The sequence below is a fragment of the Eptatretus burgeri genome, chromosome 2 (genome assembly GCF_056783735.1).
Source record: "Eptatretus burgeri isolate ZD-2024b chromosome 2, Ebu_testis_v1, whole genome shotgun sequence".
NCBI lineage: Eukaryota > Metazoa > Chordata > Myxini > Myxiniformes > Myxinidae > Eptatretus > Eptatretus burgeri.
In genome coordinates, this window is record NC_140962.1 from 38,663,868 (window position 1) to 38,734,594 (window position 70,727).

General features: G+C 40.6%; 3 protein-coding genes across 3 annotated transcripts in view; all 3 read left to right on the top strand.

Moving 5' to 3' along the window:
• The first annotated feature begins 25,303 nt into the window (after positions 1 to 25,303).
• On the top strand, positions 25,304 to 48,402 carry CCT7 (chaperonin containing TCP1 subunit 7). The gene is made up of 12 exons (XM_085853116.1): positions 25,304 to 25,566; positions 25,790 to 25,943; positions 28,909 to 29,015; positions 30,160 to 30,285; positions 30,377 to 30,429; positions 30,667 to 30,838; positions 36,188 to 36,352; positions 36,547 to 36,735; positions 42,369 to 42,466; positions 46,711 to 46,843; positions 47,595 to 47,801; positions 47,997 to 48,402. The coding sequence occupies exons 1-12, from the start codon at positions 25,561 to 25,563 to the stop codon at positions 48,204 to 48,206; spliced, it is 1,620 nt and encodes a 539-aa protein (XP_085709242.1). The 5' UTR covers positions 25,304 to 25,560; the 3' UTR covers positions 48,207 to 48,402.
• An 11,980-nt stretch (positions 48,403 to 60,382) lies between these two features.
• On the top strand, positions 60,383 to 65,160 carry LOC147031844 (uncharacterized). Its single transcript, XM_085850123.1, has 3 exons — positions 60,383 to 60,546; positions 60,671 to 61,443; positions 65,141 to 65,160. The coding sequence occupies exons 2-3, from the start codon at positions 60,774 to 60,776 to the stop codon at positions 65,158 to 65,160; spliced, it is 690 nt and encodes a 229-aa protein (XP_085706249.1). The 5' UTR covers positions 60,383 to 60,546; positions 60,671 to 60,773.
• A 141-nt stretch (positions 65,161 to 65,301) lies between these two features.
• LOC147031845 (peroxisomal ATPase PEX1-like) overlaps positions 65,302 to 70,727 on the top strand; it is a 105,733-nt gene continuing 100,307 nt past the window's right edge. Inside the window, 2 exon segments of the mRNA XM_085853438.1 lie at positions 65,302 to 65,477; positions 70,424 to 70,567. Of these exon segments, the coding sequence (XP_085709564.1) occupies positions 65,373 to 65,477; positions 70,424 to 70,567 (249 nt within the window). The 5' untranslated portion in view covers positions 65,302 to 65,372.

Here is a 70,727-nt window from a genome sequence, read left to right on the forward strand (position 1 = left end):
TTTTTATCGAACTGTGAGGTAGTTTTTTTATCGAACTGTGAGGTAGTTTTTTAATCCAAATGTGAGGTAGTTTTTTTTTATCAAACTGAGGTAGTTTTTTAATCGAACTGTGAGGTAGTTTTTTATCGAACTGTGAGGTAGTTTTTTTTAATCGAACTGTGAGGTAGTTTTTTAATCCAAATGTGAGGTAGTTTTTTTTATCAAACTGAGGTAGTTTTTTAATCGAACTGTGAGGTAGTTTTTTTATTGAACTGTGAGGTAGTTTTTTAATCCAAATGTAAGGTAGTTTTTTTTATCAAACTGAGGTAGTTTTTTAATGGAACTGTGAGGTAGTTTTTTTATCGAACTGTGAGGTAGTTTTTTTAATCGAACAGTGAGGTAGTTTTTTAATCCAAATGTGAGGTAGTTTTTTTTTAATCAAACTGAGCTAGTTTTTTAATCGAACTGTGAGGTAGTTTTTTTTAATCAAACTGAGGTAGTTTTTTAAATCCAACTGTGAGGTAGTTTTTTAATCCAACTGTGAGGTAGTTTTTTTAAATCCAACTGTGAGGTAGTTTTTTTATTCCAACTGTGAGGTAGTTTTTTTTTAATCCAACTGTGAGGTGGTTTTTTAAATCCAACTCTGAGGTAGTTTTTTTAATCCAACTGTGAGGTAGTTTTTTTTTAATCCAACTGAGGTAGTTTTTTTATTCCAACTGAGCTAGTTTTTTTTAATCCAACTGTGAGGTGGTTTTTTTAATCCAACTCTGAGGTAGTTTTTTTAATCCAACTGTGAGGTAGTTTTTTATCGAACTAAGGTAGTTTTTTAATCCAACTGTGAGGTAGTTTTTTTTTAATCGATCTGAGGTAGTTTTTTAAATCGAACTGTGAGGTAGTTTTTTTAATCGAACTGAGGTAGTTTTTTAATCGATCTGAGGTAGTTTTTATTGAACTGTGAGGTAGTTTTTTTTAATCGATCTGAGGTAGTTTTTTAATCGATCTGAGGTAGTTTTTTTATTGAACTGTGAGGTAGTTTTTTTAATCGATCTGAGGTAGTTTTTTAAATCGAACTGTGAGGTAGTTTTTAAAATCGAACTGAGGTAGTTTTTTTAATCGAACTGAGGTAGTTTTTTTTATCGAACTGTGGGGTAGTTTTTTATCGAACTGTGAGGTAGTTTTTTAATGGCACTGAGGTAGTTTTTTTTTAATTGAACTGTGAGGTAGTTTTTTTTTAATCGATCTGAGGTAGTTTTTTAAATTGAACTGTGAGGTAGTTTTTTTATCGAACTGTGAGGTAGTTTTTTTATCGAACTGTGAGGTAGTTTTTTTATCGAACTGTGAGGTAGTTTTTTAATCCAAATGTGAGGTAGTTTTTTTTTTATCGAACTGAGGTAGTTTTTTAATCGAACTGTGAGGTAGTTTTTTTCTCGAACTGTGAGGTAGTTTTTTTTATCGAACTGTGAGGTAGTTTTTTTTAATCGAACTGTGAGGTAGTTTTTTAATCCAAATGTGAGGTAGTTTTTTTATCAAACTGAGGTAGTTTTTTAATCGAACTGTGAGGTAGTTTTTTTATCGAACTGTGAGGTAGTTTTTTAATCCAAATGTGAGGTAGTTTTTTAATCGAACTGTGAGGTAGTTTTTTTATCGAACTGTGAGGTAGTTTTTTTAATCGAACTGTGAGGTAGTTTTTTAATCCAAATGTGAGGTAGTTTTTTTTTTAATCAAACTGAGCTAGTTTTTTAATCGAACTGTGAGGTAGTTTTTTTTAATCAAACTGAGGTAGTTTTTTAAATCCAACTGTGAGGTAGTTTTTTGAATCCAACTGTGAGGTAGTTTTTTTTAATCCAACTGTGAGGTAGTTTTTTTATTCCAACTGTGAGGTAGTTTTTTTAATCCAACTGTGAGGTGTTTTTTTTAATCCAACTCTGAGGTAGTTTTTTTAATCCAACTGTGAGGTAGTTTTTTTATCGAACTAAGGTAGTTTTTTAATCCAACTGTGAGGTAGTTTTTTTTTAATCGATCTGAGGTAGTTTTTTAAATCGAACTGTGAGGTAGTTTTTTAATCGAACTGAGGTCGTTTTTTAATCGATCTGAGGTAGTTTTTTATTGAACTGTGAGGTAGTTTTTTTAATCGATCTGAGGTAGTTTTTTAATCGATCTGAGGTAGTTTTTTATTGAACTGTGAGGTAGTTTTTTTAATCGATCTGAGGTAGTTTTTTAAATCGAACTGTGAGGTAGTTTTTTTTTTTAATCGATCTGAGGTAGTTTTTTAAATTGAACTGTGAGGTCGTTTTTTTTTAATCGATCTGAGATAGTTTTTTTTAATCGATCTGAGGTAGTTTTTTTATCGAACTGTGAGGTAGTTTTTTAATCGATCTGAGGTAGTTTTTTTATTGAACTGTGAGGTAGTTTTTTAATCGATCTGAGGTAGTTTTTTTTAAATCGAACTGTGAGGAACTTTTTTTTTATCGAACTGTGAGGTAGTTTTTTAATCGAACTGTGAGGTAGTTTTTTTAATCGAACTGTGATGTAGTTTTTAAATCGAACTGTGAGGTAGTTTTTAAATCGAACTGTGAGGTAGTTTTTTAATCGAACTGTGAGGTAGTTTTTAAATCGAACTGTGAGGTAGTTTTTTTTAATCGAACTGTGAGGTAGTTTTTTATCGAACTGTGAGGTAGTTTTTTATCGATCTGATGTAGTTTTTTAATCGAACTGAGGTAGTTTTTTTATCGAACTGTGAGGTAGTTTTTTTAATCGAACTGAGGTAGTTTTTTAAATCGAACTGTGAGGTAGTTTTTTATCGAACTGTGAGGTAGTTTTTTTTAAATCAAACTGTGAGGTAGTTTTTTATCGAACTTTGAGGTAGTTTTTTTTATCGATCTGAGGTAGTTTTTAACCGAACTGTGAGGTAGTTTTTTAATCGATCTGAGGTAGTTTTTTAAATCGAACTGTGAGGTACATTTTTTATCGAACTGTGAGGTAGTTTTTTTAATCGAACTGTGAGGTAGTTTTTTTTTTAATCGATCTGAGGTAGTTTTTTAAATTGAACTGTGAGGTCGTTTTTTTTAATCTATCTGAGATAGTTTTTTTAATCGATCTGAGGTAGTTTTTTGAAATCGATCTGAGGTAGTTTTTTATCGAACTGTGAGGTAGTTTTTTTATCGAACTGAGGTAGTTTTTTAATCGAACTGAGGTAGTTTTTTAATCGATCTGAGGTAGTTTTTTATCGAACTGTGAGATAGTTTTTTTTATCGAACTGAGGTAGTTTTTTAATCGAACTGAGGTAGTTTTTTAATTGAACTGTGAGGTAGTTTTTTAATCGAACTGAGGTAGTTTTTTAATCGAACTGAGGTAGTTTTTTAATCGATCTGAGGTAGTTTTTTATCGAACTGTGAGGTATTTTTTTAATCGAACTGAGGTAGTTTTTTAATCGAACTGAGGTAGTTTATTAATTGAACTGTGAGGTAATTTTTTAATCGAACTGAGGTAGTTTTTTAATCGATCTGAGGTAGTTTTTTTATTGAACTGTGAGGTAGTTTTTTTAATTGATCTGAGGTAGTTTTTTTTAATCGATCTGAGGTAGTTTTTTTATCGAACTGAGGTAGTTTTTTAATCTAACTGAGGTAGTTTTTTAATCGAACTGAGGTAGTTTTTTAATCGAACTGAGGTAGTTTTTTAATCGAACTGAGGTAGTTTTTTAATCGAACTCTGAGGTAGTTTTTTAAATCGAACTGTGAGGTAGTTTTTTTTATCGAACTGTGAGGTAGTTTTTTTATCGAACTGTGAGGTAGTTTTTTTATTGAACTGTGAGGTAGTTTTTTATCGATCTGAGGTAGTTTTTAACCGAACTGTGAGGTAGTTTTTTAATCGATCTGAGGTATTTTTTTAAATCGAACTGTGAGGTACATTTTTTATCGAACTGTGAGGTAGTTTTTTTAATCGAACTGTGAGGTAGTTTTTTTTTTAATCGATCTGAGGTAGTTTTTTAAATTGAACTGTGAGGTCGTTTTTTTAATCGATCTGAGATAGTTTTTTTTAATCGATCTGAGATAGTTTTTTTTAATCGATCTGAGGTAGTTTTTTTTAATCGATCTGAGGTAGTTTTTTTATCGAACTGTGAGGTAGTTTTTTAATCGAACTGAGGTAGTTTTTTAATCGAACTCAGGTAGTTTTTTAATTGAACTGTGAGGTAGTTTTTTAATCGAACTGAGGTAGTTTTTTAATCGATCTGAGGTAGTTTTTTTTATTGAACTGTGAGGTAGTTTTTTTAATCGATCTGAGGTAGTTTTTTTTAATCGATCTGAGGTAGTTTTTTATCGAACTGAGGTAGTTTTTTAATCGAACTGAGGTAGTTTTTTAATCGAACTGAGGTAGTTTTTTAATTGAACTGTGAGGTAGTTTTTTAATCGAACTGAGGTTGTTTTTTAATCGATCTGAGGTAGTTTTTTATTGATCTGTGAGGTAGTTTTTTTAATCGATCTGAGGTAGTTTTTTTAAATCGAACTGTGAGGTACTTTTTTTTATCGAACTGTGAGGTAGTTTTTTTAATCGAACTGTGAGGTAGTTTTTAAATCGAACTGTGAGATAGTTTTTTTAATCGAACTGTGAGGTAGTTTTTTAAATCGAACTGTGAGGTAGTTTTTTATCGAACTGTGAGGTAGTTTTTTATCGAACTGTGAGGTAGTTTTTTTTTATCGATCTGAGGTAGTTTTTAACCGAACTGTGAGGTAGTTTTTTAATCGATCTGAGGTATTTTTTTAAATCGAACTGTGAGGTACATTTTTTATCGAACTGTAAGGTAGTTTTTTTAATCGAACTGTGAGGTAGTTTTTTTTTAAATCGATCTGAGGTAGTTTTTTTAATTGAACGGTGAGGTCGTTTTTTTTAATCGATCTGAGATAGTTTTTTTTAATCGATCTGAGATAGTTCTTTTTAATCGATCTGAGGTAGTTTTTTTATTGAACTGTGAGGTAGTTTTTTTAATCGATCTGAGGTAGTTTCTTTTAATCGATCTGAGGTAGTTTTTTTATCGAACTGAGGTAGTTTTTTAATCGAACTGAGGTAGTTTTTTAATCGAACTGTAAGGTAGTTTTTTTAATCGAACTGTGAGGTAGTTTTTTTTTTAATCGATCTGAGGTAGTTTTTTTAATTGAACTGTGAGGTCGTTTTTTTTAATCGATCTGAGGTAGTTTTTTTTATCGAACTGTGAGGTAGTTTTTTAATCGATCTGAGGTAGTTTTTTTATTGAACTGTGAGGTAGTTTTTTTAATCGATCTGAGGTAGTTTCTTTTAATCGATCTGAGGTAGTTTTTTTTATCGAACTGAGGTAGTTTTTTAATCGAACTGAGGTAGTTTTTTAATCGAACTGAGGTAGTTTTTTAATTGAACTGTGAGGTAGTTTTTTAATCGAACTGAGGTAGTTTTTTAATCGATCTGAGGTAGTTTTTTATTGATCTGTGAGGTAGTTTTTTTAATCGATCTGAGGTAGTTTTTTTAAATCGAACTGTGAGGTACTTTTTTTTTATCGAACTGTGAGGTAGTTTTTTTTAATCGAACTGTGAGGTAGTTTTTAAATCGAACTGTGAGGTAGTTTTTTTAATCGAACTGTGAGGTAGTTTTTAAATCGAACTGTGAGGTAGTTTTTTTAATCGAACTGTGAGGTAGTTTTTTTATCGAACTGTGAGGTAGTTTTTTATCGATCTGAGGTAGTTTTTTAATCGAACTGAGGTAGTTTTTTTATCGAACTGTGAGGTAGTTTTTTTAATCGAACTGTGAGGTAGTTTTTGAATCGAACTGTGAGGTAGTTTTTTAAATCGAACTGTGAGGTAGTTTTTTATCGAACTGTGAGGTAGTTTTTTTAATCGAACTGTGAGGTAGTTTTTAAATCGAACTGTGAGGTAGTTTTTTTAATCGAACTGTGAGGTAGTTTTTAAATCGAACTGTGAGGTAGTTTTTAAATCGAACTGTGAGGTAGTTTTTTTAATCGAACTGTGAGGTAGTTTTTAAATCGAACTGAGGTAGTTTTTTTAATCGAACTGTGAGGTAGTTTTTTTATCGAACTGTGAGGTAGTTTTTTATCGATCTGAGGTAGTTTTTAACCGAACTGTGAGGTAGTTTTTTAATCAATCTGAGGTATTTTTTTAAATAGAACTGTGAGGTACATTTTTTATCGAACTGTGAGGTAGTTTTTTTAATCGAACTGTGAGGTAGTTTTTTTTTTAATCGATCTGAGGTAGTTTTTTAAATTGAACTGTGAGGTCGTTTTTTTTAATCGATCTGAGATAGTTTTTTTTAATCGATCTGAGATAGTTTTTTTATCGATCTGAGGTAGTTTTTAATCGAACTGTGAGGTAGTTTAATCGATCTGAGGTAGTTTTTTAAATCGAACTGTGAGGTACATTTTTTATCGAACTGTGAGGTAGTTTTTTTAATCGAACTGTGAGGTAGTTTTTTAATCGATCTGAGGTAGTTTTTTTAAATCGAACCGTGAGGTAGTTTTTTTAATCGAACTGTGAGGTAGTTTTTTTAATCGAACTGTGAGGTAGTTTTTTTTTATCAAACTGTGAGATAGTTTTTTATCGAACTGTGAGGTAGTTTTTTATCGAACTGTGAGGTAGTTTTTTTATCGAACTGTGAAGTAGTTTTTTTTTATCGAACTGTGAGGTAGTATTTTTAATCGAACTGTGAGGTAGTTTTTTAATCGAACTGTGAGGTAGTTTTTTATCGAACTGTGAGGTAGTTTTTTATCGAACTGTGAGGTCGTTTTTTTATCGAACTGTGAAGTAGTTTTTTTTTATCGAACTGTGAGGTAGTATTTTTAATCGAACTGTGAGGTAGTTTTTTAATCGAACTGTGAGGTAGTTTTTTTAATCGAACTGTGAGGTAGTTTTTTTTAATCGATCTGAGGTAGTTTTTAAAATCGAACTGTGAGGTAGTTTTTAATCGAATTGTGAGGTAGTTTTTTAAATCTAACTGTGAGGTAGTTTTTTAATCCAACTGTGAGGTAGTTTTTTTTTTCATTGAACTGTGAGGTAGTTTTTGTTTTTAATCGATCTGAGGTAGTTCTTTAAATCGAACAGTGAGGTAGTTTTTTTAATCCAACTGTGATGTAGTTTTTTTAATCCAACTGTGAGGTAGTTTTTTTAATCCAACTGTGAGGTAGTTTTTTAATGGAACTGTGAGGTAGTTTTTTTTTTAATTGAACTGTGAGGTAGTTTTTTTTTAATCGATCTGAGGTAGTTTTTTAAATTGAACTGTGAGGTAGTTTTTTTATCGAACTGTGAGGTAGTTTTTTTATCGAACTGTGAGGTAGTTTTTTTATCGAACTGTGAGGTACTTTTTTTTAATCGAACTGTGAGGTAGTTTTTTAATCCAAATGTGAGGTAGTTTTTTTATCAAACTGAGGTAGTTTTTTAATCGAACTGTGAGGTAGTTTTTTTTATCGAACTGTGAGGTAGTTTTTTAATCCAAATGTGAGGTAGTTTTTTTTATCAAACTGTGAGGTAGTTTTTTAATCCAAATGTGAGGTAGTTTTTTTTATCAAACTGAGGTAGTTTTTTAATGGAACTGTGAGGTAGTTTTTTTATCGAACTGTGAGGTAGTTTTTTTAATCGAACAGTGAGGTAGTTTTTTAATCCAAATGTGAGGTAGTTTTTTTTAATCAAACTGAGCTAGTTTTTTAATCGAACTGTGAGGTAGTTTTTTTTAATCAAACTGAGGTAGTTTTTTAAATCCAACTGTGAGGTAGTTTTTTTAAATCCAACTGTGAGGTAGTTTTTTTATTCCAACTGTGAGGTATTTTTTTTTAATCCAACTGTGAGGTGGTTTTTTTAATCCAACTCTGAGGTAATTTTTTTAATCCAACTGTGAGGTAGTTTTTTTTAATCCAACTGTGAGGTAGTTTTTTTATTCCAACTGAGGTAGTTTTTTTTAATCCAACTGTGAGGTGGTTTTTTTAATCCAACTCTGAGGTAGTTTTTTTAATCCAACTGTGAGGTAGTTTTTTTATCGAACTAAGGTAGTTTTTTAATCCAACTGTGAGGTAGTTTTTTTTTAATCGATCTGAGGTAGTTTTTTAAATCGAACTGTGAGGTAGTTTTTTAATCGATCTGAGATAGTTTTTTATTGAACTGTGAGGTAGTTTTTTTAATCGATCTGAGGTAGTTTTTTAATCGATCTGAGGTAGTTTTTTTATTGAACTGTGAGGTAGTTTTTTTAATCGATCTGAGGTAGTTTTTTAAATCGAACTGTGAGGTAGTTTTTAAAATCGAACTGAGGTAGTTTTTTTAATCGAACTGAGGTAGTTTTTTATCGAACTGTGGGGTAGTTTTTTATCGAACTGTGAGGTAGTTTTTTAATCCAAATGTGAGGTAGTTTTTTTTATCAAACTGAGGTAGTTTTTTAATGGAACTGTGAGGTAGTTTTTTTATCGAACTGTGAGGTAGTTTTTTTAATCGAACAGTGAGGTAGTTTTTTAATCCAAATGTGAGGTAGTTTTTTTTAATCAAACTGAGCTAGTTTTTTAATCGAACTGTGAGGTAGTTTTTTTTAATCAAACTGAGGTAGTTTTTTAAATCCAACTGTGAGGTAGTTTTTTTAAATCCAACTGTGAGGTAGTTTTTTTATTCCAACTGTGAGGTATTTTTTTTTAATCCAACTGTGAGGTGGTTTTTTTAATCCAACTCTGAGGTAATTTTTTTAATCCAACTGTGAGGTAGTTTTTTTTAATCCAACTGTGAGGTAGTTTTTTTATTCCAACTGAGGTAGTTTTTTTTAATCCAACTGTGAGGTGGTTTTTTTAATCCAACTCTGAGGTAGTTTTTTTAATCCAACTGTGAGGTAGTTTTTTTTATCGAACTAAGGTAGTTTTTTAATCCAACTGTGAGGTAGTTTTTTTTTAATCGATCTGAGGTAGTTTTTTAAATCGAACTGTGAGGTAGTTTTTTAATCGATCTGAGATAGTTTTTTATTGAACTGTGAGGTAGTTTTTTTAATCGATCTGAGGTAGTTTTTTAATCGATCTGAGGTAGTTTTTTTATTGAACTGTGAGGTAGTTTTTTTAATCGATCTGAGGTAGTTTTTTAAATCGAACTGTGAGGTAGTTTTTAAAATCGAACTGAGGTAGTTTTTTTAATCGAACTGAGGTAGTTTTTTATCGAACTGTGGGGTAGTTTTTTATCGAACTGTGAGGTAGTTTTTTAATGGCACTGAGGTAGTTTTTTTTTTAATTGAACTGTGAGGTAGTTTTTTTTTAATCGATCTGAGGTAGTTTTTTAAATTGAACTGTGAGGTAGTTTTTTTATCGAACTGTGAGGTAGTTTTTTATCGAACTGTGAGGTAGTTTTTTTCTCGAACTGTGAGGTAGTTTTTTAATCCAAATGTGAGGTAGTTTTTTTTTATCAAACTGAGGTAGTTTTTTAATCGAACTGTGAGGTAGTTTTTTTATCGAACTGTGAGGTAGTTTTTTTATCGAACTGTGAGGTAGTTTTTTTTAATCGAACTGTGAGGTAGTTTTTTAATCCAAATGTGAGGTAGTTTTTTTATCAAACTGAGGTAGTTTTTTAATCGAACTGTGAGGTAGTTTTTTATCGAACTGTGAGGTAGTTTTTTAATCCAAATGTGAGGTAGTTTTTTTTTATCAAACTGAGGTAGTTTTTTAATCGAACTGTGAGGTAGTTTTTTTATCGAACTGTGAGGTAGTTTTTTTAATCGAACTGTGAGGTAGTTTTTTAATCCAAATGTGAGGTAGTTTTTTTTTTTAATCAAACTGAGCTAGTTTTTTAATCGAACTGTGAGGTAGTTTTTTTTAATCAAACTGAGGTAGTTTTTTAAATCCAACTGTGAGGTAGTTTTTTTAATCCAACTGTGAGGTAGTTTTTTTTAATCCAACTGTGAGGTAGTTTTTTTATTCCAACTGTGAGGTAGTTTTTTTAATCCAACTGTGAGGTGTTTTTTTTAATCCAACTCTGAGGTAGTTTTTTTAATCCAACTGTGAGGTAGTTTTTTTATCAAACTAAGGTCGTTTTTTAAATCCAACTGTGAGGTAGTTTTTTAATCCAACTGTGAGGTAGTTTTTTTATCGAACTGTGAGGTAGTTTTTTAATCGAACTGAGGCAGTTTTTTAATCGAACTGAGGTAGTTTTTTAATTGAACTGTGAGGTAGTTTTTTAATCGAACTGAGGTAGTTTTTTAATCGATCTGAGGTAGTTTTTTTTATTGAACTGTGAGGTAGTTTTTTTAAATCGAACTGTGAGGTACTTTTTTTTTTATCGAACTGTGAGGTAGTTTTTTAATCGAACTGTGAGGTAGTTTTTTTTTTAGCAAACTGTGAGGTAGTTTTTTAATCGAACTGTGAGGTAGTTTTTAAATCGAACTGTGAGGTAGTTTTTTAATTGAACTGTGAGGTAGTTTTTTATCGAACTGTGAGGTAGTTTTTTTATCGATCTGAGGTAGTTTTTTAATCGAACTGAGGTAGTTTTTTATCGAACTGTGAAGTAGTTTTTTTAATCGAACTGTGAGGTAGTTTTTTAAATCGAACTGTGAGGTAGTTTTTTTTATCGAACTGTGAGGTAGTTTTTTAATCGAACTGTGAGGTAGTTTTTTTAATCGAACTGTGAGGTAGTTTTTTTTAATCGATCTGAGGTAGTTTTTAAAATCGAACTGTGAGGTAGTTTTTAATCGAATTGTGAGGTAGTTTTTTAAATCTAACTGTGAGGTAGTTTTTTAATCCAACTGTGAGGTAGTTTTTTTTTTTCATTGAACTGTGAGGTAGTTTTTTTTTAATCGATCTGAGGTAGTTCTTTAAATCGAACAGTGAGGTAGTTTTTTTAATCCAACTGTGATGTAGTTTTTTTAATCCAACTGTGAGGTAGTTTTTTTTTATCGATCTGAGGTAGTTTTTAATCGAACTGTGAGGTAGTTTAATCGATCTGAGGTAGTTTTTTAAATCGAACTGTGAGGTACATTTTTTATCGAACTGTGAGGTAGTTTTTTTAATCGAACTGTGAGGTAGTTTTTTAATCGATCTGAGGTAGTTTTTTTAAATCGAACTGTGAGGTACTTTTTTTTAATCGAACTGTGAGGTAGTTTTTTTAATCGAACTGTGAGGTAGTTTTTTTTTATCGAACTGTGAGGTAGTTTTTTTTATCAAACTGTGAGATAGTTTTTTATCGAACTGTGAGGTAGTTTTTTATCGAACTGTGAGGTAGTTTTTTATCGAACTGTGAGGTAGTTTTTTTAATCGAACTGTGAGGTAGTTTTTAAATCGAACTGTAAGATAGTTTTTTATCGAACTCTGAGGTAGTTTTTAAAATAGAACTGTGAGGTAGTTTTTTTTAATCGAACTCAGGTAGTTTTTTATCGAACTGTGAGGTCGTTTTTTTTTATCGAACTGTGAAGTAGTTTTTTTATCGAACTGTGAGGTAGTTTTTTTAATCGAACTGTGAGGTAGTTTTTTAATCGAACTGTGAGGTAGTTTTTATTAATCGAACTGAGGTAGCTTTTTATCGATCTGAGGTCGTTTTTTTAATCGAACTGTGAGGTAGTTTTTTTTTAAAATCGATCTGAGGTAGTTTTTTAAATTGAACTGTGAGGTCGTTTTTTTTTAATCGATCTGAGATAGTTTTTTTTCAATCGATCTGAGGTAGTTTTTTTAATCGATCTGAGGTAGTTTTTTTTATCGAACTGTGAGGTAGTTTTTTAATCGAACTGAGGCAGTTTTTTAATCGAACTGAGGTAGTTTTTTAATTGAACTGTGAGGTAGTTTTTTAATCGAACTGAGGTAGTTTTTTAATCGATCTGAGGTAGTTTTTTTATTGAACTGTGAGGTAGTTTTTTTAAATCGAACTGTGAGGTACTTTTTTTTATCGAACTGTGAGGTAGTTTTTTAATCGAACTGTGAGGTAGTTTTTTTTTTAGCAAACTGTGAGGTAGTTTTTTTAATCGAACTGTGAGGTAGTTTTTAAATCGAACTGTGAGGTAGTTTTTTTAATCGAACTGTGAGGTAGATTTTTAAATCGAACTGTGAGGTAGATTTTTAAATCGAACTGTGAGGTAGTTTTTAAATCGAACTGTGAGGTAGTTTTTAAATCGAACTGTGAGGTAGTTTTTTAATCGAACTGTGAGGTAGTTTTTAAATCGAACTGTGAGGTAGTTTTTTTAATCGAACTGTGAGGTAGTTTTTTATCGAACTGTGAGGTAGTTTTTTATCGATCTGAGGTAGTTTTTTAATCGAACTGAGGTAGTTTTTTATCGAACTGTGAGGTAGTTTTTTTAATCGAACTGTGAGGTAGTTTTTTAAATCGAACTGTGAGGTAGTTTTTAATCGAACTGTGAGGTAGTTTAATCGATCTGAGGTAGTTTTTTAAATCGAACTGTGAGGTACATTTTTTATCGAACTGTGAGGTAGTTTTTTTAATCGAACTGTGAGGTAGTTTTTTATCGAACTGTGAGGTAGTTTTTTATCGAACTGTGAGGTCGTTTTTTTATCGAACTGTGAAGTAGTTTTTTTTATCGAACTGTGAGGTAGTTTTTTTAATCGAACTGTGAGGTAGTTTTTTAATCGAACTGTGAGGTAGTTTTTTTAATCGAACTGTGAGGTAGTTTTTTTAATCGATCTGAGGTAGTTTTTAAAATCGAACTGTGAGGTAGTTTTTAATCGAATTGTGAGGTAGTTTTTTAATCCAACTGTGAGGTAGTTTTTTTTTTTCATTGAACTGTGAGGTAGTTTTTTTTTTTAATCGATCTGAGGTAGTTCTTTAAATCGAACAGTGAGGTAGTTTTTTAATCCAACTGTGAGGTAGTTTTTTTAATCCAACTGTGAGGTAGTTTTTTAATGGAACTGTGAGGTAGTTTTTTTTTTAATTGAACTGTGAGGTAGTTTTTTTTTTAATCGATCTGAGGTAGTTTTTTAAATTGAACTGTGAGGTAGTTATTTTTTATCGAACTGTGAGGTAGTTTTTTTTATCGAACTGTGAGGTAGTTTTTTAATCCAAATGTGAGGTAGTTTTTTTTTAATCGAACTGTGAGGTAGTTTTTTTATCGAACTGTGAGGTAGTTTTTTTTAATCGAACTGTGAGGTAGTTTTTTAATCCAAATGTGAGGTAGTTTTTTTAATCGAACTGTGAGGTAGTTTTTTAATCGATCTGAGGTAGTTTTTTTAAATCGAACTGTGAGGTACTTTTTTTTTAATCGAACTGTGAGGTAGTTTTTTTAATCGAACTGTGAGGTAGTTTTTTTAATCGAACTGTGAGGTAGTTTTTTATCGAACTGTGAGGTAGTTTTTTATCGAACTGTGAGGTCGTTTTTTATCGAACTGTGAAGTAGTTTTTTTTATCGAACTGTGAGGTAGTTTTTTTAATCGAACTGTGAGGTAGTTTTTTAATCGAACTGTGAGGTAGTTTTTTTAATCGAACTGAGGTAGTTTTTTTTAATCGATCTGAGGTAGTTTTTAAAATCGAACTGTGAGGTAGTTTTTAATCGAATTGTGAGGTAGTTTTTTAAATCCAACTGTGAGGTAGTTTTTTAATCCAACTGTGAGGTAGTTTTTTTTTTCATTGAACTGTGAGGTAGTTTTTTTTTTAATCGATCTGAGGTAGTTCTTTAAATCGAACAGTGAGGTAGTTTTTTTAATCCAACTGTGAGGTAGTTTTTTTAATCCAACTGTGAGGTAGTTTTTTTAATCCAACGGTGAGGTAGTTTTTTAATGGAACTGTGAGGTAGTTTTTTTTTAATTGAACTGTGAGGTAGTTTTTTTTTTAATCGATCTGAGGTAGTTTTTTAAATTGAACTGTGAGGTAGTTTTTTTATCGAACTGTGAGGTAGTTTTTTATCGAACTGTGAGGTAGTTTTTTAATCCAAATGTGAGGTAGTTTTTTTTTTAATCAAACTGAGGTAGTTTTTTAATCGAACTGTGAGGTAGTTTTTTTTATCGAACTGTGAGGTACTTTTTTTTAATCGAACTGTGAGGTAGTTTTTTAATCCAAATGTGAGGTAGTTTTTTTTTTTATCAAACTGAGGTAGTTTTTTAATCGAACTGTGAGGTAGTTTTTTATCGAACTGTGAGGTAGTTTTTTTAATCCAAATGTGAGGTAGTTTTTTTTATCAAACTGAGGTAGTTTTTTAATGGAACTGTGAGGTAGTTTTTTTATCGAACTGTGAGGTAGTTTTTTTAATCGAACAGTGAGGTAGTTTTTTAATCCAAATGTGAGGTAGTTTTTTTTTAATCAAACAGCTAGTTTTTTAATCGAACTGTGAGGTAGTTTTTTTTAATCAAACTGAGGTGGTTTTTTAAATCCAACTGTGAGGTAGTTTTTTTAAATCCAACTGTGAGGTAGTTTTTTTATTCCAACTGTGAGGTATTTTTTTTTAATCCAACTGTGAGGTGGTTTTTTTAATCCAACTCTGAGGTAGTTTTTTTAATCCAACTGTGAGGTAGTTTTTTTTAATCCAACTGTGAGGTAGTTTTTTTATTCCAACTGAGGTAGTTTTTTTTAATCCAACTGTGAGGTGGTTTTTTTAATCCAACTCTGAGGTAGTTTTTTTTAATCCAACTGTGAGGTAGTTTTTTTATCGAACCAAGGTAGTTTTTTAATCCAACTGTGAGGTAGTTTTTTTTTAATCGATCTGAGGTAGCTTTTTAAATCGAACTGTGAGGTAGTTTTTTAATCGATCTGAGATAGTTTTTTATTGAACTGTGAGGTAGTTTTTTTAATCGATCTGAGGTAGTTTTTTAATCGATCTGAGGTAGTTTTTTTTATTGAACTGTGAGGTAGTTTTTTTAATCGATCTGAGGTAGTTTTTTAAATCGAACTGTGAGGTAGTTTTTAAAATCGAACTGAGGTAGTTTTTTTATTCGAACTGAGGTAGTTTTTTTATCGAACTGTGGGGTAGTTTTTTATCGAACTGTGAGGTAGTTTTTTAATGGCACTGGGGTAGTTTTTTTTTTAATTGAACTGTGAGGTAGTTTTTTTTTAATCGATCTGAGGTAGTTTTTTAAATTGAACTGTGAGGTAGTTTTTTATCGAACTGTGAGGTAGTTTTTTTCTCGAACTGTGAGGTAGTTTTTTAATCCAAATGTGAGGTAGTTTTTTTTTATCAAACTGAGGTAGTTTTTTAATCGAACTGTGAGGTAGTTTTTTTATCGAACTGTGAGGTAGTTTTTTTATCGAACTGTGAGGTAGTTTTTTTTAATCGAACTGTGAGGTAGTTTTTTAATCCAAATGTGAGGTAGTTTTTTTTATCAAACTGAGGTAGTTTTTTAATCGAACTGTGAGGTAGTTTTTTTATCGAACTGTGAGGTAGTTTTTTAATCCAAATGTGAGGTAGTTTTTTTTATCAAACTGAGGTAGTTTTTTAATCGAACTGTGAGGTAGTTTTTTAATCGAACTGTGAGGTAGTTTTTTATCGAACTGTGAGGTAGTTTTTTTAATCGAACTGTGAGGTAGTTTTTTAATCCAAATGTGAGGTAGTTTTTTTTTTAATCAAACTGAGCTAGTTTTTTAATCGAACTGTGAGGTCGTTTTTTTTAATCAAACTGAGGTAGTTTTTTAAATCCAACTGTGAGGTAGTTTTTTAATCCAACTGTGAGGTAGTTTTTTTAATCCAACTGTGAGGTAGTTTTTTTATTCCAACTGTGAGGTAGTTTTTTTAATCAAACTGTGAGGTGTTTTTTTTAATCCAACTCTGAGGTAGTTTTTTTAATCCAACTGTGAGGTAGTTTTTTATCAAACTAAGGTAGTTTTTTAAATCCAACTGTGAGGTAGTTTTTTAATCCAACTGTGAGGTAGTTTTTTTTTAATCCAACTGTGAGGTAGTTTTTTTATTCCAACTGTGAGGTAGTTTTTTTTAATCCAACTGTGAGGTGGTTTTTTTAATCCAACTCTGAGGTAGTTTTTTTAATCCAACTGTGAGGTAGTTTTTTTTAAATCAAACTGTGAGGTAGTTTTTTTTATCGATCTGAGGTAGTTTTTAATCGAACTGTGAGGTAGTTTAATCGATCTGAGGTAGTTTTTTAAATCGAACTGTGAGGTACATTTTTTATCGAACTGTGAGGTAGTTTTTTTAATCGATCTGAGGTAGTTTTTTTATCGAACTGTGAGGTAGTTTTTTATCGATCTGAGGTAGTTTTTAATCGAACTGTGAGGTAGTTTTTTTAATCGAACTGTGAGGTAGTTTTTTTAATCGAACTGTGAGGTAGTTTTTTTAATCGCTCTGAGGTAGTTTTTTAAATCGAACTGTGAGGTCGTTTTTATTAATCGTACTGAGGTAGCTTTTTTATCGATCTGAGGTCGTTTTTTTAATCGAACTGTGAGGTCGTTTTTTTTTAATCGATCTGAGATAGTTTTTTTTCAATCGATCTGAGGTAGTTTTTTTAATCGATCTGAGGTAGTTTTTTTTATCGATCTGAGGTAGTTTTTTTAATCGATCTGAGGTAGTTTTTTTTATCGAACTGTGAGGTAGTTTTTTAATCGAACTGAGGCAGTTTTTTAATCGAACTGAGGTAGTTTTTTAATTGAACTGTGAGGTAGTTTTTTAATCGAACTGAGGTAGTTTTTTAATCGATCTGAGGTAGTTTTTTATTGAACTGTGAGGTAGTTTTTTTAAATCGAACTGTGAGGTACTTTTTTATCGAACTGTGAGGTAGTTTTTTAATCGAACTGTGAGGTAGTTTTTTTTTAGCAAACTGTGAGATAGTTTTTTATTGAACTGTGAGGTAGTTTTTTTAATCGAACTGTGAGGTAGTTTTTAAATCGAACTGTGAGGTAGTTTTGTTAATCGAACTGTGAGGTAGTTTTTTTTTATCGATCTGAGGTAGTTTTTTAATCGAACTGAGGTAGTTTTTTATCGAACTGTGAGGTAGTTTTTTTAATCGAACTGTGAGGTAGTTTTTTAAATCGAACTGTGAGGTAGTTTTTTATCGAACTGTGAGGTAGTTTTTTTTAAATCAAACTGTGAGGTAGTTTTTTTATCGATCTGAGGTAGTTTTTAATCGAACTGTGAGGTAGTTTAATCGATCTGAGGTAGTTTTTTAAATCGAACTGTGAGGTACATTTTTTATCGAACTGTGAGGTAGTTTTTTAATCGAACTGTGAGGTAGTTTTTTAATCGATCTGAGGTAGTTTTTTTAAATGGAACTGTGAGGCACTTTTTTTTAATCGAACTGTGAGGTAGTTTTTTTAATCGAACTGTGAGGTAGTTTTTTAATCGAACTGTGAGGTAGTTTTTTTTATCAAACTGTGAGATAGTTTTTTATCGAACTGTGAGGTAGTTTTTTTATCGAACTGTGAGGTAGTTTTTTTAATCGAACTGTGAGGTAGTTTTTAAATCGAACTGTAAGATAGTTTTTTATCGATCTGTGAGGTAGTTTTTAAAATCGAACTGTGAGGTAGTTTTTTTAATCGAACTCAGGTAGTTTTTTATCGAACTGTGAGGTAGTTTTTTTAATCGAACTGTGAGGTAGTTTTTTAATCGAACTGTGAGGTAGTTTTTTTAATCGAACTGTGAGGTAGTTTTTTTAATCGATCTGAGGTAGTTTTTAAAATCGAACTGTGAGGTAGTTTTTAATCGAATTGTGAGGTAGTTTTTTAAATCCAACTGTGAGGTAGTTTTTTAATCCAACTGTGAGGTAGTTTTTTTTTTTCATTGAACTGTGAGGTAGTTTTTTTTTATCGATCTGAGGTAGTTCTTTAAATCGAACAGTGAGGTAGTTTTTTTAATCCAACTGTGAGGTAGTTTTTTTAATCCAACTGTGAGGTAGTTTTTTAATGGAACTGTGAGGTAGTTTTTTTTTAATTGAACTGTGAGGTAGTTTTTTTAATCGAACTGTGAGGTACTTTTTAAATCGAACTGTGAGGTAGTTTTTTTAATCGAACTGTGAGGTAGTTTTTTATCGAACTGTGAGGTAGTTTTTTTATCGATCTGAGGTAGTTTTTTAATCGAACTGAGGTAGTTTTTTATCGAACTGTGAGGTAGTTTTTTTAATCGAACTGTGAGGTAGTTTTTTAAATCGAACTGTGAGGTAGTTTTTTTATCGAACTGTGAGGTAGTTTTTTTTAAATCAAACTGTGAGGTAGTTTTTTTTATCGATCTGAGGTAGTTTTTAATCGAACTGTGAGGTAGTTTAATCGATCTGAGGTAGTTTTTTAAATCGAACTGTGAGGTACATTTTTTATCGAACTGTGAGGTAGTTTTTTAATCGAACTGTGAGGTAGTTTTTTAATCGATCTGAGGTAGTTTTTTTAAATGGAACTGTGAGGCACTTTTTTTTAATCGAACTGTGAGGTAGTTTTTTTAATCGAACTGTGAGGTAGTTTTTTTAATCGAACTGTGAGGTAGTTTTTTTTTATCAAACTGTGAGATAGTTTTTTATCGAACTGTGAGGTAGTTTTTTATCGAACTGTGAGGTAGTTTTTTTAATCGAACTGTGAGGTAGTTTTTAAATCGAACTGTAAGATAGTTTTTTATCGATCTGTGAGGTAGTTTTTAAAATCGAACTGTGAGGTAGTTTTTTTAATCGAACTCAGGTAGTTTTTTATCGAACTGTGAGGTAGTTTTTTTAATCGAACTGTGAGGTAGTTTTTTAATCGAACTGTGAGGTAGTTTTTTTAATCGCACTGTGAGGTAGTTTTTTTAATCGATCTGAGGTAGTTTTTAAAATCGAAATGTGAGGTAGTTTTTAATCGAATTGTGAGGTAGTTTTTTAAATCCAACTGTGAGGTAGTTTTTTAATCCAACTGTGAGGTAGTTTTTTTTTTTCATTGAACTGTGAGGTAGTTTTTTTTTATCGATCTGAGGTAGTTCTTTAAATCGAACAGTGAGGTAGTTTTTTTAATCCAACTGTGAGGTAGTTTTTTTAATCCAACTGTGAGGTAGTTTTTTAATGGAACTGTGAGGTAGTTTTTTTTTAATTGAACTGTGAGGTAGTTTTTTTTTTAATCGATCTGAGGTAGTTTTTTAAATTGAACTGTGAGGTAGTTTTTTATCGAACTGTGAGGTAGTTTTTTTCTCGAACTGTGAGGTAGTTTTTTAATCCAAATGTGAGGTAGTTTTTTTTATCAAACTGAGGTAGTTTTTTAATCGAACTGTGAGGTAGTTTTTTTTATCGAACTGTGAGTTAGTTTTTTTAATCGAACTGTGAGGTAGTTTTTTTAATCGAACTGTGAGGTAGTTTTTTAATCCAAATGTGAGGTAGTTTTTTTTTTTATCAAACTGAGGTAGTCTTTTAATCGAACTGTTAGGTAGTTTTTTTTATCGAACTGTGAGGTAGTTTTTTAATCCAAATGTGAGGTAGTTTTTTTTTTATCAAACTGAGGTAGTTTTTTAATGGAACTGTGAGGTAGTTTTTTATCGAACTGTGAGGTAGTTTTTTTAATCGAACAGTGAGGTAGTTTTTTAATCCAAATGTGAGGTAGTTTTTTTTTAATCAAACTGAGCTAGTTTTTTAATCGAACTGTGAGGTAGTTTTTTAAATCAAACTGAGGTAGTTTTTTAAATCCAACTGTGAGGTAGTTTTTTAATCCAACTGTGAGGTAGTTTTTTTAAATCCAACTGTGAGGTAGTTTTTTTATTCCAACTGTGAGGTAGTTTTTTTTAATCCAACTGTGAGGTGGTTTTTTTAATCCAACTCTGAGGTAGTTTTTTTTAATCCAACTGTGAGGTAGTTTTTTTTAATCCAACTGTGAGGTAGTTTTTTTATTCCAACTGAGGTAGTTTTTTTTAATCCAACTGTGAGGTGGTTTTTTTAATCCAACTCTGAGGTAGTTTTTTTAATCCAACTGTGAGGTAGTTTTTTTAATCGATCTGAGGTAGTTTTTTAAATCGAACTGTGAGGTAGTTTTTATTAATCGAACTGAGGTAGCTTTTTTATCGATCTGAGGTCGTTTTTTTAATCGAACTGTGAGGTAGTTTTTTTTTTAAATCGATCTGAGGTAGTTTTTTAAATTGAACTGTGAGGTCGTTTTTTTTTAATCGATCTGAGATAGTTTTTTTTCAATCGATCTGAGGTAGTTTTTTTAATCGATCTGAGGTAGTTTTTTTATCGAACTGTGAGGTAGTTTTTTAATCGAACTGAGGCAGTTTTTTAATCGAACTGAGGTAGTTTTTTAATTGAACTGTGAGGTAGTTTTTTAATCGAACTGAGGTAGTTTTTTAATCGATCTGAGGTAGTTTTTTTATTGAACTGTGAGGTAGTTTTTAAATCGAACTGTGAGGTAGTTTTTTTAATCGAACTGTGAGGTAGTTTTTTATCGAACTGTGAGGTAGTTTTTTTTATCGATCTGAGGTAGTTTTTTAATCGAACTGAGGTAGTTTTTTATCGAACTGTGAGGTAGTTTTTTAAATCGAACTGTGAGGTAGTTTTTTATCGAACTGTGAGGTAGTTTTTTTTAAATCAAACTGAGGTAGTTTTTTTATCGATCTGAGGTAGTTTTTAATCGAACTGTGAGGTAGTTTAATCGATCTGAGGTAGTTTTTTAAATCGAACTGTGAGGTACATTTTTTATCGAACTGTGAGGTAGTTTTTTAATCGAACTGTGAGGTAGTTTTTTAATCGATCTGAGGTAGTTTTTTTAAATCGAACTGTGAGGCACTTTTTTTTAATCGAACTGTGAGGTAGTTTTTTTAATCGAACTGTGAGGTAGTTTTTTAATCGAACTGTGAGGTAGTTTTTTTATCAAACTGTGAGATAGTTTTTTATCGAACTGTGAGGTAGTTTTTTATCGAACTGTGAGGTAGTTTTTTTAATCGAACTGTGAGGTAGTTTTTAAATCGAACTGTAAGATAGTTTTTTATCGAACTGTGAGGTAGTTTTTAAAATCGAACTGTGAGGTAGTTTTTTTAATCGAACTCAGGTAGTTTTTTATCGAACTGTGAGGTCGTTTTTTTTTATCGAACTGTGAAGTAGTTTTTTTATCGAACTGTGAGGTAGTTTTTTTAATCGAACTGTGAGGTAGTTTTTTAATCGAACTGTGAGGTAGTTTTTTTAATCGAACTGTGAGGTAGTTTTTTTAATCGATCTGAGGTAGTTTTTAAAATCGAACTGTGAGGTAGTTTTTAATCGAATTGTGAGGTAGTTTTTTAAATCCAACTGTGAGGTAGTTTTTTAATCCAACTGTGAGGTAGTTTTTTTTTTTCATTGAACTGTGAGGTAGTTTTTTTTATCGATCTGAGGTAGTTCTTCAAATCGAACAGTGAGGTAGTTTTTTTAATCCAACTGTGAGGTAGTTTTTTTAATCCAACTGTGAGGTAGTTTTTTAATGGAACTGTGAGGTAGTTTTTTTTTAATTGAACTGTGAGGTAGTTTTTTTTTTTAATCGATCTGAGGTAGTTTTTTAAATTGAACTGTGAGGTAGTTTTTTATCGAACTGTGAGGTAGTTTTTTTATCGAACTGTGAGGTAGTTTTTTAATCCAAATGTGAGGTAGTTTTTTTTATCAAACTGAGGTAGTTTTTTAATCGAACTGTGAGGTAGTTTTTTTATCGAACTGTGAGGTAGTTTTTTTAATCGAACTGTGAGGTAGTTTTTTTAATCGAACTGTGAGGTAGTTTTTTAATCCAAATGTGAGGTAGTTTTTTTATCAAACTGAGGTAGTTTTTTAATCGAACTGTTAGGTAGTTTTTTTTATCGAACTGTGAGGTAGTTTTTTAATCCAAATGTGAGATAGTTTTTTATCAAACTGAGGTAGTTTTTTAATCGAACTGTGAGGTAGTTTTTTTAATCGAACAGTGAGGTAGTTTTTTAATCCAAAAGTGAGGTAGTTTTTTTTTAATCAAACTGAGCTAGTTTTTTAATCGAACTGTGAGGTAGTTTTTTAAATCAAACTGAGGTAGTTTTATAAATCCAACTGTGAGGTAGTTTTTTAATCCAACTGTGAGGTAGTTTTTTTAAATCCAACTGTGAGGTAGTTTTTTTATTCCAACTGTGAGGTAGTTTTTTTTAATCCAACTGTGAGGTGGTTTTTTTAATCCAACTCTGAGGTAGTTTTTTTAATCCAACTGTGAGGTAGTTTTTTTTAATCCAATTGTGAGGTAGTTTTTTTTATTCCAACTGAGGTAGTTTTTTTTAATCCAACTGTGAGGTGGTTTTTTTAATCCAACTCTGAGGTAGTTTTTTTAATCCAACTGTGAGGTAGTTTTTTATCGAACTAAGGTAGTTTTTTAATCCAACTGTGAGGTAGTTTTTTTTTAATCGATCTGAGGTAGTTTTTTAAATCGAACTGTGAGGTAGTTTTTTAATCGAACTGAGGTAGTTTTTTAATCGATCTGAGGTAGTTTTTTTATTGAACTGTGAGGTAGTTTTTTTAATCGATCTGAGGTAGTTTTTTAATCGATCTGAGGTAGTTTTTTTATTGAACTGTGAGGTAGTTTTTTTAATCGATCTGAGGTAGTTTTTTAAATCGAACTGTGAGGTAGTTTTTAAAATCGAACTGAGGTAGTTTTTTTAATCGAACTGAGGTAGTTTTTTTATCGAACTGTGGGGTAGTTTTTTATCGAACTGTGAGGTAGTTTTTTAATGGCACTGAGGTAGTTTTTTTTTAATTGAACTGTGAGGTAGTTTTTTTTTAATCGATCTGAGGTAGTTTTTTAAATTGAACTGTGAGGTAGTTTTTTTATCGAACTGTGAGGTAGTTTTTTATCGAACTGTGAGGTAGTTTTTTTATCGAACTGTGAGGTAGTTTTTTAATCCAAATGTGAGGTAGTTTTTTTTTAATCAAACTGAGGTAGTTTTTTAATCGAACTGTGAGGTAGTTTTTTATCGAACTGTGAGGTAGTTTTTTATCGAACTGTGAGGTAGTTTTTTAATCCAAATGTGAGGTAGTTTTTTTTAAATCAAACTGAGCTAGTTTTTTAATCGAACTGTGAGGTAGTTTTTTTTAATCAAACTGAGGTAGTTTTTTAAATCCAACTGTGAGGTAGTTTTTTTAATCCAACTGTGAGGTAGTTTTTTTTAATCCAACTGTGAGGTAGTTTTTTTATTCCAACTGTGAGGTAGTTTTTTTAATCCAACTGTGAGGTGTTTTTTTTAATCCAACTCTGAGGTAGTTTTTTTAATCCAACTGTGAGGTAGTTTTTTTATCGAACTAAGGTAGTTTTTTAATCCAACTGTGAGGTAGTTTTTTTTTAAATCGATCTGAGGTAGTTTTTTAAATCGAACTGTGAGGTAGTTTTTTAATCGAACTGAGGTAGTTTTTTAATCGATCTGAGGTAGTTTTTTATTGAACTGTGAGGTAGTTTTTTTAATCGATCTGAGGTAGTTTTTTAATCGATCTGAGGTAGTTTTTTATTGAACTGTGAGGTAGTTTTTTAAATTGATCTGAGGTAGTTTTTTTAAATCGAACTGTGAGGTAGTTTTTAAAATCGAACTGAGGTAGTTTTTTTAATCGAACTGAGGTAGTTTTTTTATCGAACTGTGGGGTAGTTTTTTATCGAACTGTGAGGTAGTTTTTTTAATGGAACCGAGGTAGTTTTTTTTTTAATTGAACTGTGAGGTAGTTTTTTTTTAATCGATCTGAGGTAGTTTTTTAAATTGAACTGTGAGGTAGTTTTTTATCGAACTGTGAGGTAGTTTTTTTATCGAACTGAGGTAGTTTTTTAATCCAAATGTGAGGTAGTTTTTTTTAATCGAACTGTGAGGTCGTTTTTTAAATCGAACTGTGAGGTATTTTTTTTTAATAGATCTGAGGTAGTTTTTTTAAATCGAACTGAGGTAGTTTTTTAATCGAATTGTGAGGTAGTTTTTTTAATCCAACTGTGAGGTAGTTTTTTAATCGAACTGTGAGTTAGTTTTTTTTTTTCATTGAACTGTGAGGTAGTTTTTTTTTTAATCGATCTGAGGTAGTTTTTTTAAATCGAACTGTGAGGTAGTTTTTTTAATCCAACTGTGAGGTAGTTTTTAAATCGAACTGAGGTAGTTTTTTAATCCAACTGTGAGGTAGTTTTTTAATGGAACTGTGAGGTAGTTTTTTTTAATTGAACTGTGAGGTAGTTCTTTTTAATTGAACTGTGAGGTAGTTTTTTTTTTAATCGATCTGAGGTAGTTTTTTAAATTGAACTGTGAGGTAGTTTTTTTTTATCGAACTGTGAGGTAGTTTTTTAATCGAACTGTGAGGTAGTTTTTCTAAATCAAAATGAGGTAGTTTTTTTAAATCCAACTGTGAGGTAGTTTTTTAATCCAACTGTGAGGTAGTTTTTTAATCCAACTGTGAGGTAGTTTTTCTAAATCAAAATGAGGTAGTTTTTTAATCCAACTGTGAGGTAGTTTTTTAATCCAACTGTGAGGTAGTTTTTTTAAATCCAACTGTGAGGTAGTTTTTTAATCCAACTGTGAGGTAGTTTTTTTTAACTTAACTGTGAGGTAGTTTTTTTTAACTGAACTGTGAGGTAGATTTTTAAAATTGAACTGTGAGGTAGTTTTTTAAACTGAACTGCGAGGTAGTTTTTTTTAATTGAACTGTGAGGTAGTTTTTTTAACTGAACTGTGAGGTAGATTTTTAAAATTGAACTGTGAGGTAGTTTTTTAAACTGAACTGCGAGGTAGTTTTTTTTAATTGAACTGTGAGGTAGTTTTTTAAACTGAACTGCGAGGTAGTTTTTTTTAATTGAACTGTGAGGTAGTTTTTTTAAAATATGTATTCTTTTTTTCTTAATTATTTTCACCATAATGTTGTTTAAAGTTTCTTGATATAAGAAGAAGATTTATTTTTGACCATCAATAAAAAACACGTGTTTTCCCTTTATTAAACGAACAACATCTACTTTTAATAATAATGATGTACTCGGAATATCTTTGGCGACTTATTTCCAAGTACTGTGCCGGTAATTTTTATATGTTGTTAATGCCGCCGTGCACCGGTGTGTTCAGTTAACAAGTTTCTTGTCGTGCTGGCCAAATGGCTTAAGCATTCAAGCAAGCAATTCATTGGAATCCGTTGATAAGGAACGGCTGGCTTGGGAACTGAACACTCCGGGAACATTTTGAGTCGTTTCATTACCCATGATGCAGTGCGCGGGCGCCATATTGGTCGGCCAAGCCAAACAAGCGACAAAAGGTAAACAAGGCCAAATGATGCAGTAAGCAAATAATGACGAGATAAACATGCTCGATTGTAGGACTCCTGATGCTATAACGTTGCTCGGGAAGTGAATACAACCAACATGGCGGCGCGCACGGCATTCTGGGATTGCTCTGAAAACACTTTGAAGCCTTATTTTATTCACTTATCAATGTCATAATGAAGACGACCTTTAATTGTAATAGTGACATACAATGAGGAGGTGACATATTTATTTATTTTTCTCAGTTGGTTCTTCAATGCATTTGCGTTGCCATTTCCGGTGTGGAGATTGGAAATCGGGGGGTGTAAAAGAAGACGATCCAGATCGGCGGTGTAATACAAAATATTTAATCTGCTTAAACTTACCTGAGTTTGTCGTTAAAGACGAAGTGCATTTTGTATAAACTGATGACGTGTTGCGATTTAAACTTTTACGGTCGCCCTACGTCACCGTGCTTCCATTGAAGAAAAATCTAGAAAGTCGCGTGGTGCATTGTGGGAGTGTCGTTGTGCTTTCCTCCTTGCTCGGCAAAATGATGGTAAGAGTTTGCAATCCGGCGTCATCCTCTTATTTTAGCTAGTAATTTTTCTTCGTAACTTCACGGATGAAGGTATAGCACGGTGTACTTGTGTGAAGGTACTTTTGAATGTGTTTCCATTGGGTGAGATGTGATGTGCACCGCCGGAGAGAATCGATGACATGCTTTGGTCGTCATTGTACAGTGTCGTTGACGTGACCGGTGTGTGCTCGCTGTGGTGCAGCACGCTCCAATAATCCTCCTGAAGGAGGGCACCGACTCGAGCCAGGGGATCCCGCAGCTGGTCAGCAACATCAGTGCGTGTCAGGTGGTCGCTGAGGCGGTGCGCACGACCCTCGGCCCCCGGGGCATGGACAAGCTCATTCTGGACTCCAGTGGTTCGTTCATGGTTCTCGATGTTGTCTCGGGTCATGCAATATGGTGAATTTGCTCGCGTTGCCGTCGGTTCGTAGAGGTTTAAAGACCTCGCTCGGTCATGGTAACCCGCTTGGTCATGGTAACCCTCTCGTTCATGGTAACCCTCTCGTTCATGGTAACCCTCTCGTTCATGGTAACCCGCTCGGTCATGGTAACCCGCTCGGTCATGTTAACCCGCTCGGTCATGGTAACCCTCTGTCATGTTAACCCGCTCGGTCATGGTAATCCTCTGTCATGTTAACCCGCTCGGTCATGTTAACCCTCTGTCATGTTAACCCGCTCGGTCATGTTAACCCTCTGTCATGTTAACCCTCTCGGTCATGGTAACCCTCTCGTTCATGGTAACCCTCTCGTTCATGGTAACCCTCTCGTTCATGGTAACCCTCTGTCATGTTAACCCGCTCGGTCATGTTAACCCTCTCGGTCATGGTAACCCTCTCGGTCATGGTAACCCTCTCGGTCATGGTAACCCTCTCGTTCATGGTAACCCTCTCGGTCATGGTAACCCTCTCGGTCATGGTAACCCGCTCGGTCGTGGTAACCCGCTCGGTCGTGGTAACCCGCTCGTTCGTGGCAACCCTCTCGTTCGTGGCAACCCGCTCGGTCGTGGTAACCCGCTCGGTCGTGGTAACCCGCTCGGTCGTGGAAACCCGCTCGGTCGTGGTAACCCGCTCGTTCGTGGCAACCCTCTCGTTCGTGGTAACCCTCTCGTTCGTGGTAACCCGCTCGTTCGTGGTAACCCTCTCGGTCATGGTAACCCTCTCGGTCGTGGTAACCCTCTCGTTCGTGGTAACCCGCTCGTTCGTGGTAACCCTCTCGGTCGTGGTAACCCTCTCGGTCGTGGTAACCCTCTCGGTCGTGGAAACCCGCTCGGTCGTGGAAACCCGCTCGGTCGTGGAAACCCGCTCGGTCGTGGAAACCCGCTCGGTCGTGGAAACCCGCTCGGTCGTGGAAACCCGCTCGGTCGTGGAAACCCGCTCGGTCGTGGCAACCCTCTCGTTCGTGGTAACCCGCTCGTTCGTGGCAACCCGCTCGTTCGTGGCAACCCGCTCGTTCGTGGCAACCCGCTCGTTCGTGGCAACCCGCTCGTCCGTGGTAACCCGCTCGTCCGTGGTAACCCGCTCGTTCGTGGAAACCCTCTCGTTCGTGGTAACCCTCTCGTTCGTGGTAACCCTCTCGTTCGTGGTAACCCTCTCGGTCGTGGTAACCCGCTCGGTCGTGGAAACCCGCTCATTCGTGGCAACCCTCTCGTTCGTGGCAACCCTCTCGTTCGTGGTAACCCGCTCGTTCGTGGAAACCCTCTCGTTCGTGGTAACCCTCTCGTTCGTGGCAACCCTCTCGTTCGTGGTAACCCGCTCGTTCGTGGTAACCCTCTCGTTCGTGGTAACCCTCTCGGTCGTGGTAACCCTCTCGGTCGTGGTAACCCTCTCGGTCGTGGTAACCCGCTCGGTCGTGGTAACCCGCTCGTCCGTGGTAACCCGCTCGTCCGTGGAAACCCGCTCGTTCGTGGAAACCCTCTCGTTCGTGGTAACCCTCTCGTTCGTGGTAACCCTCTCGTTCGTGGTAACCCTCTCGGTCGTGGTAACCCGCTCGGTCGTGGAAACCCGCTCGGTCGTGGAAACCCGCTCGGTCGTGGAAACCCGCTCATTCGTGGCAACCCTCTCGTTCGTGGCAACCCTCTCGTTCGTGGTAACCCGCTCGTTCGTGGAAACCCTCTCGTTCGTGGTAACCCTCTCGTTCGTGGCAACCCTCTCGTTCGTGGTAACCCGCTCGTTCGTGGTAACCCTCTCGTTCGTGGTAACCCTCTCGTTCGTGGTAACCCGCTCGGTCGTGGTAACCCGCTCGGTCGTGGCAACCCGCTCGGTCGTGGTAACCCGCTCGGTCGTGGAAACCCTCTCGTTCGTGGTAACCCGCTCGGTCGTGGTAACCCTCTCGTTCGTGGAAACCCTCTCGTTCGTGGTAACCCGCTCGTCCGTGGAAACCCTCTCGTTCGTGGCAACCCGCTCGTTCGTGGTAACCCTCTCGTTCGTGGTAACCCTCTCGTTCGTGGTAACCCTCTCGTTCGCGGCAACCCGCTCGTCCGCGGCAACCCGCTCGTCCGTCGTAACCCTCTCGGTCATGGTAACCCTCTCGATTGTGGCAACACGCTCGTTCGTGGAAACTCGCTCGGTCTTTCTGGTCTTATAAATGTCAGTCTGCTTTCCCAATTCCTTGATGCCTGTCTCTCACAACACGTTTAACCGTGTTGTCATTTGTTTTATTTGGATCTTATGTAACTGTAACAGTCTCTTCACTGATGTGACTGATGCTGCTTTTCCCCATGGTGTACTGGTGAGAACAGTAAAAGGCTTGTGGGTAAAATAAATCTTCTTCGCAGTGTCTTCCTTAGTTTTTCCAATCGGTTAAAGCCTGGCGTTGGCTTAACGGTTAGGGTGGTGGCTTGGGATCCTCGGGTCCTGAGTTCAAGCCCCATTATCCACTGAATTAACACCTTGGGTTGACTCAGCCTGTCATCCTTCTGAGGTTGGCAAAATGAGTGCCAGTGTGGCAGCCAAAAGGCTGCACACGAAGGGACGGGGTTTGAACGGATTGATTAAATCTGGTATTGGTGTGGTGCAGGCATGATGGGCCGAATGGCCTCCTCATGCACCTTAATTCCTTGTAAATCCTTGTAAAATCTTTGCAGTCTTCCATTGTTATGTTGCATATCTCAAACTGGAGAAATTGTTGCATATACCCGCCGGCTCGTGATCCCAGCACCCGACGGCTCGCACTATTATGCATTCCTTTGAATCCAAATTAAATTTGTAGCACAATATACAGTATTCCCGTTTTATTGGCACCGTGATGTGTAGCCTAAACTTTATATGCAATCCTTGCCTTCAATACATCGTTTTTCTTGATGCTTTATTTGATGTTGCATAGGCAAAGCGACCATCTCAAATGATGGTGCGACCATTTTGAAACTTCTTGATGTGGTACATCCAGCTGCAAAGATGCTTGTAGACATCGCCAGAGCACAAGATGCAGAGGTACAACTCTGGGAAGGAATGAGCTCTGATTTTGTGCTGTAATATTGATGAAAGTGAAGGTTGCTGCTGTTGGGGACATTTTCCTTTTATGACATAATTTCAGTGTATTATTATTTCCCCCGCCGAAGATTGACACAAGTTGTTTTCATGTCCGTCTGTGTGCAGGATATGTTAAAAAAAGTTGTGGAAAGATCCGGACAAAATTTGGTGGACAGGTTGAAAGTGTGACGAGGACAACTTGTTTAGATTGTGGTGAAGATTCAGATCCTGATTCTAGAATTATTTAAGTGGTTCTTCACCATTGAGAGATGGGGCCAAAAACAATACATAGCACAATGTGTCAAAACATTATTCGGACGGTCGAAATTGAAAAATTATTCGGACGAAACTTGGTGGATGAATTGGTTAGGTGACAAGCCAATTCCATTTTGGTTCAGGTGTGGATGCAGAACTGACCTATCAGTGGGGTACAAAACATAAACTGTTCAACATGGTGGAGGTATCCGTTCTACTTCATGCTGTTGTTGTTATCCCCACATAAAAATAAAAAATAAATTAAAAAAAAAACCACGGTGGAGGAGTATTGTGATCTTCCTGTCTGTCATGCTGGCTCGCTCCGAAACGGTTGTGCAGAAATTCACCAAATTGGGTACTTATGATCACGTGACATGAAGGTACAAGAGCAGGAACATTTGGGCTCCATTTTGGTTCCCTTTGAGGCTTTGAAGTGAAGTACCAAAAAAAATGTAATTACAGGCACATTTTAAAACATTTTTTTAAATGAAACTTTGTATTTGCAATCAACATTGAGGGATACAATATGTAACGTAACGTTTTTTTTAATTTTATTTTATTTTTACGAAAACGAAATATGTAACTTATTATTATTATTATTATTATTTTGTATTTGACCTCTAGTTAATGTCCCAGGGGTGGGGACTTTGGGTCATGCAGTCAAAACGGGGGGGGGGGGGAATAACAACTTAATATTTGGTCATTCTTTATGGAACTTTGTGCCACCTTTCAACTTTGCTTGAGGTTGAAGGTAGGAAGTGTGGGATCTTGTAATGGCACACCATCGACTTTGCTGGAGTATTTGAACCTCTTTCTATTATTATTTTTTGTGGTTGTGTGCTGGTGTTAGGTTGGAGATGGAACGACCTCTGTAACTCTTCTGGCTGCAGAGTTACTTAAGCAAGCCAAGCCACACGTTGAAGAAGGAATCCACCCACAGTTGATCATCCGTGCATATCGGAAGGGTGCCACGCTGGTATGGAGACAGAAGAATTAATAATTGCAATTCACGACCTCCTCATATTAAACACAGACATATAGACACGTATATTTATTTGTTTATTCAGGCCGTGAAGCGTATTTTGGAGATTGCTGTGAAGGTAAAGAAAGAAGATAAAGAGTGAGTCAACATCATATATACTGTATATATATATATATATATATATATATATATATATATATATATATATATATATATATATATATATATATATATATATATATATATATAATTGAAAAATGTTTTCTGGAGACTATTTACATTTAATTAAAAAAAAAAAATGTTTGACTATTTGCATTGTTGGTAAATTGATTTATGAACAATCATTCATTGAATTGTCTGTGACTGCCTGCATAGAGAGTTTATGCACCTCCTACGGCAATGTGCGGCGACTGCTCTCAGCTCCAAGCTTGTGGCTCGGCAAAAGGAGTTTTTTGCCGACCTTGTGGTGCAAGCTGTTGGCATGTTGGATGAACACCTGCCCCTCAACATGATCGGCATCAAGAAAATTCAGGGGGGAGACATTGAGGTGCTGCTGCTCAATTATGGGATGCAATAAAGTTAATGATGCACGGGATAGAGCAACTTAAATGTCAAACGTATTGTGGAGCAAATAGAGTGAAATTATGAGATCTTGTTTTGTTGCTTTGTCGGGAGTTTTCATTGGATGTGATAAAGCATGTTAAGGTGTTTCTGCTTCCAAGCAGATGTAAGGCAGCCTCAGGTGAAAAACAAAATGAGAAGTGAGAATTTGAGAACATTGGTACCCTTTGGGTCCATCAAGGCTGGTCTTTAGTCTGCGGTGAAGCTGCTTGCTATGGGGGTGGAATATGCTCTTACGAATTTGGCAGCCATGAGCACTCAACATTCAGGTCCCCGTAGCTCAGTTATTTTGTTAAGTAAATGGATAGATAGCTCCCTTTCCCCTATGTCTAATGGGAATTAAGTGTACGTGTGCTGTGAAGTTATTTTAGGGATAGGATTTTTACCATAACAACAACTACAACAACAACACTGCTCGTGGCATTGTCCGCGTGCTTGTCGGCATGCGTTCATGGGTGGAATTCCATGCCCCAAGCAGTGTGGATGTCGCACCAAATATGGTCACGAAGCGTTTCGTTCTGGCTTGGCCCCAAATATGGGCATGGAACGCTTCGTTCTGGCTGCGCGCCAAATATGGGTATGCGTCGTTTTCCGCCCAATGGGCGACACGCGGATCAAAGCCGGGGCGGTCCTTCTCTAGAAGGCGGAGCCGCAACACGCCGTCCATCCAATGGGAGCAGGCGACGGGGGAGCAGGACCGCACCCCAAAAAACGACGGAAAAAGTATTGGATTGCGTCCTGTCGGCTCGAGCGCGCTTCTGTCTGGGCCTGCGGCTGACTGCATCCCTTGCATCCGAGGCGTCTCGTCTGGCGCATTACAACAAGCGGTCGACCATCTCATCACGGGAGATCACCTCATCTCGCCTCCTTTGGGTTCGGCTGCCCTGGTCCGTTCTTTGGTGCCTGGTGCTCCGGGAAGGGGCGGTCGTCCAGCCGCGCGAACTCTGCCAGGTTGCCAGCACGTTCTCTTCCCTCAGCTCTTCTTCCCTCCTGAGCTGAAGGGGCAATAAAGACCTCGAGGTCCACCTCTTTCTGAGGTTTGTGTGTGTCTGTGGGCCCTGTCTAAGTAGAATTGTTCAAGAAATTGCTTGTACATTTGATTCCTTTCTTTATTTGGATCTCTGCCCTTACGTGCTCCCCTCGTCCCCCGATTATTGTAAATAAGTTCCCCTCTTGTTGAATGTACCAGCTCGTTCTTTGTCATTTCTGCCTTTGGTTTAGCAATGTCGCTGCGTGTTGTCGGTTTATCGGTGCGTGTTTTGGTTGCAATGTCGTTCCGCTCGAGGCCTGTCGAGGGTGTGAATTCCCCGGTAGCTTGCCGCGTGGGTACTTAGGTATATTGAAGTTTGGCAATTAACCCGACCCCACGCGGTCGAATTATTGGTGATTCATGGTCCTGTAAGGGTCCCGTGCCTTTCGGACTTATCCGAGGCTCCTGACCTAAATTCCGGTGTGTTCGGTGGAGCCGACTCTACTGTTCCCTCTTGCGGTCGTGATCGCCACCGATACCCTGCCCCACAACAATATATTTCCAGCAACCATGACAGGTTGGAAATTTAAAATTGTACAAATGAAGACTTTGCGGTGGGGGGGGGGGTGTTTGTGGGAGCAAGCTCACATAGCCCCAAGCCATTGTAATGGCCATTTTCCATGTTGCTCAGGTTTAGTTCTTTATTTGAAATATATTAGCAGTCTTTTATATTAAATATATTTTTCTCTGAAAATCTATTCTCGACCCGTTGCTTTTGCTGAATGGTTTAATCAAAAGGCATGTTGCACTTGACAAAGTTGTTGCAATTCTGTCTCTAAGTCTTAATGTAAAATGAAGTGAAACATGTTTCAATAAAAATAAAAAGGGTCTGTATATACAAGAATGAAAAACTGTCCGTCCGTCCGTGAAGCCTCGATATGTCTCTTACTTATGTACTGTTTGAAAGTCAGTTGCACCCTGACTAAATGTACGTCTTAATTACATACTGTTGAAACGTACCTTTTTAACCTTTCGATGCCATTAGACATTTACATCTTTTAGACCCCTTGATACCCTACATACCCCTAAAACCCCCTAGAGTCTGCAACCTTCAGCACTTCCAAGATCCTGAAAGTCCCTTTAGACCCTTTACTCCCTTCAGACATGTTAGACAGCTTAGACCCTTGACCATTTAGACCACATAGACCCCTTTTTTACATGCTTGAGAGATTAGAGCCTTTCAATCCCTTAGACCCAAACTACTATTCAAAGGTACCCTTGAGACCAGCGATCTTCACGATTGTTTTAGAGGGGGGCCACTTTTGCCCATAAGACATCGGTGTAAGAGCCACCACACCGCCTGCAGGACTCCCTCATGGCTGCTATTAGGCCCCGCCGCCACATACTCTTCTTCATCGTGGTTAATTTGGGGGGGGGGAACAAAAAACGTATGCACTTGTACGCCCCCCCCCCCCAAAAAAGAGTACATTTGATATCCAGTAACACCTGCCCTGCTTGGACTATTTGGGGATTGGCCTATTCTGGATTATGGAGGTTTCCACCTTCAGGGAATTAAATAGCTGCATATCTTGTTCCAAATTTGATGTTGAAGGTTATAGTTCAGCCGATGAGGAAGGCTGCTTTGAACTATTTGGAACTTTCCCTTGCCATATTTAATGTCGTCCACTGCGGATTTCACGACTTGCTTGAGTTTCTTCATAATTTCACACTTTTTGGTCAGTGATCGATGCTTTTGGAATTCTCCTACATGAGGTGCCAACAACATCTTTCTACACTTCCTTCAGTATGTTTCTTTACGCAGGTGAAGAGGACAAACTCCAACACGGTCAATGCAGTATAGTTCCGAGGTGAATAGGATGACCTAAGAACACCTTGTTATGGTTTGCACTCGTGTATTTGTGCATGCAAGCCCCTGCATTATTCAGCATTGGAGTGTATTCTTCCATGCTTGACTGCCAGACTATTTTTTAATCCAAAACGTTTTCTGTCTTTCTGCATCTTACTGTATGCAATTAAATCTCTTTTTTGTGTGTGAAAGCTATTTGTGTGTTTAGAATGATGTGCTTGGACGTTTACCCTCGACCCTTTAAGGTCATTCCAATGAATATCGCTGGTCACTTGATACAAGGGGAGTTCAAATGGTTCAACAAAAAGGATGCAATGGTTCAAGACCCGCCAACATGTTGTTGTTTTTTTTTAAATATATAAGTATATGCATAATTGGTAAGAATATATATATATATATATATATATATATATATATATATATATATATATATATATATATATTGTTACAGTTGTGGGGTTAGATTGAGGAATTTCATTGGAAAGTTAGGATTGTATGGAGTTGCTTGGTTCGTGGACATGGAGGAGACATGTCAATGTAAATTAGGTAGGGAAACTGAGCTTGTGTTACTTGTCACCACATGGGGGGTAGTGCTGTGTTAATTAGATTGGGATTAAGACCAATTGCCCCCTGTGACCTTTGTCCTACGCTTTTGCATTTACAAGCCTGCAATGAAAGAATTGTGTTTTTATAACGACACCAGACGTGCCAAGCAGGCAGAAGCCCCGCCTTCCCGGTTTTCGTGCCAACAAGCCATGCCCGAAGGTTGAAGAAAGGTGAGGTTCAAAGAGCAGACAGCAGTTGTGAGAGGAACGTGGCTGGGATGGAGGATCTCGCTTTGCTCTCCTCTCGGCACAACGAAATGGCTGCGCGATTCTCGTGTCATGTTGTAAATTTGCCCACGTGCTCAGCAAGACTCGAGTCATTGACTGTTGTTCGGCTGAACCGTGAAGTGTGTACGTTTCAGAAGCGAGGAGGAAGAGGAGATGGTTTTGTTGGGTTGAGTTGGGTGTGAAGGACATGGTCGAGAGACGGCGGAGCTATAAGAAGGTGTGTAAGATCAGGGCATTACGCCTTGCTTTCCTTCGTTGCATAAAGAAGACTGCATGATTCTCGTATTTGTGCTGAGGCAAATTGGCTCGTGTAGTGGAGCAAGACACTGACCATTGACTCGTGGCTGGGTCATGAGAGACCGACCTTGAAGCCTCCTGTATATCACTGAAGAGAGTGGCACCATTCTGCAGAGAGCAGCGGCGTCGGCCAGCGTGATCGACGAAGCCGCACGGCAGTTGGTGAGCCCTGGTGTTGAATACCGCCTCACAAATGATCTGACGTACGTTTTCCTGCCCAGAGAGCGGCTCGGTGCCATATTTGGGCACGTCTTCCCACGCAGGACGAAGCTCCTTGACCCCAAAGTTCAATAAAGACCATCTCGAGACCAAGCTGAGTGCCAGAATAAAGGGAGGACTTTCTTTTGTTTCATTTCTTCCTTGTCTGTATTAAAGTCAGTGTGTAGAGGCGTCTCGACTTTCGGCTTTAATTTACCTCACGTATTATTACATTTTGAATTACCCTTGTAAATATTTATCTATTCTCATTAAATCCCTATGTTTATTTTAGGTTGTGGTTATCCGTGTATCTGTGGTGGGTTTGAGTAAAAACCCTTTGTGTTGTGCTTCCATCGTGCACGTGCCGCTCTTGCCCCTTCCGCATGCGCCATAATATCTGAAGATCACATGTTCGCCTTCTAAGGAAAACTGCTCGGCAATCCGGCCTGGTCGGTGTTAACCGCCAGTCCACCACAACTGGGTCGGGGGGATGAACTTAACTGGCCAGACCGGCGACAATATTTTTGTGCATATGCCTTATTATATACCGATGTGTTTTGGACAATTGAGTCTCGTTTGTAGAATCTTTTGAGCACCCCTTGTCATTGGTTAAGCACAGCTACGTTGTTTTTTTTTGTTTTTTTAAACAACTTTCGAAGCCAAGTTGGAGAAATGCAACACATATTTTGAAACTTTAATTGATGATGACTATATCTATTTCATGTGTTATTCCAGATTCAATCAACAGACAAAAAAGGAAACTTGAACTGTATCTCCAGTTGTAAAGAAACTTGTTGATGTTGGAAGCATGAAACACCACCGAACCAAGTTTTAGCATTGTCAGGAAATCGGTACCCAAGATCTGACATTTCCATGATGGCTGTATTGTTGACTCCAGCCCTCCACTCTTCCCTCTTCAGTTTGTCACATCTGAGCTAGAGAGCTAAACGAGATGTAAATACCAAAGCAAGTACTTTTAATTGTAGATTACTGCATTAGGTGAATGAGTTGTGGTGATTTTTCTTATCACCGTTCTCGCCAAAGCCTAAATTGCAGTGATTTACTTGATTTTTCTGTGATTTACTAACGGATATTGTGTTGATTTAACAGGCTTCACGCCTGGTGGCTGGCGTAGCCTTCAAGAAGACCTTTTCGTATGCTGGCTTTGAGATGCAGCCCAAGCATTACGAGAACCCACTTATCGCATTACTGAATATCGAGCTCGAGTTGAAGGCCGAGAAGGAGAATGCTGAGATTCGGCTGAAATCCGTGCAGGTACAGCAGGTTGAAAATATTGTGTCGCCAGTTGGTTGTTCGCCATACTGGAAAACGTAGAGATGTTTATAAATTTGTTGAAGACTCTGCACTTAGTACATTTGGGTGATGTTTCGCCATGTTTTATATCTGCTTTTGACTTTGCTTTGGTAGTGATATAACTTTGAGTTTTCTCTTCTATCTGAACCAATCAGGAATACCAGGCTGTTGTGGAGGCGGAGTGGTCCATTTTGTATGAGAAGCTGGAGAAGATTGTTACATCCGGCGCTCGTGTTGTACTTTCTCGGTTGGCCATTGGCGATGTTGCTACGCAGTATTTTGCTGACCGTGACATATTCTGCGCCGGCCGTGTTGCTGAGGATGATTTGCGCAGGACCATGATGGTGATAAAACATACTTGATTATTGGCATTTTTTGTTGTTGTTGTTGTTGTTGTTTACTGTATGTTTATATTTTGTGGCATTCAAATTGTGCAAATAAGCTACAATAGTCCAAATAATGAAAGTTTATTGAGGATATAGTTTATAATTAATAAAAATTACATATATACATTTCTTATTCATCATGTGTTGAAAAGTAATGGGGCATGTTGAAAAGGAATGCCTCCTATTTATTATTATTATTATTATTATTATTATTATTGTTATTATTATTATTATTATTTTTTTTTTTACTTCTCCAAAACAGGTAAAGGTATTTGAATGAAATGGAGAGATATTAACATCAATCTTTATTCTACCATGGTGCATATTTATTTCTCAACATAATCGCCACTGCGGTGCACACATTTCTGCCAATTTTCAAGTATTTTTGTGATGTCATGATATAGCTGTGCATCCTGCTTACCTAACCAATGCCTAAAATTTTTTAAACCAAATTAAAAAAAATATTTTTCTGAAACAAGACTGCCCAAGTGCATAGTGTCCAAATTTTCAGCTCAAACCCTGAGAATAATGAAAATATCCAAGGAACCGCATACTCCTTCCCAAAATTGGGCTCTGAATACGAAGACGCGTAAGGTTCAGAAAGGGTGCTCGATATCTACCGATCTGGAAAGGCTATCACATAAAGATATTTAACTACACTCTCAAAAAACAATTTATTTTCCACCTCAAGTGGTACCAATCTGTGAAATTTGGAGTCCTGTCTCATGGATTAATATACTGTACATCATAAAAGTGTGGGAATTAGTAAAGCAAGATTCTTTGCTAAGTATTCATGATTTGGACAGTTGGGTTAAGTTTGCTTTCCAAATTTGAAGATGACACAAAGCTTGGAGGTAAAGAAGTTGGCAGAGAGAAAGGGAGGAAGGGGGCGGGGGGGGAGCGATCAGATTCAGGAAAGTATTTATACTTTAATAGGTTGGGCAAAAGATTGGCAGATGCAGTTTAACATAAAGAAATGTAAGGTGCTGGGGATGGGTAAGAGTAATTAAAATATGGATTCCATAATGAAAGGTGCAGCCTTGGAGTGTGTCACATTTGAGAAGAATCTGGGGGTGGTAATCGATTTGAGGGTAAGCAGACACCACAATGTCGTGCAGCCATAGGTCAAGCCAATATGGTTTGAGGTTTTATTCACGGGGCAAATTATAAATTGTAAAATCTAATGTAAACTCTTTACAGGAATTTAGTGAGGCCTTTAAAATACTGTGTCCAGTTTGTGTCAACAGATCTGAGGAAGGACATTGGGCAATTCCAGAACTTTGGATGTAACACCAAATCCAACAGTCTCAGAGACTCGTGTTTAAGGAGCGCGATCGCTCTCGTGCGCTATCACACTCATTGATTTTTGTCCAGAGGCATTGTTGATCACGTGCCTGGGAAATAAATAAGAGAAAGAAGAAGCAGAATAGGGATTACAGGTATCCCCCACTTAATGAAGCGGTTACTTACCTTAATAACCCCTCTTTTCGGCGAACCTTCCTTATGCGGGACATGGTTTTTCATTATTTTTGATGGGAAAATTACACTGGGTTTTGTAAACGTTATGTTTAAACGTTATGTTATGTAAAAGCAAAGCCATATGCTTGGTATAATAATGGTTTTAGTTACAAGTGATGTTATATTATTATTTACCGAATAATAGACACACTAACACATCCACCAAATTACATCTGAATCCGTCCACAACTTTTTGAGATATCCTGCACACAAACAAACAAACAAACAGGGGTGAAAACAAAACCTCCTTCCACCTCCACCTCCATCTTGAGTCCACGTTTTCGTACGGAAGCGGGGGGTGGTGGAGGAGTTGGTTATTTTTAACCCTTTCATTCTGAAAAGTTAATTATTCCCAAGCCTTCTGAAAAGTAACTTTTAAATGGGGAATTAAATCACTCCATCAAATAGTTATTCGTGGAAAAAACGTATTTTACTTGTATCATCGCCATGCCATAGGAGTGACATTGCACGATCACCATGACACTGTCATTGTGACGGTTCTTTTGTTGTAGAAAATGAAGACCTTAGTTAAGGGATGAATAGTCCGAAAGGAAAACATTCTTTGAAGCGAACCTTTGCAATGCAAACCTTCGGTAAGCAGGGATACTTGTACATAACAGTAAACTACAAAGGAATGATGAATGTTACTCGAGCAACAACCAGTTAAAGCTCTGAAATCAGATGTTTTACCCCATCACTTCAACAGTGTTTGGAAGAGAGATTCAGCTCCTTTGATCAAGAGGTTTGCAAGCATAAGAAGTGGCTTGACCCAACCAATTGGGGCGATGTAGAGTCCGATTTCCAGTCACTTGAATTTCTGGCCTCCCACTTTGAAGTTACACTTAGCCACTGTGACTTTGATAAATCCAAACTGAAAAGGGAGTGGAAAGACCTGAGGTACACAGTGAACCACTACTTCAGCAAAGTGAAAGCCAAGTCTATGTGGAAAAAAATATCTTCAAGTCCTGCAAACATGAGTTTTGAAATGTGTATAGGTGTCAGCAATAGCATTGTCGAGGAGGGATTTAGCCATCTCGCTAACATGTTGTCAAACAGGAAGCTAAATCTCATGCATGGCACCATGGAGAATCTCCTTGTTGAAGTCAACAATTTGGGCTGGATAGAAGTGATGGAAGCTGCCCTTGACAACAACATGAAGCTACGGCGGAAGGTCAAACTGGACGTCATCGACTACCCATCAGGCACCCTTGTAGCACCAGAAAACGGTGCAAAATCAGGTGTAGTGACTTTGAAAAATCCAGCAGCAGCAGTGACTGTATTGTTGGCATCAGCAGTGATGATTAGTTCTGGAGGTGGAAGTGGTAATAATCGGAATAATTTGGACACGTCAGAAATGGAGGACGACACCCGATGATGCCGACACGGAAGTGTTTTGTGGAGGCTCTTGTTGGCAGCTCTGAGAGTGAGGCCATTACATTGGTTGTGTTGAACATTGGTGGTGGTTTCGTGTTGAACCCAGGCTGGTGTTGGATGACAACATTATGAATATTTTCTAGTTGGAGGTATACTACCGGTCAAAAGTTTTAGAACACCCCCATTTTTCCTGAAATTTAAGCAGTTTAATGTTTCATTGTACTCTGAAATTAAAGCATAGAACAAATAAACAATTGCAGAGAAAAGAGAAATCATGGAATCGTTTTGTTGAACAAAATTTAATCAAAATTTTTGACTCGTCAAAGTAGCCACCTTTTGCAGATGTCACAGCCGAACATACACGTGGCATTCTTTCTGCAATGGAAATCAAATATTGTTCGGAAAGTTCTTCCCAACACTGTTGCAGAAGTTCCCAGAAATGTGTTGCACTTGTAGTTTGCTTTGCTTTCACCCTTCTGTCCAGTTTTCCCCAAACCAGCTCGATGGGGTTCAAGTCTGGAGACTGTGCTGGCCATTCCATGATTTGAAGCCTACCGTGTTGTTCTTTTATTCTAAGGTAGTTCTGACAGAGCCTGGAGGTATGTTTTGGGTCGTTATCTTGCTATAGGATGAACCCCTGACCAACTAGGTGTAGACCAGAGGGTATTGCATGGCGCTGAAAAATGCTGTGGTCGCCCTTTTGGTTCAGGGTGCCAGTCACTCTGTGCAAGTCACCGACTGGATCCAGCAAAAGATCCCCAGATCATCACACTTCCTCTTCCAGGTTTGACAGTTGGTGTCACACTGAGGAACCATCCTTTCACCGACTCGACGGCGTACAAAAACACTGCATGATGAACCGAAGATTTCAAATTTTGATTCTTCGGTCCATAAGACCTTCTTCCAGTTTCAGTACTCTACTGGCAGTACTTCATGGCCCAGGCAAGCCTCTTTTTCTTATTTTGCCATATCAGCAATGGCTTTTACTGCCACTCGATCTGTCAAACCTGCAGCTCGAAGTCTTCTCTTCACAGTTGAAACTGAGACTTCCTTACTTCGACCAGTGTTAAGCTGTGCTTGAAGCTGCTGTCCTGTGAGCCGCCGATCACGCAAGCTGTTGACTCTCAGAAACTTGTCTTCTGATTGTGTTGTGGCTTTGGGTCTGCCAGGCCTCTTATTGTCAGAGTCTCCTCCAGTTTCCAAGTGCCTTTTGATGGTGCAGGAAACTGTACTCACTGACACCTTGTCTACTTTGCAATTTCTCTGAAGGAAAAACCGACACTTTTAAGGGTTATTATGGTCTGTCTGTCTTCCTTTGTTAATTGTCTTTTTATTGCCATTATGAGAGCAATATACTACTTCCTGCAGTGCAATATTGTCCAAATAATGCTTCAGAGGGTGTAGCAACACAGTCTGTCCCAACACTGCTTTTATATAGACAGAGGGTTTGTAACTAAGTAATCAACAAAAGTTGGGACACCTGCAGGAATTGTTTGCATCAACTTTCAAGGCTTGATTTCCTTCCATTGCTGCAGAACAGCTGCAGTTGCTAACCCATTATTTGTTCCCTGAAAAGGGCCTTTTTAACAACTCTGAAATTTACATTATTTTTCAGTTTTTGGTAACCTAAACTTTTTATTTTTACCGCTGAGCTTTGTACCATTTCACGTTATTCACTGGACTTGAACTGCTTCAATTTCAGTAAAAACTGAAAAATAGGTGTGTTCTAAAACTTTTGACCGGGAGTGTATGCTCGATATTTGGATCAGGGACAATTTGTATGAAATTGACAATGCATTGCAAGTGTTCCAAGTTTTCTATCTATCTATCGACATTATCATCATAATGCAATCGCTCTCAAAAAAAATTTGAGGAGAGTGATATTGATGGGAGCAATTGCACTCTCAAACAAAATTTCAGGAGAGCGATTTACAGCTCCCGCAGATTTTACAAACACGAGTCTCTGATCGTCACCATTATTTGCAATTGCATTAGATTGTCACCAAACTATTTTGATCGTGCTGATATCAACCCACACTTACCGCCTCAAATTTTGCCCCCATGAAGGAGCTACTGTTCTGATGAATGATAAACGCATAGTATTGACACCAGCAATGACGCACTGCTTGGGCTTCTGGCTCGGCCAACTTAGAAGCCAAGTAAAGAAACACTTTTTTTGTGGTGAATGGTTTTAAATTGTTTACACATGCATTTGTGGTTGCACAAGCTGAGGCTTTGAATGTGAGGCACAGCCCTCTGAAATTGTTATGGTCACATATGCAGTGACCACTAAGGAACCACTTTACATTTATATTGGAAGCTACAATTAGGGGCTGTGGAACCAATGTCTCAAAAGTAAAAAAAAAAAAAGCTGAGAGGTTTCCAAAGATTTGGCAATTTAGATGTCTGATCTCAAATCAGTCGTGATTTGATATCGGATGTCTCAAGAGGCAGTTTTGATGTTTTTAATATCCCTCTCCCTCCCCCAGTCGTCGACTCTTATCCTTGACCAGCATGCAATGCGTGTACACTGTACAAGCTTTGGATATTCCTTCAAAAAAAAAAAAGACACTGGTGTAGTGACTCTTTGATTCTATTGTTCTGTCATCAGCGATGTGATTATCTGAGTGATCTGACTTTTGTTACAAGACTAAAATGGTAACCAAATATAACTTGATGCTTGACTTTGACCCGTTTAGGCATGTGGCGGTGCCATTCAGACAAATGTTTCCGATCTACCTGAACATGTTCTTGGGTGTTGCCAGAGTTTTGAAGAGATTCAGATTGGGAGTGAAAGGTGAGATTCCAAGCTGCGAGTGCACATCTGTCTCTCAATGCTGTTTGGTTGTTGTCAATTTGATATGTAGAAGATTATGCAGAAAGCATTCGTAAAAGTACTCGTGGAATGTGGTGTTGATCAGTATACTGCACAAGCCTCGCTGAATGATTAAGCCATTATGGCAGAAACAGGTCAATAGACCCCGAGTCTCGGCACGTGTCCGCTTTTATTCCGAGGTGACTATTGCTCTATCATGTTCATCTAGCCTTTGTTTCAAATTCCTTCCAATTTCACCAATGTATAATTGGTCCGTCTCTGCAGGATAAATGGTGAAACACTCCTGTAGTTACCTTTGCCACCGAAGGTGGACACAGGTTATGTTTTCATGTCTGTCTGTGAGCAGGATATCTCAAAACATTGTGGACATATTCAGCCAAAATTTGGTGGACAGTTTGGGTGTGTGATGAGGATGAATCAATTTGATTTTGGTGACGATCCAGATCCTATAATTTTATAAAAACGATTCTTCATCAATGAGTGATTGGGCCAAAAATGATATCTCAAAAGGTTATGAATGGATTTGGACAAAACTTGGTGGACAAGTTGGGTGTGTGATGAGGACGAATTGATTCAATGTTGGTGAAGATCCACATCCGGATATGAGAATTTTATGCCTCTGCCGACGAAGGCATTATGTTTTCAGGTTGTCGGGCTCTGTGTGCATCTATCTGTCCATGATAGGTTTTCATTACTGCGATAACTTAATAGCTGAAGGGATCCAAGTCAAGCTTGGTACAAGTATGTATGATGATGCAAAGATGAACTGATTCGATTTTGGCATCAAGGGAGTCAGAGGTCGTGTCAGATTAAAAATCTGACACTGGAGAACAGCTGAAGGGATTTAAATCAACATGATACAAATATTATAATGATGTAATAATGTGGGTGGAGGCATATTGGTTGTGACGTCGAAGAGTGCCGTTCTTGTTTAAGTGATTCTTCACCATTCAGAGATGGAGGCAAAACAATATGTAGCACGATATTTCAAAAGGTTGTGTTTGAGTTGTGACAACTTGGTGGATGAGTTTGAAAGGTAACAATAAGAAGCCAATTCGATTTTGGTTCAGGTCCGGATGCAGAGCCAGCCTATCGGTGGGATACAAAACGTAAACTGTTCAGCCTGGCAGAGGTCTGCACTCTACCGAGTGCCATTATAAGTTTGATAGAGTGATTACGCTTGGAAAGGTGACAGTCAGCCAGAGTGCATCATTGTCTGCAATCTGGGTACAAATTTGACTTGGATGGGACTCGTGTCTTACACATGATGTCCAAGAAACGACAGATTTACGCTGGAGGAATCTTCGGTCAAGAGCCGAGAGGGTGGTCATACCCACACAATACACACCTCTGATAGAAACTTCAAAAACTGGATGTTTTTTAAACAGCTGGACAAGGTGAGCAAACGAACAACGCTCAATCCCCAACACCATGTCCACACATGTACAACACCCAACGGAGCCTCCACCATTCACGCAAACCACACGTCACAATATCCAACCCGGACGCAAACCCAGCCTTGTTCTTGCCCCGAAAAAACAAACGAGAATGGAATTATTATTATTATTTTTTTTAATGGCCTTTGAACTTTTGAAGCTGAAAAATTGTTGCACAATTAAAGCATTTCTTCTTTTGAAACGCAATATAATATTTTGAATAAGTGCAGGTTTGGCATCATCTCTTGTTGTTTAAAACCTATATTTGTTTTCCCGAGCACCTGACTTTTGAACATGCTATACACCAGATTTGATCACGCCCAAATACAGGAACCATATACCAAATCATGAGGCCACATGTGGAATGTGATAAACGGTTGAGAAAAGGCCAATTAGCAAATTGCCTGGAAAACAGGAAGCATTCCACTTTTTATTTTTTGTATTATTATTTCTTCAGGTTCTAAGGCTCAAGAATGAGCGGTGCATTCATACAGAGTCCATGGACAATATCACACTTGGTTTCAGACAAACACAGCTGGTAGCCTCAGGTAAAGTGACGTAACTTCTTTGTGTGCACTCTTGGTGCCGGTGATGCCATCCTGTGATGTCTCTCTCTCTCCATCGTCAGTGAGACAAGTAAGGAGAAATCACTCCCCCACATTCCTCCATGGGATGCCAACCGATGGGGTTTGTCAGTGCTCTATCCTAGCATCCAAATGCTGTGTCGTGATAAAACCGCATGTTCCGTTTTTGGAGTCTTTAATATGATTGTCAGTAGCAATCCATGGACCTCCCAGATTTCAGAGCAGATTATCCAACCACAATGCCACTGAGTCTCGTTAACCTAAAAAAAAGAAAAACATTTCAAGAAAAATGTAAAAACATACTGCAGACTGATGAAATCTCAAAAATAAAAAAAACTAAACAAAGTCGGAATGCTTCCACATTATGATGCCACAACAATCCTCTTCTGGTCTAGCATCACGATATCTTTTGACATTTTCCTTTTGTTGTGGGATTGTGAAGCACATATCTCCGTCAGGCTGAACATTTTGCATTTTGTATCCCACTGATAGGCCGGATCTGAATCCGGACCTGAACCAAAATCGAATCGGCTTTTTCTTGTCACCGAAGCAACTCATCCACCTATATATTGTTTTGGCCCCATCTCTCAACAGTGAAGAAGCATACAAAGACACAAAAAAACCATTAAAATCTTTGTTTCAAGAAAAAAAAAAAGATTCATTGTTCAGTTAATTAAATATCGCGATATTTATTCATTAAACCAAACATGAATTTCTGATTCTGCGGACCTTTCAACGGTGTACAGTAGGCCTATGTCATAAAATTGCTTTGAAATGGTGTTGCAATACAATTTTGTGATCATCTTATGTTAAACTGCCATATTTTTGTGAAAATAATTCCACACCACTCTGTCAAATGTGATTCATCATACTTGTTTGTAGCATTGATAAGTTATGTATTAGGCTAGTTCCCCATGCTCGTGCTGAGTAAGCAATGCTACCCATAGTTATTTGTGCATAGTAACAAGGTGGCCACAATTGGGAAATGGTGTGGGTGGGAGGAGGGAGTTTGACATTTTCTTTTGAAGAAGTATAAAATAGATTGTGTGGATGAAGCAAATGTCATTTATAATGCACTTCTGAAAATGTGTAGGAGGAGGAACTACAGAATATTGACACGTCCCATGGTCAAGACTAGCATTGGTGCAAGGTCCATGGGATTAGGCCAAGATTGCTGAACTACCTTTCCAATTGAGGCCTAATTTCTGCCTCCCAAGCAGAAACGATGCAATGTAGACCTTTTAATGTCACAAGCCAGGCAGAAAAGGACGTACAGAAAAGTGGGATTTCAACAATTTGTTGACAAAAATAATAAATAAGGATCACTGCTCACCTCTACTCATTTGGTCCTCTTTTTTTTTCCACCTATGGAATCAACTTCCACATTCTCTTCAATCTCGTTCTTCCTTTTAGGTTTTCAAGACTGCTGTTGTCTACCATCTCAGATCATCCCCCATCCAAAACCATGATCTTTTTTACCTTCGTTAACCACGTAAATTCATCCTCCTTTTAATTTTCCAGTTCTTCCTTCCTGAGAGTTTCCTTCTGCATCCATCCTGTCCATCCCATGCATCCTTTTTACCCCTCATTCCTCCACACACCCATTGTTTGTCCAAATGTTCCTCTATTTTGTCCTAGAATTCCACTGTTGGTTTCCTTCCTCCTCTACTGTTCCTTTTATTCTGTTTCGTCCTGATCCATTCAATGTTCTCGCTCTTTCACGAGCCTTGACTTTATTCAAAAAAAAGATGAATAACAGAATGGGGTGAGTGGAGTTGCACACCCCAAAACACAAATTACGTGACCACTAGAGAACAAGAGCAAGGCAAAGCAGAACAAACCAAAGAGGGATTAAAATAAACAAAGAAAGAAATCAAAGATAGCAAGAGAGCTTGACTGGTCAGCTTGATGTCTTGACCTTCAGAGGCCATGGCTGAGCATACTGTGAGAATGCGGGAGGCAGAAAGATGACACCGTCCCTTAAACGGTCCCAGGTAGTGTCGACCGTGCAGATAACTACTGTCAAGCCAGTTGGTTTATTTGATGTAAAATAGTGTTTTGATGGGGCGGGGGGGGTGGGGTTGAATCGGAGTTGATGTTTGGCCCCTCTTTCAGGCCACCATCAAACAGATTTGTCTGTTGAAAAGTTAACTTGTGTCTGGCTAACAGTATGATTGCTACTCAGGTACAATATCTTTGCTGGGTGCCCTCAAGCTAAAACCTGCACCATCTTGCTGCGTGGCGGTGCAGAACAGTTCATGGAGGAAACAGAGAGGTCATTGCATGATGCCATCATGATTGTCCGACGAGCCACCAAGGTAACTTTTCTCTACTCCCCTACCCCCCCCCTTCTGGGTTGTATTGTTTTGCTTTCACAAGCTTCTCATCTTCAATAACACCAGATGAGCTGACTCGGCCTGTTGTCCTTCCGAGGCCGACAAAAGTACCTGCTTACGGAAAATGGGGAATTGCATCAGCGGCACAGCCACGCTTCCAGCAATGATGCAACGAGCAGCCATAGGCTGCAAACAAATTATAATATTTATTTATTTTATTCATTACACACACACACACACACACACACACACACACACACACACACACACACACACACACACACACACACACACACACACACACAGTTGCATTTTGGCGTAATCAGTAATGTATGAAACTGCAGTGTTATTGGTTTTTTATCTTTGTAATGATCTGTCGTGTCTCATTTGGGCCCAGTTCACTGGAAATGTAATTTTAGTTGTGTGGCACAATTGGGATCATAGTTTTTAACAATCATGAAAGGTAATCTTGTCAATTTTAACCCCATAAAATTAATTACCTTTGGAGTTATTTTGCATTTGAAGCAAGTAACTGAATACTTTGGTCATGCCAGTGGCATGTGCAAGTCATGTGATTGACCTGAGAAGTTTCATGTGGCCTTTTACCTTTTTTCTCCACAACTAACCCAATTTACAGGCCAGATTCTGGTACAGGATAACATCCTTCAGGGTTGATCAGCTCAACACCTTGCCACGCATCCAAATTTGATGTGCATTGCCCTTCCTTTGACAGAGCGATGCAGTGGTGGGGGGTGGTGGAGCAGTGGAGATGGAGGTGTCACGGTTTTTGCGCGAGGCATCACGTGCCGAGCCCGGCAAACAGCAGCTCCCATTGGCGGGTTTTGCGCGAGCACTCGAGGTGGTACCACGTCAGCTGTGCAGCAATGCTGGCTTTGATGCAACCAGCATGCTTAACCGCCTACGCCAGCAGCATGCTCAGGTTAAACAGCTCAAACTTCTCGGTCTTTGAAGATGCAGTCTTGATAAACAGCACAGTACAGGACTTCAAATGCATTTTTAAAGTCAGGTTTTCAAGTGACTTGTCGGTATTTATTTATCGTACACCGTTACTTTAGTCATGTTGAGAAACTGCAAGGTTGGCATCCAAATTGATTTGTTTTGTTGCTTTGTACAGGGCCACTTGTGGAGTGGAGTCGACGTAGTAAATGAGGGTGTGACAGACACATTCACAGCCTGTGTTTGGGAACCAGCACTTGTCAAGGTGAACGCCATCACAGCAGCCTGCGAGGCTGCTTGTCTAATCCTCTCCGTGGACGAGACCATACGAAACCCCAAGTCTACAGTGGATGCTCCTCAGGCCTTGCCTGGTGGTGGAATGGGCTGAGGGATGAAGGTTTTGTAGCACCCCTGTGGCTTGTGCTTTAATCGTTGTTTTTTGTTTTTTTTGATTTGCTATGTTGTGTTGATGATAGTTTTGTGCAAGAAAAAAGAAAGAAAAAAAGCTGGATTTTGATAGGTCCAACAGAGGAATATTCCTCCTGTTATTCAAGTGACAAAACTAATAAAGTTGAGTGTCCGTATTCTGTTTCATTGTTGTCTTGCCTTCTGCTGGAAGTGAGAAAAATTCTTTCCAACAGTTATCATCACACCATGAATCTCTGAGCTGATCCTCCAAGTTTGGAATGGATGTCTTGGTCCAACACCCAAAATCCTGTTTATTTATTTATTTTCCAATTTTGAGTGTTCAAGGTGAAACACTGAAAGCACATTTTGCCTTTTATTCGAGTCGAGCAGCATGAAATTTGGAAAAGATGGTTTGAATGATGTGTAGAAAATTTTTTTGGGGATTATACATGGGGTCAAAAGTTCAAATTAGTTCCAGCTTGCTGACCATTTGTTTTTCAACCAAAACAGATAATTTGCTCAAGAAATTCATTGCCACAGGCACGATTGATTTGTATGGTAGACTGAGCTGATGTCTTGGATTTTACATGGGTCAAAGGTCAAAAATGGTTGCAAAATTATGGTTTTTAGCCTGCCAAGTCTTTTTATTTTATTTTCCCTTTGTGGAGAAGACTTCGCATAAGCATACCTTGCCACTTGCTACAGATAACAACAGGCAGATGCTGGTACCGTTTTCCTTTTAATTTCACAAGGGTCACATGTCAAAAGTAAAGGGGGGGGGGTTAGCTCCTATTTTACATTGAAACCACTCCCAACACCGTATAAACCTCGGCCTTCATAATCATTGAAATCTCCTGCGTTGAAGCTGTCTATGGGCCTATCACTTCGTATCGCAGAGAGGCCGGTGGTCTGTCTTCTCCCACCTTTTTTCTGGTATTGCACCCTCTGCTCTCTGTGCTTTCTTTCATACCCTCCCCAGGTTTCTGCAGGGCTCATGTGGTCCACCATCATCAACCCCCTTCTGGTGGAACTCACAAAATCCAGAATCCACTGCTCACCTCCACTCAATAGTTCCTCGTTTTTTTTATTCCTGCTCGTTTCCTCGTTTCCTGTGGAACATACTTCCACATTCTTTTCAATCTCATTCTTCCCTCCAGGTTTTCATGACAGCTGTTCACCATCTCGGGTCATTCTCCATCCAAAACCATGATCGTTTCTCCCACCATTAATCAAGACAACCTCCTTGCAAATTTCGTTTTTCTTTCCCGAGTATTTGCTTCTGTATCCATGTTGTCCACTCTGTGCATCCTCCCCCACTACCCTTATTTGTGCATGTCTCCCTCAATCTTATCCTTAAACCCTGCTGTTGGTGTCCCCCGCCCCCTCTCTTTCTTCTGTTGCATTCCGATTTGTTCCGTTACGTTGTATATAAAACAAAAAAAAGAAGCTTTTCCACAACTGCTTCAGAATAAGAGGTTAATATTTGTCCATTGTCATCCTTGATTTTTACAGTGGTGGAGGCATGGGTGGGAGATATCGTTTCCTTCAACACTTCTATTGGTTGGATGTTTTTTTTTTTTTAATTTGTGGTCTTTGACCACAATGGTAATAAATGCTTTGTCACTGCTCTTCATAGTGACCCGTATCGTATCCCATTAGACAGTAACTTTTTGGTTGACTGGTTATAGGGATACTATGTCAAGCTTTTATATGAAGGTATCTAAGAATGAGAGGATGTGTGGATGCTGCAACTATCATGATGGTTTAAGTACAAAGGTGCCAAGATGGGACAATTTGCTCGTATGTGATGATGTTCATCTTGTTGATACACATGCAATAGCTGCTGTCAGTGGTAGAGTTTAAAATGTTTTGCCTCATCTGAGTTGCAATAATTTGGAAAGCCCACTGTCACCTTTGAGGTTTGCTTTGTGTCACCAATGTGTTGAACAAAAGCTCAATTGGCATGTCCATGAAACCAGATACAGTGACTTTCTTCCCAGCCTTCCCCCCCCCCCTCCCCCCCCAACTTTGTAGCTGTCTCTTTGTAGCCTTGACTTAATTTTCCCTTTTTTGAGACAAGATTGAGCGAGGCTCGTGCTTTTTGAGAAGTGAAGATTTTAAGGGTTGTAGAAAAACAAGAATGACCGCATTGTAGTCACAACCAGTGCCAAAATCTGGTAACGGGCCGATTGGGAAACATACATATAAAGCACTTTCAAAATATTAGCTTAATACTGTTGTGGGGGCAGGGAACGACCGCTACATGGAGCAGTTGGGCCGTCTCCCACCGAACACCTGGAATTGAAGGCCGTCACGCCAGATAACTCCGAAGTAGATGGGTCGCTTAACGGACCGTGGACGCCAATATTTCGACCATGCGGTTAGGGTCTTTTTGTCTGATTCCAATTTACCTAATTAGCCGTGCGGTCTAGCTACCGGGGAAGCCACACCCTCGGGAAGCTTTGTCCGAACCGAGTCGCTGTTACCGACTCGGATCCGATGTAACCGAGCGGGAATTACCAAAGCTGCGCCGGTCCAAATAACCATCTACGGCACAATCGGCCTCACTATAACTCAAACCTGAACCATGCCAGGCCAATGAGAGAAAGGACAGAAAACGAGCTGGTCCATTTAACACGGGGTTTATTCACAATAATCAGGCAGGGAGACAGAGCAGAGTTAATCCGACTAAATTGCAATGTACAATAAGCAAGGCACTTATGCAATTCTACTCATAAGACTGGCCACAGACAGACACACACACCCAAAAAGAAATAGAGCCAACTGGCCGTTATTCGGACCTTCCAGCCGCGGAGGATAGGCAAGCTGGGGGTTATAGTTTGGTCGATACCTGGCTGCCTCGTGCAGTCTGGCCGACCCGCACTTGTGAACTCTGAGTCCGTTAAAGGGATTGGGTCCCCAGCTCGAGCGCTCCACACGAACCACAATCCAACGAGTGCACACGAACCACCACGGTGGGACTCTAACCCACAGCCAGAATCCAGCGAGCAACCAGGATCCTATGGATGACCAGCCACCAACGAACAACGACCAGGGAACGAAGACGGGAACCAAGATGACCAAGGCACGACTGTAAAAAGGGCCCCCACTCCTCTGAGCGCCTCGTGATTCTTCTTATCCCCCCCCCCCGTGTGGGGTGGAGGGATCCGTTTCTCTGGTAACTCGTCTCCGGATTGGACGAGGGGTTTTGGGTATCGTGGTGGCCAGCTGTGATTGGAGGAGAGGCGTCGGCGTCTCGGTGCTCCTCCCCCGAGAGAGGCTCTTTTGCCTTCCCCATTGTTGACAGGGGAGACATTCTTTTTTGATGGGGCAGAGTCAGAGCTCCTAGGCGAGGGGGCCCCGCCCACGTCCGTAGTCAGAAACATGTGCGTTATGGCACCGTGGTGTGAAGTGAAGGTTGGGCAGGTGAAGCGCTTGTTTGCCTGCAGAGTGGGAGGAGGAGTGAAGTGAGGGTTTTGTTGGTGTTGGCTGATTTAAAGATGTAAAAAATCTGACTATAAAAGAAACCCGCAGCGCACACATGAAGTTAACCCATTAGACATAGGGGGGGGGGATTCCAACTATCCACATATACTTAACGAAATAACTGAACTATGGGACTGCTGACTGTGTGCAAAAGGCTTCCAAATTCGTAACAATACCTCTCATCCATGTCAGCCTCCGCCACGGTTATATTGTTGCGGAAATGGCCCTTAGTGGTTATTAAATATAGGATTAGCCCAGATCCCCCCTTAAATGCATGTTTAGCCAGGTTGTTTGGTAATCGGACGTTACCTGTGTGTCGGGAGGTGAAGCAGGCTGTCCAGTGTCCATACGGTGGTGGTGTACCGAGAGGCGCTTCTTCTTCCTTTCCCCCCTCCGAACCAGCCCTCACTCGGCACCCTGCAGTCAGTCGACAAGGCGTGTCAGCAACCCATTGGAGGAGGGCTGCTGCAATCTTGAGCGATGGACCAATGAAGGGTCCCCGGAGGCGGTCCAGAAGAGCGAGCCCCAAGAAGGCAAGGGAGAGACTGCTCGTGTGGAGTCTACAATCTGCTTCGAGAGAAAGGCCCACCCCAAAAGGAACTGGCTGCTTTGCGATCTGGGAACGGCTTGCGTGAGTCTGCGATCTGCTTCGTGAGAAAGGCCCGCCTCGAAAGGAACTGGCTGCTTTGTCGGTCTGGGGACGACTGTGTGAGTCGGCGATCGGTTTTGTGAAGAGTGGTTTTGGCCGGCTGTTCCTCCTCGGCCATGGACCCAGCCTGCGGAGCCCAACACCCCGATTTGGCCTAGTTTGGTGAACAGGCCTGGATTTGTATACTGGACCTTGTGAGAAACCAGCTGGAACACACCATAGATCTTTCGCTCTTGTGCCGTCGACCTTACGGGGGCTGGATGCACCGCAGCATGCGCGAGCGGTGCCGGGAAAAGGACTATGAGTGCCATCTTGCCAAGCGGCGTGCTCGAGCTTGGGCGCTTGAATCCGTTGACATCGGCTTCTCATGAGCCACACTCGTGCCTTCGACACTTTTCCTCTCGTCCATGAGGCACTACCAAGTACTCAGTGTCTTATCTGCATGTTGTGTGCATGTTGTCTTAGGTTTATTTCGCTAGGGCCCCCTTCGAAACCCATATCTGTAGCTCGCTAGTTAAGAGCGGGTTATAGATGAATGATAACGTTCGTGAATGTTTTGTTTGTGTCGTGTTCCCCGATGTGTCCCCAATAAATCTGGCTGAGTTATACGAAAGTTGCCACCTTGAGTTTATTCGTGCCGTGCTGAGGAACAATCTGCTCGATTTGTATTTAAAACCAAACAGGCTACGGACTGGCAGACTTCGCTCAGTCTCTGACAAACGCAGTCTGCAGCCGCGGTCTATTTCCCCAACTGGAAAGGCCCAGGTGTACGTAGGTATCGCGATCCCAAGCGTGTGACCCGAGACCTGTGCCGAACCAGCCGGCGTTATAACCCCTGAGACGGCGGTGCTGTTAAGTGACGCCGAATCTTCAACATTTGGCTGTCAAGAGTAGGGTGCAAATCCCGCCACCGCCGAATCTATAACAATATCAGAACAAGCTGATTTGACACACGGTCACAGATTGTTTAACCCCAATATGGGGCCGATCAAAAATTATGGAACACTTTTTAGGGAGGTACGTACCGTATGGGCTTCATTAAACCTTGCTAAATTTTTATTCGATATATGATTAGATTTTTCAGGGTCCCTCAATGTAACACTCAACCCAAACGAAGCCAATGGAAATCTGACGCAAAAAACCTGGGCAGTGTATCACCGGCGGAGGTCTACAAGCCTGATGACTTTGACGCACGCCATTTTTTTTTAGGGAGGGGCATACCGTGCGTGATGTTCCATGTGTTTGACCACCTTGTGATTTTATCCAGATCTGCAGAGAGTGAAGATGCTGCTGCTTGCTGATCAGAGGGATGAGAGATGGTTCGGCAGAGGGTGAAGTCATCAGCAAAGAGATAGAGGATTTTTCAAAGTTGAAGAGATCATTATGCCTGCTGTTGACTTAATGGTTAGGGTGGTGGGCTTGGGATCTGAGCATCCTGAGTTCAAATCCCACTCAGCAGTTGAATTAATATCAGGTGGGGTTGAGTCTGCCTGTCATCCTTCCAAGATTGGCAAACGAGTGTCAACTTTTTGTTATCCTGTGTCGGAGTGGCGACCCATCCAGGATTGTGCCCCATAGCCAAGGAGACTGCTAAGGCAGCACCAACGCTCTGCACCGAGTATGGTCCTAATGGAGAGATCATTGATTATGAAAACCAGAAAAAGCACTGGGCCAAGAACACTGCCTTGAGGAACTCCAGCCTGGATTGGAAGAGGAGATGAGAGAATTCCTTTAAGAGCCACACGTTGACTGTGACAGGAGAGGAAGTCTGTGAGTCTTGAGTAGAGATGACCTTGGATAACATAGGAAGAGTTTGGTGAGCAGGGTGGAATGGCAGACCGTTTCAAAAGCTTGTGATATGTCTTGGGATATGCCTCTGATTTCATGTCTGACAATGAGGACCTCCATCCATTGTTGGGAGAGCAGAAGCAGCAAGTTCAGGGTTAAGTGACCTGCTCTGAATCCAAATTGATGGTCGGAAATCAAGCCATTGGAGAAGAGGAACGATTTAATGTCTGAAGCGATGATGGATTCCATAACCTTGCTGATGATTGGGAGAAGGCTGATTGGTCTGTAGTTGCAGGGATCTGTTTTTGCACCTTTTTTATGCAGGGCAGTGATGTTTGCTGATTTCCAAACAGATGGAAATGTTGTCACCCAAATTTGGGAGCATTCTGATTGGTGGGTTTGGAGAAGATTTTTGAAGGAATTTACACGATTTCCCCAAAAATTGGACCGTCAGCCATTTTGACACACTTCCGGTCACGTGATCGGAATGACCTCCACAATTTAACATCCCTACCCTGGCCTAATGTTGTAACCCAAATTTGGTAGCATTCTGACTGGTGGGTCTGGAGAAGAAGATTACTGAAGAAATTTACTAAGTCGGCCATTTTGACCTACTTAAAGTCAAGTGACCGCACCGAGCTTTGCAATCGCCGTTACCAGTCAGGAGCTGAATGTCGCTGCAAAATTTCAGCCGGATCGGCCCAGCGGTTTGGCTGGAGAAGTCAAAATAGGAGACAGACGGACGATGACAATACCTTATCTGGAATCAATTCCAGCTAAAAAAAATAACTGCAGTGCACAACCTGGGAAATCTGTCAACTTCACGTGACTATCGAGCACGATTCCCGATGTCTTGCACGCCCGAGGGTGGTTTAGATCTCCTGATGATTGGCCGATCATGGTCACGTGAGCCCCCTGCTGAGACATGGCCTGAGGGTGGTTTATATCTGGTGATTGGCTGATCATGGTCTTGTGAGCCCCTTGCTGAGACTTGGCCCGAGGGTGGTTTAGCTCTCCTGATGATTGGCTGATCGTGGTCACGTGAACCCCCTGCTGAGACGTGGCCTGAGGGTGGTTTAGATCTCCTGGTGATTGGCTGATCATGGTCACGTGAGCCCCCTTCTGAGACGTGATTGGTTCTCCCCCATGGACCCGTCATAAGAAATAACGAGTCACTCATTACAAAGTCAACATTCCAACTTATTTGCGTACGTAATAAATAGATAGACCCTCAGCACCTTGCGTTTGCCATTTTTGCGTTAAAAAGGTTGACGTTGCTCAATTTTTGTCAATGATTATTTTTTGCAAACAGTTGTAGCGAATAATAATGAACTTTAACTCTACAGTGCATCCATGTACAGTGCAGATGTAATGGACGTCATTGTGAATGATCGATCACTACCTGAGAATTTTCTTCAATGTTTAGACTCGTCCTTGTAGTTACGAGTTTTAATAGAGAACGAAGTGAGCTTAATACTTAACGCGTGCACGTGAGAGAATAGGAAACAACAACAACAACAACACAATACCCCTGGCTATTTGGAATCTGTGTCGTTAGCTATGACCTTTTGCTTCCGGTTGTTGTTAAACGCTCTGCGGTGTATAAACACGATTGGGTTTTATTTCTATCTTGTGAATATTACTTAACGCGTGCACATGAGAGAATAGGAAACAACAAAAACAACACAATACCCTGGCAATTGTGAATCCGTGTCGTTGGCTATGACCCTTTTGCTTCCGTTTTTTTTTTGCTTCTGTTTTTTTTTTGTTTCCGGTTTTTGTCATGGGGAATGATGCATGCCGGGAGATCATTGTGCTGTGTCACGTGATTGGGTTTTCGTATATCATGCCTCGCCCGCTAGGGGTGGCAGGACTGTGCTTCTGGTCGCGCAATAAAGCGGAGTAGATGGTGGCCCGCGTGCTTCTTGCGTCCCACCGCACCTAGTACACACTCGTTGGCGACGAGGATGGGATCATACGGACTTATGCCCGTTTTCGACGGGGACGACTTCGAATCGTTTTCAGAGCAATTGGATTGCTATTTCCACGCGAACGATGTGGTCGACGAGAGCAAGCAGAAGTCAATCTTGCTCGCTTCGCTTTCGCCGGAGCATTATCGGCTGCTGGGTGACTTAGTGGCACCGAACAGGCCCCGGGATGACGGGCTGGCGTTTCGGGACATCGTGGAGAAAATGAAAGCACACATGGCGGTTGAGCAGACTCGCGGGGATGTTCGAGCCATCACCGGCCACGCGGGGTCGCGAGCGTCCCGGGACGCGCGCACGACCTTCGATGCGGGTCGGACGTCGCCACGCGGCCACGCGTGCGGCGGGGTGACACCGCGGACATGCTTGGGATGTGGAGGTCGACACCTGCGCCGTGCATGCCCGTATAAAGGCAACGTGTGTTTGAATTGTCACAAGGTGGGTCATTTGGTGCGTGTGTGCCGTGGGGCTTCGGCCACCGTTAAAGTCGTGGACGGCGATGTGCGACGCGACTCGGGGCGGAACCAGCGGCCGGTGTTGAGCCTGGGTTCAGTTGGCCCGGCGACGGCGCGCCCGATGACGGTGGAAGTCGAAGTGAACGAAATCACGTTCCAGGTCGATACAGGAGCAGCGGTGTCACTCATCGGCGAACAGACCGCGCGTAGACTCAACGGCTTGAAGCTTATCAGGTCAAACCTCGCGCTGTTCACGTACACCCGCGAGAGGATAACGCCAGTCGGGATGGCAGACGTGTCTGTGCGGTACCAAGGCCAGGTCGCCACGCTTCGGGTGTACGTCGTGCGGGGGAGCGGGCCGTCTCTCCTCGGCCGAGATTGGATGACCCGCATCAGGCTAGACTGGGCCGCAGTTCACCTTGTGCAACCCGTGCCGAGCCAGTGGGAGGATCAGTTGGAGGAGATTCTTCAAAGACATCAAGGGTTGTTTAGAGACGACCTTGGGAAACTCAAGGGCATGGAGGCAAAACTCTTCTTGAAGGAGGGGGTGATTCCTCGGTTTTGTAAACCGCGTCCGGTGCCGTATGCCCTGCGGGACAAGGTCAAGGGTGAACTGGATAGGCTGGAGGCCTGTGGAGTGATCGAACGGGTGTCGTGCTCGGATTGGGCCACCCCGGTTGTCACGGTGCTGAAACGGAATGGAGACGTCCGATTGTGCGGGGACTTCAAATCCACAGTTAACCCGGGGCTCAGCGTGGAGCAATATCCATTGCCGTCAATCGATGAAATATATGCGCGATTGGCGGGGAGTCAATACTTCACGAAGCTAGACCTGCGTGATGCATATCACCTGCCGATGGATCCCGGGAGTAGCGAGCTTTTAACAATCAACACGTGTCAAGGACTCTATCGATATACCCGACTCTGTTTTGGGATTGCTTCGGCTCCAGCTTTGTGGCAGAAAGCTATGGATCAGGTTTGCATTGGCCTGCCCGCTCAGACCTACCTGGACGATGTGCTCATTGCGGGGAAAACGGCGGACGAGCATCTTGCGAACATTGCCCGAGTGCTGACAAAGCTAGAAGCGTGCGGCCTGCGCTTAAACAGGAACAAGTGCGCGTTCTTCAAGCAGCGCTTGGAATACCTCGGGCACATCATCACGCCAGAGGGGCTGTTGAAAGGTCCTCGGAAGGTGGAGGCGATTCAGCGCATGCCACCGCCTCGCGACAAGACGCAGCTGCGTGCGTTCATTGGTATGGCCCAGTATTACCAAAGGTTCGTGCGCGGGCTCAGCTCACAACTTGCGCCGCTGACGCGGTTGCTCAAGAAGGACAAGCGCTGGGCTTGGGGGCCTGCACACCAGGCGTCGTTCGACCGCGTCAAGCGGCTGCTCACAGAGGATACGGTCCTCGTGCACTACGAGCCTGCGCGTCCGCTCCTGTTAGCATGCGACAGCTCTGCATATGCCATCGGGGCAGTGCTCTCCCACAAGATGGACGATGGTTCCGAGCGGCCTGTTTGTTTTGCATCCCGGACCCTGTCCACAGCAGAGCGCGGATATGCGCAGATCGAACGGGAGGCTCTCAGCATCGTCTGGGGTGTGCGGAGGTTTCATCAATATCTGCTGGGACGGCATTTCATTTTACAGACGGATCACAAACCACTTCAATTCATCCTGAGACCTGAACGCGGAGTGCCGGTGGTAGCAGCCGCGCGAATACAGCGGTGGTGTCTGTTTCTGGGTGCTTACGATTATGATATTCAGTTCCGAAGCACCGAGAAGCATGCTAACTGCGACGGGCTCTCATGCTTGCCGTGTGCGGAGGGTCCACCTGCGTCTGAGCTGGGCGACCGGGTCGACGTGTTTGCGCTGGACCAGGTCCAAAGCGGGCCGGTCACGGCCAGGCAGGTCGCGGTGGAGTCGGCTCGTGATCCGGTGCTTGCCCGTGTCGTCCAGGCGATTTCTACGGGGAGTTGGAGCGATCTGCCTTCGACACCGGCATTTCGACCTTTCACGTCACGCGCAGCGGAGCTGTCGTTGGTCCAACGGTGCATACTGTGGGGAATGAGGACCGTGATTCCACCGAGGTTCAGGCAGCGGTGTTTGGAAGAACTGCATGTCAGTCACCTGGGCATCGTGAAGACCAAGAGTCTTGCTCGTAGCCTGTTGTGGTGGCCGGGGTTGGACAAAGACATTGAGCAATTGGTTAAGCGTTGCACCACGTGCCAGACAGATGCTGATAACCCGCGTCGAGCTTCGGGTCTCTGGCCTGTGCCAGACCGAGCTTGGCAGAGGGTCCATGTAGATTTTGCGGGGCCGGTTAATGGCAAGATGTTTTTGATTGTGATTGATGCATTCTCGAAATGGCCGGAGGTGGTAGTAATGCAGCATACTTCAGCAAACATTACAGTAGAGAAGCTGCGGACGATCTTTGCTAATAAAGGGTTGCCGGAGATCCTGGTCTCTGATAATGGTCCGCAGTTCATCGCGGGGGTATTTGATGAGTTTATGCGCCAGAATGGTATTCGACATCTAAGGTCCGCACCGTATCATCCTGAGACGAATGGCCAAGCTGAGTCGTTTGTCAAGATGTTGAAGCGGGCTTTGCGCAGGGGGGGTGTTGCACCTGTGCAGACGGTGGTCGATGTCTTTTTGCTCCATTACAGGAACGCAGTTCATCCTGTCACGGGTGACTCGCCTGCCATTCGTCTCTATGGACGGGCTTTGCGGTCCAGGCTAGATTTGCTGCGACCTGGAGGGTCGGGGAGTGGGGCAATGTCGCGTCTGACGCGGCTGCGCAGCTTCGAGGTGGGGCAGCGGGTAATGGTGCGCGATTATTTCCACGGTTCCAAATGGGTGCCGGCGGTGGTCTCTGTGGTGCTAGGGCCGGCGAATTGCATGGTGCGGACTGATGGTGGGGATGTGTGGAAGCGGCACGTGGACCAGATGCATGATCGCTGTTCAGCGTCACCCCCCCACACACCTCCCCGAGCCGAACGTTGCGGGGCCCCCACCGGTAGTCTCGACGGCACCTGACGTTGTATCGCCGGGACTGGCGAGGCCGGCGCCGAGGGGGTCTTCGCCTGATGCCGTCCTACCCGGGGACATCGAGCAGGCTGGGCAGTCGGGGATAGCTGGTGTTGCGGAAAGTGCGAGTCCGGCGAGGATGTCACCTCGACCGAGCCGGGAGGCGTATGAGCCTGGACTGTCTGGTGGCGCTGCCCGTCCGAGGCGGGTCAGGGTGCGGCCGCGGTACTTGGAGGATTATGAGTGTTGATGGGTTTCCGATGGTCATGTTGTGATTATCCGTTCGTTATGTGACGGGTCATTTTACGAGGGGAGGAGTGTGCTGTGTCACGTGATTGGGTTTTCGTATATCATGCCTCGCCCGCTCGGGGTGGCAGGACTGTGCTTCTGGTCGCGCAATAAAGCGGAGTAGATGGTGGCCCGCGTGCTTCTTGCGTCCCACCGCACAGAGTACACACTAATCATGACCGGAAGTGTTTATTTATTTATTAAATCATTTTTTTCCTAGAGTTAATTTTATACTTCCAAAAGTGATTTTTCATGACAGGAAGTGTTTATTTAGTATTTAAAATTACCGGGAGTGATTTTGAAACTCTTTCCGGAACTTTTAATTTCTTTTATTCTTGACCAGAAGTGATCGTATATTTATTCAATAATTCTTTCCCAAAGTAAATTTTAATAAAGATATCTCCCGCATCATCAAAAAATAATTTTTAATCGTGATTTACATTATTTGATCGCTGATCCCGAATCCAGGCCGAAGTTGTGGTGAATTAACGTGAATCGAGGGACATGACGCGGGATCACATGTTGTGCGTCTCGCGTATAAGGGGAGGTCTCTCTGCGGCACGAGTGGATTGTCCCCGGGGCATTGCTATTGACATCGGCTGTCCACTTGATGCTCGTTAACTGAAGGTGCTCATTGACTGGTGAGAATGGAGATTATATCGAACTCCGTGCTTACGCGGATTAGTCTGCAATGGTTAACTGCACATGTATACGTTTCTGCTTATGTACTCCTAGCTGAACCTGTATTTCCTGGTGTGCCCACAGAAGCGGCTCCAATCAAATGGAATAAAGCCTAAACTCTGAAGGTTCATCTCTCGCTCTCATTTCAATTTATTCCATTTGATTTTCTCGGCTCTCTCAACCAAAGATGGACAAGATCTACAAACCAGAGAGGTTCGACGCAGACCCAAACACGACTGACGCAGAAATGAAATGGTCACATTGGTTCTGCTCCTTCTCACACTATCTGACCATCATCGCGGAGGGAGCTGACAAATTTGCCGCTCTCGTGAATCATGTCTCGCCCGGCGTGTACAGGCTCTTCTCGGGGTGCGACACTTACGAAGCAGCGATTGACGTGCTGCAGGCGCTCTACGTGAAGCCCAAGAACGAGGTATACATACGACATCTTCTCAACACACGCAAGCAAGCAGCCGCGGAGACAATCGATCAGTTCCTGCAAGCTCTGAATCAGCTGGGAAAAGACTGCAGCTTCCGGGCGGTAAGCGCCGAGGAACACCGAAAGGAAGCCACACGGGAGGCATTCATCCAAGGACTCAGATCAGCCCACATACGGCAACGCTTACTAGAGAAAGCGCAACCCACTCTTGACAAGGTAGTCGATCAGGCTCGAGCGATGGATACGGCTCAGCAGCAATCCGAGTCATTTGGGACACCGATGCTGCTCATGAACGCTGCTACGATGGGAACCCAAGGAACCCCACTGGCACAGACACAGCCAGACATGAGGGATGGAGAAACACCCGAGGAGCCGGATACCCAGACCTCGTCAAACTCCTCAGCAACTGCTCCGGTCGGTAAATGCTTCTTTTGTGGGTACAAAAGGCATCCTCGTCAAAAATGTCCCGCCAGAGATGCCACATGCATGAATTGCGACAAGAAAGGGCATTATGCCAGGGTATGTAAATCTACTCTAAGGAGGAATAAACCCACTTCTGCGGCTCTCTACTCGCAAAATAAATTGACTGCAGCCTCCCCGGGGAATCTATCCAAGGCTATCATCAACGTGCGAATTAACGGGCATATGGCTGAGGCACTGATTGATACCGGTAGCTCTGAAAGTTTTGTCAACAGCTCGCTAGTGAAGGGCAGGAAATGGGTAATCCACCCGACTGACAATACGGTATGCATGGCCGCCACCTCACTACAATCCCGCGTACGAGGGTACTGCAATGTTGAATTGGACGTAAAAGGGTACACGCATCGGGATGTAAAGGTGCTGGTGCTTCGTGATTTGTGCGCAGACGTAATTCTGGGTCATAATGTCCTCAAGCAGCACACGAGCGTCGAAATACCCTTTGGAGGAAGCAAGCCTCGTCTAATTTTAAATGCGCTGACCACCGCGGAGGTGACGTCCCCCAGCTGTTCGCTAACTTGTCGCCGGTCTGCAAACCGATAGCGATCAAATCGCGGCGATATACCACTGCTGACATGAATTTCATCACTTCAGAAACCAAGCGATTACTGGAGGAGGGAATTATAGAACCGAGCGATTCGCCATGGCGCGCACAGGTGTTAGTAACCAGCAGTCAGAACCATAAGAGACGGATGGTTGTTGATTATTCCCAAACGGTCAATCGCTTCACCCAACTCGACGCCTACCCCCTGCCGCGCATAGATGAGATGGTCGAACGCGTGGCCAATTATAAGGTATTCAGTACCATCGACTTGCGAAGCGCCTATCATCAAATTCCCATCCGAGAGGAAGACAAACCGTACACTGCATTCCAGGCAGGGCGGCGCCTCTACCAGTTCAGAAGGATACCATTCGGTGTCACGAATGGAGTAGCTTGCTTCCAACGAGTTATGGACGACATCATCTCAGATGAAAACCTCGAAGACACTTTTGTTTACGTGGATAATGTCACAGTGTGCGGTAGGGATCAGAGGGAACATGATAGGAATCTGGACAGATTCTTGAGCATTGCTGGAAAATATAATCTGACTCTCAACTACGAGAAATGCGTATTCTCGGCAAGGTCAATTGACCTTCTCGGCTACACGATAGCCGACGGCACAATTAAGCCTGATCCTGAGCGATTGCGCCCGCTCCGTGAGCTTCCACCACCTCAGGACTTGCAAACAATGCGCCGGGTGATCGGGATGTTCGCTTACTATGCAAGATGGATTTCGCAATACTCCGAGAAAATACATCCCCTAGTGCATTGCAAAAACTTTCCACCAGATGCCGCTGTCGTGAAAGCTTTCCACGATCTCAAGGATGATATCAGTAAGTCCGTGGTTTTATCGATCGACAGCTCGGTGCCCTTCGTGGTGGAGACCGACGCTTCAAATCACGCCATAGCTGCAACACTTAATCAGTCTGGGCGGCCGGTCGCTTTCTTCTCGAGAACTCTCTCTAGAAGCGAGCAGAGACACTCGGCAATAGAGAAGGAGGCGTACGCCATCATCGAAGCGCTGCGTAAATGGAGACATTATTTACTGGGAAACCACTTCACGCTCGTTACGGACCAACGATCCGTGGCTTTCATGTTTGATGGGAAAAATAACGGGAAAATTAAGAATGAAAAAATTATGAGATGGCGGATAGACCTAGCCTGCTACAGGTACGACATTGTTTACCGGCCCGGGAAGGAAAACCCTGCTGCAGATACCTTCTCCCGGGTCTACAGTTCGGCAACAATCAGTCAGGCTTTGCAAGACCTCCATGTGTCTCTGTGCCACCCAGGGGTAACCAGGATGGCACATTTCGTACGCAGACAAAATCTTCCCTATTCTGTTGAAGATATTAAACAAATGAATGCTTCATGCCCTGTTTGTGCTGAACTAAAACCCAGATTCTTTGGCGCGGCATCTGGCAGACTGATCAAGGCTACTTCCCCCTTCGAGAGACTAAACATCGACTTCAAAGGGCCCCTGCCGACCGAGACAGACAACAGATACATATTCACCGTTGTTGATGAATATTCAAGGTTCCCTTTCGCGTTTCCGTGCTCGGATATGACCTCGGGCACTGTCGTAAAATGTCTCTCTGACCTCTTCGCTATGTTTGGGAGACCTTCGTACATACATTCAGACAGAGGGCCGTGTTTCATGTCGGCCGGGCTAAAACAATTCCTATTAGAGCACGGCATAGCAACTAGTCGAACGACGGGTTACAACCCACAGGGAAACGGGCAGGTGGAAAGGTATAATGGAGTTATTTGGAAAGCCATAACTCTGGCGCTGAAATCGAGAGGACTGGGCCCCGAGCGATGGGAGGTTGCTCTTCCTGACGCAATGAATTCCATACGCTCTTTGCTCTGCACGTCCACAAATGCCACTCCTCACGAACGTATGTTTACTCACCAACGACGTTATGTTGACAGTCAAACGGTGCCCAACTGGCTGACCCACCCCGGTACAGTGTTCATGAAACGCCCGGTACGACAAAGCAAGTATGAACCCCTGGTGGAGGGGGTCGAACTCATTGACACTAATCCAGAGTATGCTCATGTCAGGCTCCCGGATGGCAGGGAGACCACTGTGTCGGTTCGCCATCTGGCTCCCTCAGGTACTCCTCCCGCCGGTACACCACCTCCTGGCACTCCTCCTTCTGACATTTCCCCCAGGAACTCCGCCAGGCGACGGGGCTGCCGCGTTCCCCCCGAGAGCGATCGAGGAGTCATCCCCGGCACAAGTCGAGGCTCACCAAGAGGATCGGGAGTCTCCCTCAAGTGAAACTGCCGTTTACTCCCGGAGAGGTCGACGAATAAGGCCCCCTCGACGACTCAATCTGTGAAGGAGATTATCGGCATTCTCGCTGCTCATGCTCCTATATGCCCATTATATCATATATCGATGCTCATTTCCATGCTCCTACAACTCAAAATAATCACTGCTTGGCATGTATGCTTCTGTAGATCTATTAGTCCGCGTTGCTTGAAATGTATACTCCTATAGTGCTAAAGCAATCATGGTGTGTAAGATGGGCCCCTAGTTACATTTTAAAGGTGGGGAGAATGTGGTGAATTGACGTGAATCGAGGGACATGACGCGGGATCACATGTTGTGCGTCTCGCGTAAAAGGGGAGGTCTCTCTGCGGCACGAGTGATTGTCCCCGGGGCATTGCTATTGACATCGGCTGTCCACTTGATGCTCGTTAACTGAAGGTGCTCATTGACTGGTGAGAATGGAGATTATATCGAACTCCGTGCTTACGCGGATTAGTCTGCAATGGTTAACTGCACATGTATACGTTTCTGCTTATGTACTCCTAGCTGAACCTGTATTTCCTGGTGTGCCCACAGAAGCGGCTCCAATCAAATGGAATAAAGCCTAAACTCTGAAGGTTCATCTCTCGCTCTCATTTCAGAAGTAACCGGAAATTGCGTCAAAATCATCAGCTGTGCGGCGCTTACACGTTCCACGGTATAGTTGGCAAGTACACAGTTGTGAACACGTTTTATGTAAAGTCAGAAGCGAATGTAAGAAGAATTGTACGTTCGCTTGTCGGCTTTGCCTCTTCCATATTGGGGCCTTTCTGCCGTTAGTGAATCGACAATTTCTTTGAGACGAATTCAAATTCCCTGCTCTCTTCGCAAATCTATTGAAAACAAATACAAAGTTCTTTCGGACGTCCGCAACATACATATTTTGTCGATGTGGCATATATAGATCCTGTTGGTTCTACGAACAACAAAATATCCGCCAAATCCACTCGCTTCGTCTGACGTCACCGCGGGCCGAGTCGCCAAATTCCGATTGGCGATCACTTTTTTTAAAATGCGCGGTTCGCGGAGCTGCGAGTGCCGCGTGCGTGTGATATCGGTCAGAGACTGCTTCCTGAGGATCCATCGCAGCCTCGTGGCGATCCTGCAGTTACCAGAGGTTTACCTCGTCGAGGCTCCCGAGGCGGGCCGCGAGCGCTTGATGTATCACGTGATTACCGATTCGCACCCGACCCTTTTGCCATTAATGCCATCGGTGGTGCCAACGAGTGTGAAAGTGTTAATGAAGACGTATCGTTTGTGTTGCGTGGATACATAATTGTCGTATCTCGCGATGGTTATTTCTGAATTCCCTGAGTGAGCTCCTCTGGCGTCATTTTGCAACATGGAAGTGTCTTCGCCGGAAGTGATGTAATTCCGATCTGAATTCGGTGTTCCCCCTCCTCGGAACGGAAACGCAAGAGAAGGCCTTTGGTAGGGTTGGGTAAATGGTCAAGTTTTTAGCCGCGTCTCTCGCAGCGAACGCTGGCTCCAAGAGAGCTTCTTTTTTTTTTTTTTTTTTTTTTTTTTTTTTCTTCTTCTTCTTCTTCTTCTTCTTCTTCTTCTTCTTCTTCTTCTTCTTCTTCTTCTTCTTCTTCTTCTTCTTCTTCTTCTTCTTCTTCTTCTTCTTCTTCTTCTTCTTCTTCTTCTTCTTCTTCTTCTTCTTCTTCTTCTTCTTCTATCTTCTTCTTCTATCTTCTTCTTCTATCTTCTTCTTCTATCTTCTTCTTCTATCTTCTTCTTCTATCTTCTTCTTCTATTTTCTTCTTCTATCTTATTCTTCTATCTTCTTCTTCTCTCTTATTCTTCTTCTTCTTCTTCTTCTTCTTCTTCTTCTTCTTCTTCTTCTTCTTCTTCTTCTTCTTCTTCTTCTTCTTCTTCTTCTTCTTCTTCTTCTTCTTCTTCTTCTTCTTCTTCTTCTTCTTCTTCTTCTTCTTCTTCTTCTTCTATCTTCTTCTTCTATCTTGTTTTTGTATCTGCTTCTTCTATCTTCTTCTTCTATCTTCTTCTTCTATCTTCTTCTTCTATCTTCTTCTTCTTCTTCTTCTTCTTCTTCTTCTTCTTCTTCTTCTTCTTCTTCTTCTTCTTCTTCTTCTTCTTCTTCTTCTTCTTCTTCTTCTTCTTCTTCTTCTTCTTCTTCTTCTTCTTCTTCTTCTTCTTCTTCTTCTTCTTCTTCTTCTTCTTCTTCTTCTTCTTCTTCTTCTTCTTCTTCTTCTTCTTCTTCTTCTTCTTCTTCTTCTTCTTCTTCTTCTTCTTCTTCTTCTTCTTCTTCTTCTTCTTCTTCTTCTTCTTCTTCTTCTTCTTCTTCTTCTTCTTCTTCTTCTTCTTCTTCTTCTTCTTCTTCTTCTTCTTCTTCTTCTTCTTCTTCTTCTTCTTCTTCTTCTTCTTCTTCTTCTTCTTCTTCTTCTTCTTCTTCTTCTTCTTCTTCTTCTTCTTCTTCTTCTTCTTCTTCTTCTTCTTCTTCTTCTTCTTCTTCTTCTTCTTCTTCTTCTTCTTCTTCTTCTTCTTCTTCTTCTTCTTCTTCTTCTTCTTCTTCTTCTTCTTCTTCTTCTTCTTCTTCTTCTTCTTCTTCTTCTTCTTCTTCTTCTTCTTCTTCTTCTTCTTCTTCTTCTTCTTCTTCTTCTTCTTCTTCTTCTTCTTCTTCTTCTTCTTCTTCTTCTTCTTCTTCTTCTTCTTCTTCTTCTTCTTCTTCTTCTTCTTCTTCTTCTTCTTCTTCTTCTTCTTCTTCTTCTTCTTCTTCTTCTTCTTCTCCTTCTATCTTCTTCTTCTTCTTCTTCTATCTTCTTCTTCTTCTTCTTCTATCTTCTTCTTCTTCTTCTTCTATCTTCTTCTTCTTCTTCTTCTATCTTCTTCTTCTTCTTCTTCTATCTTCTTCTTCTTCTTCTTCTTCTATCTTCTTCTTCTTCTTCTTCTTCTATCTTCTTCTTCTTCTTCTTCTTCTATCTTCTTCTTCTTCTTCTTCTCTTGATCTTCTTCTTCTTCTTCTCTTGATCTTCTTCTTCTTCTTCTTCTTCTATCTTCTTCTTCTTCTTCTTCTATCTTCTTCTTCTTCTTCTTCTTCTATCTTCTTCTTCTTCTTCTTCTATCTTCTTCTTCTTCTTCTTCTATCTTCTTCTTCTTCTTCTTCTTCTATCTTCTTCTTCTTCTTCTTCTATCTTCTTCTTCTTCTTCTTCTATCTTCTTCTTCTTCTTCTTCTATCTTCTTCTTCTTCTATCTTCTTCTTCTTCTATCTTCTTCTTCTTCTATCTTCTTCTTCTTCCTCGCTATTGGCTCCATCAAGGCACGTGACGAAATTTCGGAAGTTGTTGTTGTTCCCTTTAGGACACGACTCTTGTACACATTTGTCCTTGTTTGGTTTAGTGTGTTCACATAGCATTTTCGATGCTGAATCCGAAAACGTTGGAATTTTTTTTTTTTTACCTCCGATGACTTTTGACCCCTAGAACTTTAATTTATTCAAAATGGCGACCAAAAAAAATGATATTTTTATGAATTTCTGACCAACTGAGAGAAAATAAGGCTTGTAATATATCAATTTGTAGGTTTTTTGTCCGATCAGGAAATACGAAAATGACACTTATGCAACGATTTGATGATTTTTGAAAACGGCACAATATTTTGCTGGAATATAACTGTTTTTGTCATTCTCAGATCAACATCAGACCGAGATCACATGACACCAGTGCCGCCAACAAAAGTTCATTGATGTTATCCTGCACGGATTCACCGGGTTTGATAGCATTCTTTATCGAGTTGTGTAGCTCGGTCAAACTGAATTTGTGAGTGCGGAATTTCCCTGCTCCATCCTTCACACGTCTTTGTTGGCGTATGTCTGGGGCTCCTTGAATTGTCACGGATTTCAGCCACTTCGGGTAGTTTCCTAGCAAAAAAGTCCTTCACTCCTCCCCAGTTTCTCTGTCCTCGATACAAGTCTTTTTCATCCTTGTCATCAATGCCCAAAAGTTTCATCAATGGGATTATGATAATATTTCCCACTTGTTCGTACACCTCGCGGCATAAAACGAACCAAGCACTTTGGACATATGTAGAAACACCAAGGACCAGCTTATTCGATTGATTGTCCACTACAGCATCGAAGAATTCCATGATGGATGTTCTCATTTTGAGAAACTGTTTAGTGATCTCGGCTATTCTCCCGAACCTATTCGCAGTGAACCCTTTGAAGCCACAATGTTCAATACCGTTTTGCTCCATCCATTCCATGTATTGGGGATATAACGACACAGAGTGAGACGCATGACTCGGACTCAGAAGTTTTGCGATTGCTATTTCGCCGAGTGTATGTACACTAGATCCAGGGGAGCAAAATGCCTTTTCTGAAAGTTTCAGAAGATTCTGTACTCCAATCTTCTGTTCCAGATTTCGGAGAACCTTATCACATCCATGATCAATAGCAAGTATCAAATGCGCTGAGCACTTCAGGATTTTTTCTGAATCTACACCAAAGTTCTCAAGCAGTACTTTGCAGTCCACGGCTCTGTCCGTTATCCAGAAGTCGATTGCCGCTTTGATTTCATCTAGACTACCACATTACTTGCATCATTTTGCTAATTTGATTCTGTCCCTTTTCTACAGTCCTGCACAAATGAATCATTCAACCGAGCAAGTATATTCCAGGGGGTAGTTGAGATTTTAGTTCATATTCTGGCCCTTCTTTGTACGTTTCACCAAACAGTTGTTTCTGAGCACCGCTCCTCATTTTTGAAACACTGGATCTTGGTCCGTCAGTCATGATTGATGATTCTGCAACGATTAAAAAAGTATACTTCATTTTTATTGTGTTTAGTAAACAGTTTGGTTGGCATCTGAATCTGGAAAGACAAAATGGATTATTAAAATATTCATAATCAGGATAGTTTTTGTCAATCATTTTAGATCACATTTTCAGCCCGAAATTACTTGATTTCGGTCCTATGCAACATCCAATCAATTTAAAAATGTGATTAGTGTATTCCTTGACCTGAAAAACATATGAAATGATATATTACAAGCCTTATTTGTCACATTAGAGAATGAAAACATGAAAAAGGTCAATTTTTGGCCACCATTTTTAATAAATAAAGGTTCCAGGGGTCAAAGGTCATCGGAGGTAAAAAAAAATTCGAGCGGATTCAGAATGGAAAACAGCCGTAGAAAATGCTATACACAAATTTTCAATCATATATATATATATATACCCAACCCTAGCTTTAGGCCTATTAAGACCTGCGCTAGTATTGCCAACGTATGGTTACCAACTCTTATAAAAAGCTTTTATTTGCTATAACGCATTGAAAGTAAGTTTTAGACGTGGCTGTGCCGTTGGCCAATTGGTCAATGGATGGAGATTAAGGGGGTGCAGCAAAGCCACGTGGACTTCAGTGGGTGAAGCTTGCAAGCTATCCGCACATTAATCACTCATCCTGCCTGTCTGAAAACGAATAATTTTCCCCAGAGTACTGTGGTGTTACATTTCTTGACAATCTTAAACTGATGTTTTCATTGAATTGTGTAAAACGTGTTTAATTTACAAGTAAAGGAAGCAATTTATCACCCACACAGCACGGTGGCACCAAAGCAAATTTCAGAACTCGTACATTTTGATCTCGACATCAAATGAACAGAAAAACCTTCAGTCTCAGCTCACAAACACCTCCATTCCTTCGTTCCTCTCTTATCTCTCTCTCTCTCTCTCTCTCTCTCTCTCTCTCTCTCTCTCTCTCTCTCTCTCTCTCTCTCTCTCTCTCTCTCTCTCTCTTGTGAAACCCCCATCCTCTGTTCAATCCCACTCTTCCTGCCAGGGCTTCAAGTTGGCAGTGCACGATCACCATCAGTCATTGAACATCCCTGCCCGTGATCTTTGTCTGTTCATATACCCTCCCTTATTGCTCCCATCTATTTGCTCGTTCATATTGGTATTTAGCACAGGCCGTAATGCCTGTTAATAAACTTTAACAAACCATGTAATCTAAATATTCAAACAAATGGAGTACTACCGCAATACAGTAATCATAAATAAATGATATACTTTCCCCACAATCGTGATGTATCCTCGGTTCATGTAGGACTGTGCTGTCCAGCTGACTTGGGGGGCTCAGGAAGTGACCATCTTGAGCTGGGTGAGCCAGGGAGGTGGAAATTATGGCAGCTATACTGTGGAGCTGAGTCGGCAGGTGGCTGCTACCGCAGGTCTGCAGGATGGACAGGAGGTATAGCTGAAAAAATAAAGGTTTTTTTTTTTAATGTCCATAATGACACAGCAGTACAATCATGAATAAAATGCATCCATTGTAATCCATTATGAATCGATTAGCCATTGTGATCCATGTTCATGGACAAATAAAGAGAAGTGATGTTTTTATGTGGATA

Bases quoted from the DNA above. Each gene is read 5' to 3' on its own strand.
- CCT7 (XM_085853116.1), top strand. The intron at 46,844-47,594 runs GTAACTTTTCTC...TTCCTTTGACAG, and splicing joins TTGTCCGACGAGCCACCAAG to AGCGATGCAGTGGTGGGGGG. The intron at 47,802-47,996 runs GTTAAACAGCTC...TGCTTTGTACAG, and splicing joins TACGCCAGCAGCATGCTCAG to GGCCACTTGTGGAGTGGAGT.
- LOC147031844 (XM_085850123.1), top strand. From the start codon at position 60,774: ATGGACAAGATCTACAAACCAGAGAGGTTCGACGCAGACCCAAACACG. The intron at 61,444-65,140 runs GTAAATGCTTCT...TTCTGCCGTTAG, and splicing joins CTCAGCAACTGCTCCGGTCG to TGAATCGACAATTTCTTTGA.